The sequence below is a fragment of the Phacochoerus africanus genome, chromosome 4, assembly GCF_016906955.1.
Source record: "Phacochoerus africanus isolate WHEZ1 chromosome 4, ROS_Pafr_v1, whole genome shotgun sequence".
Lineage (NCBI taxonomy): Eukaryota > Metazoa > Chordata > Mammalia > Artiodactyla > Suidae > Phacochoerus > Phacochoerus africanus.
Window position 1 is genome coordinate 70,611,679 of NC_062547.1, and position 72,089 is coordinate 70,683,767.

Genomic DNA, 72,089 nt, shown 5'->3' on the forward strand with positions numbered 1-72,089 from the left:
CTCTCTTATCTGAGTTATAGTTCTCTGTCTTTTCATTTTTATAGGTTTTTGGTGTGGTGACCTTTTTACAAATAATAGAGTTGTAGCCTCCCTTACTTATGGCATCTTCCCCCCTTGTGGCTGAAGTTGGTATGGGGGCTTGCTGTAGGCTTCCTGATGGGAGGGGCTGATGCCTGCCCATTGGTAGGTGGAGCCGATTCCTATCCCTCTGGTGGGTGGGGCTTTGTCTCTGGGTGAGTTTAGAAGTAGCTGTGTGCCTGGAGGGTCATTAGGCAGCCTGTTTACTGATAGGCAGGGCTGTGATCCCACCTGGATTCTTGTTTGGCCTGGGGCTTCTCAGCACTGATGGATGGGGCCAGATTTTCCCAAAATGGCCACCTCCAGAGAAAGGCACACTGATGAAGATTCCCAAGAGCTTTGCTCCAATGTCCTTCCCCCATAACAAGCCACATTCACCCCTGCTTTCCCAGGATGTCCTCCAAGAACCGCAGCAAGGTCCAACCCAGATTCCCACAGAGATCCTGCCTTGCCTTGGGACCCAGTGCATGAGAAAGTCTGTCTGTACCTTCCAAGAATGGGGTCTCCACTTCCCCCAGTCGCATGGATCTCCTGCACACAAGCTCCACTGGCCTGCAGTGCCAGATGCCCCAGGGGTTCTTTCTCCCAGTGCCATATCCCCACATGTGGGGGTTTGATGTGGGACTCAGAACTCTCACTCCTGTATGTGAGTCTCTGTGATACAGTTACTTTCCAGGCTGTGGGGCTTCCCACCGGGGAGGTATGGGGTTTCTTATATCATGTAATTGCTCCTCCTTCCTCTTGATGTGGCCTCCTCTTTGTCTTCTGGAGTAGGATATCTTTTTGGAAGTTTCCGGTGCATTTGCTTGAAGATTGCTCAGCATTTGGTTGTAAATTTTGTTGTTTTTAGGAGATAAGTTGAGCTGCAGTCCTTCTATTCTGCTATCTTAATCCCATCTCCCCTGTCCATTTTTAAATCAAGTTATGTTTTGGATGTTGAGTTGTATGAGCTGTTTATATATGTTGGATAGTAACACCTTATCTGTTATATCATTTGCAAATATTTTCTCCCATTTAGTAGGTTGTCTTCTTGTTTTCTCAGTAGTTTCCTTTCCTGTGCAAAAGCTTTTCAATTTAATTAGGTCCCATTTGTTTATATTTGTTTTTATTTCCTTTGTCTTAAGAGACAAATAAAAATATATTGCTACAATGTATGTCAAAGAGTATTCTACCTATGCTTTCCTCTAGAAGTTTTAAAGTTTCTGGCACTGTATTTAGGTCTTTAGTCCCCTTTTGGTGAGTTAATTTTTCTTTATGGTGTTAGTGAATGTTCTCATTTCGTCCTTTTACATGTAGCTGTCCAAGTTTCTCAGCACTGCTTATTGAAGAGACTATATTTTCTCCATTGTGTATTCTTTCCTTTTTGAGGCATAGATAAGTGGCCATATATATGTGGGTTTATTTCTGGGATCTCTATTCTGTTCCATAGATGTACGTGTCTGTTTTTGTGCTAGTACCATATTATTTTGATTGCTATAGCTTTGTGGTATAGTCTGAAATAATGGAAAATGATTTCTCCTGCTTTGTCCTTCTTTCTCAAGGTAGTTTTTGCTATTGTAGTCTTTTTGTTTCCATACACACTTAAATTTTCTTTGTTCTAATTTTGTGAAAAATGCCCTTGGTATTTTGATAGAGATTGCATTTATTCTGTAGATTGCCTTGGGTACTACAGTCATTTTAACAATGTTAATGATTCCAGTCCTGAACACAGTATATCTTTCTATCTGTGTTGTCTTGAAATCTTCATCAGTATCTTTTAGTTTTCCATGTATAGATCTTTTACTTCCTTATATTTATTCCTAGGTATCTTATTCTTTTTAATGCAATGGTAATGAGATTGTTTCCTTAACTTTTCTTTCAGATAGTTTTTTTTTGTCTTTTGTCTTTTTTTTTTTTGTTGTTGTTGCTATTTCTTGGGCCGCTCCCGTGGCATATGGAGGTTCCCAGGCTAGGGGTCGAATTGGAGCTGTAGCCACCGGCCTACGCCAGAGCCACAGCAACTCGGGATCCGAGCCGCGTCTGCAACCTACACCACAGCTCACGGCAATGCCAGATCGTTAACCCACTGAGCAAGGGCAGGGACCGAACCCGCAACCTCATGGTTCCTAGTCGGATTCGTTAACCACTGTGCCACGACGGGAACTCCAGATAGTTTGTTTTTAGTATATAGAAATGCTGCAGGTCTATATTTGATTTTCTATCCTACAACTTTACTGAAGTAATTGATGAGCTCTAGCAGTCTTCTGGTGGCATCTTTAGCATTTTCTATGTATAACATCATATAATCTGTAAACTGATAGTTTTACTGCTTCTTTCCCAGCTTTGATTCCATTTATATATTTTTCTTGTCTGAGTGCCAGGTTAGGACTTCCAATAGGATGTTGAATAAAAGTGATGAGTGGAAATTCTTGACTTATTCTTTTGTTTAATGGCCACACTCATGGCATATGGAAGTTCCTGAGCCAGGGATTGAACTGAGCCACAGCTGTGGCAATGCTGTATTCTTTAACCTACTGTGCTGGGATGGAGAGTCAACCTGCACCTCCACAGCAAACCAAACTGCTGAAGTTGGTTTCTTAACCCACTGCACCAGCATAGGAACTCCATCCTTGACTTGTTTTTGATCTTAGAGGAAATGATTTCAGGTTTTCACCATTGAGTATGATGTTGGCTGTGGGTTTGTCATATGTGGGTTTTATTGTGGTGAGATATGTTTGCTCTCTGCCATCCTTCTGGAGATTTTGTATAATAAATGGATGTTGAATTTTGTCAAAAGCTTTTTTAGCATCTATTGAGCAGATCATGTGGTTTTTATTCATGTTTTTAATGTGGTATATGTCACATCGATTTGCTGGTATTGAAAGATCCTTCCATCTCTTGGATGAATCCCACTTGATCGTGGTGTATGATCCCTTTATGATATTGTTAGATTCAGTTTGCTAATATTTTATTGAGGAATTCTGCATCTATGTTCATTCAGTGATACTAGCCTGTAATTTTCTTATCTTTGTCAGATCTTTGTATCAGGATGATGCTGGCCTAGTAGAATGGGTTAAATACAGAAATACCATCTTTATCAGTGGTTAAAATGTTTTAATTGACTCATTTTTAACCAAAGTAAATGATTCAGTGTAATCAAGTTAGAATCACGGCATAATTTTTAGAAAATAGAGATGTTGATTCTCCAATTCAAAAGGAAAAGACATTTTTCAAAGAGAAGTATGCTTTTTTCCCCCCAGAAAAGTTGAGAGAGGATATGGAAAAAAGTAATATACCACAATATTGTCAAAAGTTCATTCTTGGAAGATAAAATCCAACAAATCACATATTAATATGGAGGCTACAGAAAGACTCCTTTGTTTATGTGGAATCTTAGTAGTTGATAAAGTTGCTAATTCTAGTAAGTAGGAAAATTATGACTTGAAAGGTGGAGGAAAATATATTACAATTACTTAAAATTGGCTCCTTTCTGCATTCAGAGAAATTCAATTTTAAAATTCTTTTTTAAATTAAAATTTTAAGTTAAAATCTCTGAAAGACTTGCACTAACACATGTAAAAATCATGCATACCTTTAATATATTACCCAAATATGAATCTTTACACTGATGTTAGTGAAAAAAACCAAAGTATAATAAAGGGTGGTTTGAAATATTTTTGGTTATAAAATGAGATTTTTGGATGTGGGAGTGGCTGAAGCAATAAGAATATGCTTACTGTATACTTAATGGTGGAGGAACTGGCTAGATTCAGTAGCAGAAGCTTTGAGGATAGCCATTAATCCGATATAGAACACCTATCTGAAAGTCTTAATGTCTGAGTGTAGTTGTACACTAAGATTTTTAAAAAGAGAAGGGAGCATCACTTGATAAATAGAGGTAGAGCAGTTTTTGTGGTTTTTAATATCTGAATGAATAAACATATTATTATCTATCTGAGTAGTATAGTGTTCAAAAGCCAAATGTGATAGAGACTTATTATGAGATAAACCTGAATGCCTATTTCTTGTAGACCCTATTTGATTCCTTAAACCTTTCAAAGAGTTCTTATCAGGTCTTAGGAGAATAATATAGCACTTTGGGACAAAGATGCAGCCTAGTAGTCCAGTGTTAGGGCACAAGATGGAGAAGATCTCCACGGCCACCATGGTCTTGCCCTTGTTGCTGTGGTGGATGGGGAGGAAGGTCACCCAGACACTGTAGAACACCAGCATACTGAAGGTAAGGAACTTGGATTCATTGAAGGTGTCAGGTAGGCTCCTGGCCAAGAAAGCCAAGGAGAAGCTCCTCAGGGCCAAAAACCCCAGGTATCCCAGGATACAGTAGAAGGCAGTGATGGTGCCCTTGTTGCACATGAGGATGAGGTTCTTGGGCTCAGAATGAGTGTGTATCTCAAGGAAAGGGGGAGAGGTTCCCAGCCAGACTCCACAAATAACTACTTGGATCAGGAAGCAGATGGGAATGACATAGTTAGAAGCTCCTGTTACCAGAAATCTCCTCATGATTCTTCCTGGTCTCATGGCCTTGAATGCCAGAATCACAGTAAGTGTTTTGGCCAGAACAGTGGCAACAGCCACAGTGATCAAAGCTCCAAATGTGATTTGTCTGAGGATGCAGGTGGAAGTGCTGGAATGGCCAATGAAGAGTAAGGGACAGAGGAAGCCCAGAAGGAGGGAGATGAGCAGGACATAGCTGAGAGCCCAGTTATTGGCCTTGATGATGGGGGTGTCTCAGTGCTCAGTGCTTCGCAAAAATCAATAAAATCACAGCTGTGATGACAAAGAAGCACAGAACCATGCAGGTCAGTGACATCCCCATGGAATCCTTGAAGGCCAGGAAGGTCAAAACTTTGGGAAGGCAGCGATTTCTCTCCCTGTTTGGATACCCTTAGGCTGGGCATGGGACACACTGCTCTGCATCTGTGGAGAAAGACTCAAACATTTCATTTTTACCACATTTAAATGTTATGGTAAATAGAAATATTTCCTTTTGTTGTGCATTGCACATATTGATTTCTTCTGATGTAATAATCAGATATACCAAATTAGAAAGTGTGGTGGGGATGGCAAGACTGGAACATTTGTTCATTCTTGGTGGGAATGTAAAATGGTACAGCTAATATCATTCTATCAGTTCCTGACAATGTTAAATATATAATTACAATAAGAGTGAGCAGCTCTCATCTAGCTACATACCCCCAAAATTGAAGATACTGGCTTGAACAGGTACTTGTACAATGGTCTTTTATCACTGATTACAATATCCAAAATGTGGAAGCAACACAAATGTCCATTGACAGATAAATGGACAAAGTGTGGTATATACATATAATGTAATTATATCCTGCCTTAAAAAGGAAGGAAAATTTCTGGCACATGCTACACTGTGGGTGACTCTTGGAAGTGTTATACTAAGTGAAATAATCCATACTCCAAAGGACAAATACTATCTGATTTTACTCATATAATACATCTAGAATAGTCAAATTCATAGACACAGAAAGTAGAATAATGCTTTAGAGGACCTTGGGGAGGGGGTAGGTGGGAGTAACTGTTTAATGGTAGCAGAGATTAAGTTAGGTACAGTGAGTTTGTAGATTAATAGTGGAGAAGGTTGCACAACAATGGAAATGTGCTTAATGTCCCTGAATTATACTCTTAAGAGTAGTTAAAATGGGAGTTCCCATTGTGGCTCAGCAGGTTAAGAACCCAACTAGTATCCATGAGGATGCAGGTTCCATCCCTGGCCTCACTCAATGGGTTAAGTATCTGGAACTGCCACAAGCTGTGGCATAGGTTGAAGTTGCAGCTCAGATCTAGTGTTTCTGTGGCATAGGCTGGTAGCTGCAGCTCCAGCTCCAGTTGATCCCTAGCCTGGAAACCTTCATATTCCCTAAAAAAGAAAAAAGAAAGAAAAAGCCTAGAAAAAAGAAAAAAAGAATCATTAAAATTGGAAATTTTATATTATGTATATTTTACCACAATAAGTCAAAAAATGAATAAATGCATGAATTGAGAAATTTGTGCTTGGTGACTCCTTTGCCAAAGCCCTCAGTTTTCTTTTCTTTATGAAATAGGTAAGAGGTAGAGTTATAGGTGATTACAAATTTTTATACCTGTGTGGTTGGAAATGTATCTTTCTGGGCAAAAAACACAAGTAAAGCAGCAAATAGGCCTGCCTTCTTGTGGAATTTTTCTGAATCCTGAACTGCAACTCTGGCTACACACAGATTGCGGTGTCTGGAAAAAAAGGCATTGGTCATAGTTTTACACTTTATTAGCTGTAATCAGAGGAAATTTGTATTTCTCCCAGAAGGAGAAAGGACATTTCACTTTTGATTATATCTCCATGTATCTTTCTTCTCTATTCCCATTTTATTGATATTATCTAAACATCTAAGTGTGGGATATGAGGGTTACATTTCCACTTTCTTTCTTCTTAAATATTTACTGAGACAACCAGAATTTTACCAAATTACATCTCATTTCTTACATTACTGGCAACATATCTTGATTTTCTCTTATTTAACCACCTCACCCCAAAATTCAGTCAATGCTGATATCCATATGGTGATTATATTGAGGTTTTATATGAAGAAAAATATTATACTGTGCTCTCATAGTTGGCTGCATAGGAGACTGTAGGTTCCAGGTAACAGAACCTAATAAGAAAAGCAATTACACTAGTAAAAGCACCTTAATTAAAAATAAGTTTAGGCCAGGAAGAAAGGAATTATGAGAGTGTGTTATGAAATGCAGATTTGTTTAACCCAATTTTGGACTCCTGATCCAGGTATGGCACAGGTTTGTCAGGAAATTAGAAACATATTAAATGTACAAACATTGTTATTTTATAAATAAATAAAAAATTACCCTGGAGTTTTGAACTGTGGGAGAACTAATGGAAATCATGGTCAAGGCTTTGAGTTCTAAGTAGAATCAAGTTTGATGAGCAAATTACATGCAAATAACCAAGGGAAAGTATAAATGGAATCTACAAAGCAATAGTGGATATCCATAATCAGCTTGTGTTTATTGAAATATAAGAAAGACTCATATAAATAAGGTAAGGCTGTAATTAGCATTGCTGTTTCATATTTATGAAAGTTGTAATTGCAGTAAATCCTAATAATTCTTTCACAAGAATAACCCCCTTTTTTATTGTCTTTTTGTCTTTTCTGGGGCCACACCCACAGCGTGTGGAGGTTCCCAGGCTTCAGGTCTGATTGGAGCTGTAGCAGCTGTCCTAAACCACAGCCACAGCAATGCAGGATCTGAGCCGTGTCTGTGACCTACGCCACAGCTCACTGCAACACCAGATCCTTAACCCACTGAGCGAGGCCAGGGATTGAATCCGCAACCTCATGGTTCCTAGTTGGATTTGTTAACCACCGAGCCATGACGGGAACTCCTAAAAACCGTTTTTACTCATTTTTTCTTTTGTAACTCTATAAGATAGATATTAAAGTTATTTTATAAATCATTTAAAAAATAAATAGGGTCGTTTTAGTCAACATATTTATTCATTAACTTCATTTATTATACTCACACAATTTCTGCATAAATCAAATTAAAAATAATGACATGTAACTGTAGATGACATGATACTATACATAGTAAATTCTAAAGTGCCACCAGAAAACTACTAAATCTCATCAATGTATTTGGTAGGTCACAGGATACAAAATTAATATATAGAAATCTGTTGCATATCTATACATCCACAACAAACTATCAGAAATTAAGGAAACAATCCATTTATCATCATATCAAAAAATAAAATACTTAGTTATAAACCTACCTAAGGAGGTAATAAACCTGTACTCAGAAAACTGTGAGACATCAATGAAAGAAACTGAACACAGCATAAACAAATGGGAAGATGTATTGGGTTCTTGTACTGGAAGAATCAATATTGTTAAAATGACCATACTAATGACCAAGACAATCAATAGATTCAATTCAGTCCTTATCAAAATACCAGTGGCACTTTCAGAGAACTAGAAAAAATAATTTTCAGATTTATATAGAAATACAAAAGACCCTGGGTAGGCAAAACAATCTTGAGAAAGAAGGACAAAGTTGGATGAATCACTTTTCCTGACTTGAGAGCACACTACAAAGATACAGTAAACAAAGCAGTATGGTACTGACACACACACACACACACACACACACACACACACACACACAATTCAGAGAACATTGCAATGGAATAGAGAGCCCAGAAATAAAACCACATACTTATGATCAATTAATATATGACAACAGAGACAATCATATACAATGGAGAAATACAGTATCTTTAATAAATGGGGTGGTAAACCTGGACAGCTACATGTAAGAAAATTAAAACATTCTCTAACACTATATAGAAAAATAAACTCAAAATGGATTAAAGACCTAAATGTAAGACTAGAAACCGGAAAACTCCTATAGAAAAACACTCTTTGATATAAATCATAGCAATATTTTGGAGCTTCTTTCTCCTAAAGAAAAGAAAAGAAAAATAAACTATTGTGATCTAATTAAAGTGGAAAGTTTTTGCCCCGCAAAGGAAACTATTGAAAAAAGAAAAAGACAATCTACTGAATGGGAGAAAATATTTGCAAATTACATGACTGATAAGGTGTTAATAATCACCATATTTAAACAACTCATACAACTCAACATCAACAAAACAAACAACATGATTTAAAAATGGGTAGAAGAACTGATAGACATTTTTCCAAAGAGGAAATGCAGATGGCCTTACAGGCACATTAAAAGATGGTCACTATCTCTAGTCACTAGAGAAATGCAAATCAAAACCACAATTAGATAAACTGGTGCAACTGCTGTGGAAAGCAGTATGGAGATTCCTCAGAAAACTAAAAATAGAATTACCATTTGATCCAGCGGTCCCACTCCTGGGCATCTAGCCAGAGAAAACCATGACTTGAAAAGATACATGTACTCCAATGTTCATTGCAGCACTATACACAAGAGCCAAGACATGGAAACAACCTAAATGTCCATTGACAGAGGAGTGGATCAAGAAGATGTTGTACATATACACAATGGAATATTACTCAGCCATTGAAAGAAATAATGGCATTTACAGCAACATGGATGGACCTAGAAATTACCATGCTAAGTGAGGTTAGACACACCAACATATGATATCACTTACCTGTGGAATCTAAAAAGACACAATGAACTTCTTTGCAGAAGAGATGCTGACTCACAGACTTTGAAAAACTTATGGTTTCCAGATGAGGCAGGTTGAGGGGTGGGGGGATGTGCTGGGGGTTTGAGATGGAAATGCTATAAAATTGGATTGTGATGATTGTTGTACAACTATAAAGGCAATAAAATTCATTGAGTAATAAAAAATCTATATGTATCAATATGAATAAAACTCAGTGTTAATAAAAAAGATTATCACCGCATTCCTATTAGAATGGTGATCATAAAACAGGACACAAATAGCAAGTATTGTTAAGAATGGGGAGAAAAAGGAAACATCATACACTTTGGGAAAGTAAATTGGTGTAGCCAATGTGGAAAACAGTGTGGAGGTTTCTAAGGAACCAAAAATAGAAGTACAGAATTATCCACTCTTGGGTATATAACTGAAAAAAAAACTTTCACTAATTGGGAAAGATACACAGGCCCTAATGTTCATAGCATAATTTACATTGACAAGATATGGAAGCAACCTAAGTGTCCATCAACAGATGAATGGATAAGGAATATGTGGTAACTTTATACAATAGAATATTACTCAGGAGTTCCCATCGCAGCACAGCTGAAATGAATCCGACTAGGAGCCATGAAGTTGCAGGTTTGATCCCTGGCCTCGCTCAGTGGGTTAAGGATCTGGCGTTGCCATGGGCTGTGGTGTAGGTTGCAGACATGGCTTGGATCCCGTGTTGCTGTGGCTGTGGTGCATGCTGGCAGCTGTAGCTCCAATTAGACCCCTAGCCTGGGAGCCTCCATATGCCACAGGTGCAGCCCTAAAAAAACAAAACAAAACCAAAAAAGAAGGAATGTTACTCAGCCATAAATAAAAGAATGAAAACTTGCCATTTGCTGCAACATGGTTGAACTTGGATGGTATTATCCTACATGAAATAAATTGGACAGAGAGAAGACATACTGTATATCTCTCATATGAATAATCTAAAATATGCAAAAATTAGTGAATATAACTGAAAACAGAGACTCGGGAGTTCCTGTTGTGGCTCAGCAGAAATGAGCCTGACTAGTATCCATGAGGATACAGGTTCAATCCCTGGCCTCGCTAAGTGGGTTAAGGATCTGGTGTTGCCATGAGCTGTGGTATAGGTTACAGATGTGGCTCAGATCTGGAGTTGCTGTGGCTGTGGTATAGGCTGGCAGCTACAGGCCCGATAGAGCCCTAGCCTGGGAACCTCTATGTGCCACAGGTGCAGCCCTTAAAAAAAAATAAAGCAAAAAAAAAAGGAAAACTCACAGACATAGAGGAAAAATTAGTGGTTATGGGCAGGGCGAGGGAGGGAGGAGGGACAATATAGACGTAAGGGATTAACAGATACAAACTATTATGTATAAAATAAGCTACAAAGCTATATTGTACAACACAGGGAATAGCCAATATTTTCTAATAAGTATAAGTGGAGTGCAAACGTTAAAAATTTTGAATCGCTATATTGAACTCCTATGAATGATATAATATGGAATATCAGACATCAATTAAAAAATAATCATGTACAAACCTGCTCCTTCTAGACATTGGCTCAGAATGTGTGTTAAATGACAGTATGAAACAAAATGTTGCATTCAAAGAATGAATTTAGTGCTCAGTTAAATGCATGCACATTTCATCTCCTAAGAGGATTCTACTCCAAAATCTTCATGATACATACATCTAATATTGAAAAACTGTCTCACCTCTTTGAATCCAGTAGGCCATTCTATCATCTCTTTGTTGATCACCAAGCCTTGATCATATAGACCGCTGGAGCCAGACTCTCCCCCTTTAACCAGGAACCCAAGACCACCTGGGAAACTCACAATATTCATGATATCATATTTCACCACATAGTGTCTTTTTTCATCTAAGGATATGTGCTCCCCAGCACTGTTTCTAAATTGGATTTTACCCAGGAATGGGTGAAGCTGGTGGAGAAGAAAGATTGAAAGATGGAAAGTGAGTTCAAATTACTGATGGAAGGCCCATACTTAAAAAGCAATCATTCTTTCCCCCTTCTCCACCCTCAAGATTGCTTCTTGGTAGAAGCTGTGTTGTGTTTGGGTGTTTCCCATCTCTCAGACTCTAGTGACATAAACGTTTCTTCTCATCCCCAAAACAATGAGAGATGGAAGTGAATACAATCATGACACTGTTCAAAGTGTGCCTTAGTCATGATTTTTGGTTCAGCCCTGACACATGAAGTTTGCTGAGGCTTCTAGAAGGAAATACCTATATTTCAAAAGGGGTACAACGTGGAATTTTTATCTTACTGCATTTGAACATTTTTGGCCAAGAGTATGATTTTCTGGTGATAATGGAATGTACCCTCTTGACTACGAGAAAAAAACTGAAATCTACAATTCATAGAGTATTAATGAGATTGCTAATAGTCTTTTAATCCTTGAACCATAGGAACTGTTGACACTGTTCTGGGAGATAACAAATACTTTTTTTTTTTTTTACTTGTTAAACTTCGCATAACATACAATTCACCATTTTAAAAGGTACAATTCAATGGTCTTTTGTATATTCATAGTGCTATTCAATCATCATCATGGTCTACTGCCCGAACATTGTCATCATTCTGAAGGAAAGCCTACCTCTACCCATTACCATATAATTCCAGCCACTGGCAACTACTACTTCACTATCTGTCTCTAGATAGGCCTGTTCTGGACATTTCATATGGATGAAATCTTATAATATTTCTTTTGTGTCTGGTCTTTTTCACTTAGCACAAGTGTTCAAGGTTTATACATATATCGGTGATGCATTTCTTTTAATGGCTGAGTCTTACTCCATGACTTAGATATATACTACAGTTTGCTTATTGATTTATCAGCTGATGGATATTGGTGTTATTTATACTTTTGGCTATTACTCACAGTGCTAATATGAATATTCACATACAAATTTTGATTTGAACACTTCAGTTTGGGGAGTTATAAATAAGAGTGGATGGATGTGCTTGTTTACATGATAATTCTATGCTTATTTAAAACCCAAATTCATATTTTATCAAGTTTGAAATGAACCACATCAAATTGATTTTGTTTACACCCGAAAAACAGCAAATGTTCTTTATTATTCCTAGGTCTACCACAAAACAATTCTTTTTGGTCAATTATCAAGATTTTGCTTGTAACTCAAGATGAGAGAGTAGACATAGGTATGGAAAAAGACAGAAGAAAATAGGCAGCTAATTTGTCAGTATCCATGGCCTCGGATTCTGTCTTGATCATGAACCAGAAGTGTTTAACAGATGAGGTGTTTGTCTAGTAACCCCTGAGGGCTTCTTCAGGAACCATTCTATTATTTAATTTTTCCTAAGTAGGAGTCATTCTTTCTTATATCTTTGTTTAACTTGTATTTTTGATAAATACTTACTATTTGGATTATTAGAATGTTACAACTATGGAAATCAAGTTATCTGCTCTTCTCAGCATTTAAGTTGCTGCTTATCGTAATAGCTGTTGTTAGTTTGTTTAGGGTATTTTCTGATCCTATCCTGTAAACTTGCTTAAGTTTTTGCTCCATTAGGCTTTGATCAGCTAGTGATTCGACAGAGATCTCCTTCAATGCCAAAATAAAATAAAATAAAATACCCTGAAGAATTATTTCCCTGTCTCTGAAGGTGGGCTCTTGTGTGTGTTAGAGCAAGCTTTTAACATTCAGCCTGGCAGTTGATAGCTCTGCTTTAGGCTTCATTCCCACTTGAATGAAGGCTGATGTTCAGGAGAATAAAAACTCAGGACATTTTCAGGCCTTTTTTTCTGATATGAACCAAACCCTATACATGATCTTCTAAATTTTATGGAGTATTTGGGAGCTTTTTACAGTCTTTGTTATCCAAAGCATCTTTCCCCAGCCTTTCCTCCAAAGTTTTAGAGTTTTTCTATAGTAGTCCCCAGTTTTTATCTCTGACCCCAGGTGACAGCTAATAAACATTTACCTTTATATGTTTGCAACATACCACCACCCTTAGCCATCTCAATCATAAAATGGTTTAAAGAGTGGCAAAATAAAGGTAAGTCTTAGTTCAGTCCCTCAGAGAGCCACCAGCTTGGTCAAAGAAAATAATCATAATTTTTTTAGAATAAGATTTATATAGATCCTCTTGGAACAAGTGAATTATACTAAGAATGTTAGGTATTGTTTAAAAGATCTCTGTTGAGATGGGAAGTCAAAAGTGGTACCAGAGTAAATTAAAACATCATGACACTCTATAGCCAAATTCAGCCATATCTTTTTTCTACATTAAGCATTCCCCAAGCTTTTGTTTGGATGCCAGAATAATGAAAAATTTAGTTCTGATCATTGTTTGCCAGATATTTAACACATTCTTAGAAGGGCAGATATTTGGAGTTCTCTAATTTGCTATTTTTGCTGCCATCTTACTTTTATTGTTTAAGCAGCTGCTTTTAAGTCTTCAGTCACTTGTGGTAGAAGTATCTTAAATAATCCAGAATCATATCTTTGGAAGTAATATTGGAAAGGCCACCCACTTTTCTAAGAGAAAAAACTAAATGAGTTCTAAGGCATATATCTAATATTCTTGTTATGCAAAAATTAGTAAATTAACATTCTGACATGAATTTCTATATCTAAATATTTGAGTTATATTAAGATATTTAAAAGATACAAATTTGTACAATTTGATTAGTTCATTTGTTTATTCAGCAAGTCAACATTGATTAAATGTATTTATTCCTTGTAATAAGAACACAGGTTCCTAAATATACTCTATAAGATACTTAGATTCAGGTAAGCCTGGGTAAAAATTCAGATAAATACATTTATAACCAAGGAAGATATCTTGAGCTTATAAGTATCCTCTATGTTTGAATATTTAAAATTGAGGAGGCGCAATCCTATGATCGCATGTTTTATAGGAATAGTTCTGTATAAAAATAGTAACTTTTCAATTTCATTGTATGATATCAAGTAGATTTCATTTCTGTTTTCACCAAAATCATTTCCTGGAAGGCTTGAACCACAGTATGTACAACAAATTGCTGGATTCAGATATGTTTATTATGTCAGTCTTTTCTGGCATAGGGTACATTCCAAGGAAAAATAGAGATTTTACTATTTTTTTTATTCCTGTATGTTTTGTTATGAATTATCTTTCAACATTTTACAATATTCCAGCTTTCATTAAGAAAATTTTATTGGGCTTAATTTCTAATTAAATAGATTGTTAAAGGGGCCCAAATGGCAGATTCTCCAGACAGACATAGCATTTATAGATATAAGTATAAACAATGTGAAAGAACTCTCCATCCATTGTGCCTAACCCTGTGGACCTTGAGACAAAAATATGGTCATGATGCTGTATCTCAGTAACATACAAGATGTCATCTGATTGTCTCTGCATGACCTGCATCTGAAGGACATTTACCTTCCAGGGAAGAAGCATAGGTTGGTCTGCATCTCCTGGAGGTCCCATTTCTGTTGTCACCAAAAGCATTTCATGGAGGGTTTGGACCACTGCATACACAGCGTTATAGATAAAATAATTGGAGTCAGACATAGTCATCACGTCAATATTCATTGACATAAACTCTAAGGAATAATTTGGTAGACAGTCATTGATTTTTCCACATAGAGATCCAGCAAGTGAATGTATGAAAATCTTAAACCAAATAATACACAGGTAAAAGTTTTCTGGGTATTGAGAAGGATTATCTGTCTTAAGAAAGTGCTGGAAACCAGGGATTTTTCTTTTCTGGAGTGAAAAGGAGAGACTTCCATGGGAAGAGTGCAGTATGCTGTCCACTTCATTTAAAACAACATCCCACTTTGCTACCAAGATCCACACCTTGCCCAAGGTTAAATAAAAATCTCATCCCATGTTGAGAGTCATGAAGCTTGCCTCATCACCATATATCATATGCACATTTGCAGATGAAACTCTGGTCCTGGTCAAGAAACTTATATCAGTTGATCTGTATGTTCTCTTAGTGGTGAGAATCTTTTCAGTAAAGGCCACACATACACCTTTCTGTAACATCTCTGCTTTCAGGTCCCAGAGGAAATGCTCCCCTTCCCTATCATCAGAGAAAAAGAGTGCCATCCAGATCCAGCCAAAATGTAGCAATAACCAGACCAATCCATGGATGAGAGAGCTGTTCTTGCTGGCCATATGATAAACAGATGGAAATTGATCTTTGTCACTCAGGAAAGGATCAAAAAGACCATATGTCACCTGAATAGGAAAGAAACACATGATTCTGAGTTTTGTGGGTTTTGCATGTCTTTCTTGCAAAGAGAGTTAGCCAAATCTCTATGTGACTGGGAGAGTGACCAGATTATTTTGATGAAAAGAAATAGACTTACGTGGACATTTTAGAGTTTTCATTTCATACTGGGATTTCTCTCTTAAGTTGCCTAGATCCCTTGTTTTTAGAAAGTACATATAGCTTCTTCTGACCAGGGGTATCACCTTTGAGCCAGAGAATAAAAGAGAATGTGTAAGATCCCTATGTGCTTTTTATCTCCTTCAATTGCAGTGAAGAAGGCATGCATTTCAGATGATGTACCAATGTTATGTTGGTGACTCCATCAGTCTTGAACCATATGACTTTTTGAGAAGACATATTTTTACACCAGCAACCAATGGTACACACTGAAAAAAATATTTTCTTATTAAACTTGTAATATTGTAATTATTACCAAAGCATTACCTAGGTTATCATTAAGATTAAACACTCTCAGATTTAAAAAATAATTGTTCCAAATTCTCCTAGCTTAATGATGTTATGTTCAAAAGTAATGTCCTTTGCTTGCTACTTGTCAGAGTTCTTTCCTTGGAGAGAGATCCTGACATGGAGAGTTCCTGTGGAAAGTTTATGGGATGGTTCTCCAGAGATATACATCTGAGAATGGAGCAATGCAGCAATAGGAAGAAGGAAATACCGAACCTCAAAGTTGTTGTGACTAAGTCTCAGCCAATCCTCAGGGATCTCTTCAGCTGGAATGGCCCTTCAGTTTTGTCTCAAACTGAGACTGACCAGGCTTATTTTCCATATCTTCCAGACACTGGTTCTGGCTATGCTCCTGTCCTTGGGTGAGGAGTATTCCTATGCTGTATGTATCATAGGATCATTTCCTATGATATACAGAAAGGTGAACCATCATCATTAAATATTCCCAGTAGCTGTATGATAGATGCCTTCACTTTGAGCATCAATCTGATCTTCAAAGCATTGACTGTTGTTCTCTTTCACCTTCCTCCTCCTTCTCAACTAAGCTAATAAGCTCACAATATGGGGAAGTCTCTGGGATATGTTTATAACTCTATGGGATATAATATATCTAGCTTTTCTCTTTGATTGAATGAGAGGGAAAGGTATTGGGGAAGAGCAGAATATCTCTCACCAGAACTCAGATACACTCACCTGTGGGATTTTGTACAGCTCCAGAAGTGTTCCAATCTCAGCTGAAAATGCCAATGTGGTTCCACTAATAATGGCCACAGATTTCCTCTGTCTCTGGCAGTTGTAGTTAGGAACAGTCTGATTCCCTCCAGAGAGCCAAAACAGGGCATTTTCCAATGTCTTGTGGTCGCTTTTATAATCATTGTAGAGATCATAACCCAAGGACAGGTTGGGGAGGAGATGGGGGTTCTTGTTGATCTCTTCAATGGTAAAGAGAAAGGCCAGAACATATTGGTAGTTTTTCAAGAACCACCTGAACAGAGCAGGGAGCTTTAGGGAGAATAGTCAAGACAAGTAATTCAGGGATATATCCTAGGCCAACCAAAGGGATGGGAAAAGTTTTAAATGCAGGTTTCACATTCAGAGATTCTCATGTCTTGCCATATGGAAATGGAATAAATGAGGTTTTGAGGGCTCCAGAAGACCCTGGGAAGGCTCTCTCACTCTGAGGAGTCTAATGGTTGCCAGTCCTCCTAGAAAGGTTTGTAGGGCATCGTGAGTGGGGTGAGGTGTCATTTAGGTGGATGACATGGCTGCCAATTGGATGAAATTTTTGTTAGCTCTTATAATGGAAGGTACATGAACATATGGACAAGATATCAAGTTATTTTCCTTTCGTTTGGGAGAAAAAAGCACAAAAACCATCTCATAAGCTGTTTTGGAAGACTTGGTTGAATCCCAAATGTGATCTTGTTTTTACTTGAGACTGGAAGCCAAGATGCAAGCACTCCTTTATTCTCCATATGTGGGTTACTTTAGCTTCTAAATAGCAGTACCTCAAATATTTTGGAGGATTGCATTCTAACACCACATCATGTGAGGAAAGGACTTTCACTATTCTGTTCTAATTAGTCAATTCTTATAAAGACACTTTTGTTAAATTACATCATCCTTGATAAAAATAAACCATTTATCCATTCTTCTAATTCATGGATTTCAAGAAATGCTTTCTATTGCTTTTTATCATTATTTCTCACATTATATAAAATTTTCCTATATTTCCTTAATTCCATCCACTAAACATGTAAGTTCTTTGACATTTAAGATGGCTCTACCATCCCAGGTTCACAAAGATGGTTCAACATATGCAAATCAATCAACATCATACACCACATTAACAAAAGAAATGCCAAAAGCCACATGATCATCTCAATAGATGCAGAAAAAAAGCATTTGACAAAGTCTAGCATCCATTCATGATAAAAACTCTTACCAAAGTGGGTATAGGGGGAACACACCTTAACATAATAAAAGCCATTTATGACAAACCCGCAGCCAATATAATACTCAAGGAGAAAAGCTGAAAGCCTTCCCACTAAAATCTGGAACAAGACAAGGATGCCCACTCTCACCACTTTTATTCAACATAGTATTGGAAGTCCTAGTCACAGCAATTAGACAAACAAAAGAAAAGTTATCCAAATTGGAAGAGAAGAAGTAAAATTGTCACTATGCAGATGACACACTACTATAGATAGAAAACCCTAAGGACTCAACCCAAAACTTGAACTGACCAATGAATTCAGCAAAGTAGAAGGATACAAGATTAACATTCAGAAATAAGTCATGTTTCTGTATACTGACAATGAAATATTAGAAAAGGAATGTGAAAATACAATACCTTTTAAAATTGCACCCCCAAAATTAAATACCTGGGAATAAACATGACCAAGGAGGTGAAAAACTTATATGTTGAGAGATATAAAACATCAATCAAGGAAATTAAAGAGGATTCAAAGAAATGGAAAGATATTCCATGTTCCTGGGTTGGAAAAATTAATATCATTAAAATGGCCATTCTACCCAAAGCAATCTACAGATTCAATGCAATCCCTATCAAATTACCCATGACATTTTTCACAGAAGTACAACAAATAATCCAAAAATTTATATGGAACCATAAAAGTCCCAGAATTGCCAAAGCAGTCCTGAGTAACAAAAACCAAGCAGGAGGCATAACTCTCCCAGACTTCAGGCAATATTACAAAGCCACAATAATCAAGACAGTATGGTACAGGTACCAAAACAGATACACAGACCAATGGAACAGAATAGAGAACCCAGAAATAAACCCAGACACCTACAGTCAATTAATCTTCAACAAAGGAGGCAAGAATATAATATGGAAAAAAAAGTCTTTTCAGCAAGGGAAAACTGTACAGCTGCATGTAAATCAGTGAAACTGGAACACACCCTCACACCATGCACAAAATAAAATGGCTTAAAGACTTAAATATAAGACAAGACACCGTCAAACTCCTGGAAGAGAACATAGGCAAAACATTCTCCAATATCAACCTTACAAATGTTTTCTCAGGTCAGTCTCCCAAAACAACAGAAGTCAAAGCAAAAATAAAGCAATGAGACCTAATAAAATGGACAACCTTTAGCACAGCAAAGGAAACCATAAAAAAAAAACACCAAAAAGACAACTTACAGAATGGGAGAAAATAGTTTCAAATGATGCAACTGACAAGGGCTTAATCTCTAAAATATACAAACAACTTATACAACTCAACAGCAAAAAAGCCAACAACCCAATTGAAAAATGGGCAACAGACCTGAATAGACATATCTCCAAAGAAGATATACAGATGGCCAACAAGCACATGAAAAAATGCTCAACATCCCTGATTATTAGAGAAATGCAAACTGAAACTGCTATGAGGTACCACCTCAAATCAGTCAGAATGGCCATCATTAATAAGTCCACAAATAACAAATGCTGGAGAGGGTGTGGAGAAAAGGGAACCCTCCTGCACTGCTGGTGAGAATTTAAACAGGTACAACCACTATGGAAAACAGTATGGAGGTAGCTCAGAAAACTATATATAGAACTACCATATAACCCAGAAATCCCACTCTTGGGCAAATATCTGGACAAAACTTTCCTTGAAAAAGACATGTGTACCCCTACATTCATTGCAGCACTATTCACAATGGCCAAGATATGGAAACAACCTACGTGTCCATTGACAGATGAATGGATTAAGAAGATGTGGTATATATACACAGTGGAATGCTACTCAGCTGAAAAAAGAACAAAATAATACCATTTGCAGCAACATGGATGGAACTAGAGACTCTCATACTAAATGAAGTCAGTCAGAAGGAGAAAGACAAATGCCATGTGATATCACTTATATCTGGAATCTAATATCTGGCACAAATGCATCTATTTACAGAAAAGGAAAAAACTCACGGACGTGGAGGACAGAGTTGTGGTTGCCAAGGTGGAGGGGAAGGGAGTGGGATGGACTCGGAGTTTGGGATTAGTAGATGCAAACTATTACATTTGGAGTGGGTAAGCAATGAGATCCTGCTGTATAGCACTGGGAACTATAGCTAGTCACTTGTGATGAAAACATGATGGCAGATAATGTGAGAAAAAGAATGATTTCATGCATATGTATATACACACACACACACATATATATGTATGATTGGGTCACTTTGCTGTACAGCAGAAAATGACAACATTGTAAATATACTATAATAGAATAAGAAGAATGCAAATCACAACTACAAGGAGGTACCATCATACACTGCTCTGAATGGCTCTCATTTAAAAATCTACAAATAACAAATGCTTGAGAAAGTGAAGAAAGGGACCCCTCTTACACTATTGGTGGGAGTGTTAATTGGTGCAGCCACTGTCGAGAACAGTATAGAGGGATATAGCTGCCATATGATCCAGCAATATACTCTTGGGGGGTATATGCAGAGAAAAGTATAATTTGAAAAGTTACAAGCACCCCAGTGTTCATAGCACTGCTGTTTACAATAACCAAGACATGGAAACAACCTTAATACCATTGTCAGATGAATGGATAAAGATGTGTATATTTATATATATACACATATATTCAATATCCTGTAATAAGCCATAATGGAAGAGAATACATGTATAACTGAATCACCTTGCTGTACATCAGAAACTAACACAACATTTTAAATCAACTATAACTCAATTTAAAAAAAACTCTTCCAGAATGCTAAAAGGATGTAATATTTCTTCTCTCATTCTGTGCAGCTACCATTACTGTAATAAAAAAAAAATGTCAAGGATACTACAAGAACATAATACTACAGAGAAACATCTTTCCATACCTTAGATACAAAATTTCTTCCCTGAAGTTTTGCGTATACAGGTATTTTCTTGTTTTGTTTTGTCTTTTTAGAGCCGTACTTGCGGCATATGGAGGTTCCCAGGCTAGGGGTCTAATTGGAGCTACAGTTGCTGGCCTGCACCACAGCCACAGCAACACCAGATCCGAGCCGTGTCTTCAACCTACACCATAGCTCACGGCAATCCTGAATCCTTAACCCACTAAGCAAGGCCAGGGATCAACCCCGCAACCTCATCGTCCCTAGTTGGATTTGTTTCAGCTGTGCCATGTTAACTCCCATATATATGTATTTTTTATTATCATTTTAATTATAGCTCATTGCACCATGGCTTTTTTAGGCACATTGTTCACATATTTAAAAAAGCATAAAATGTTCTGGGCAGGTGTGGTCAATATATTCAAGCCTAAGATATATCTTCATACCCTCTGGAAGCCTGTAGGCATTATCCATACACAGCTATGGCCTGATCATTATACTCTTCCCACATATGTGTATTTTGGAGCAGCCCAATCAGAAAACCAAGGCAAGCTCCATCTGAGCCTCCAGCTTCTGTGCCAATTGTTTGTCCACATGAGACAATAGAAGGGAATAGGTTTTGGGGTGAGGGCTCTGTAATATAGAATACATTACAAATTTTGAGTTTTATCCTAGGAATTCAAGGTTGTTCTGACATTGAAAAATCAATGTTATTTACCATATTGGCAAAGGAAAGAAGGAAAAGCATGTGATCATCAGAATATATGCAGAGAAATATGTAGCAAATAATCTAAAGCACTTTACTAAGACAACCACAGCAACCTAAGCATAGAGAGAATTTCTTCAGCCTCATAAAGCACATCTACTAAACCCTTCCTACTTATGTCGTTCTTCATGGGGGGTACCTCATACAAAGAAAATACTAGCAGATCAGTTGGGAAATAGATGGCAATTCTATAACAATAGGGATGTCAGTATTCCACTTTCAACAGTGAATAGATCATCCAGACAGATAATGAGGAAACCAAGTGAAAAAAGCCACTCACAAAAAACCACATATTTTAAAATCTGGTTTATATGAAATGCCCCAAATAGGAAAATCCATAGGCATAGTAGATTAATGGCTGTGGTGAGAGGAAAGGAAAGTTGGAAGAACCTGATAATGTATATAGAATTTTGTTTTGAGGGTGATACAAATTTTCTAAAATTAGGCTGTAGTGACAGTTGTCCATACAAAATACACAAAAAACATTTTATACTGTAAAATGCTTGATTTTATGTGAATTATGTCCCAATAAGAAATTTATTTAAAAATTCCATGTAGGAGTTCCCGCGGTGGCACAGCAAAAATGAATCCAACTAGGAACCATGAGGTTGCGGGTTCAATCCCTGGCCTTTCTCAGTGGGTTAGGGATCATTGCGTTGCCATAAGTTGTGGTGTAGGTCACAGATGCAGCTTGGATCTGGCGTGGCTGTGGCTGTGGCATAGGCTGGTAGCTGTAGCTCCGATTTGACCCCTAGCCTGGGAACTTCCACGTGCCACGGATTTGGCCCTAAAGAGAAAAAAAATCCATGTACATGTACACTCATAATTCTTGAGTTAGATGAAACAGAAAAACAATAGTGGAAAAATAACAGGTTTAACTACATAAATGTGAGCAATTTTTCATTCTCCACACCATCACACAGTTAAATGGCAAAAAAGAAAACTGTGCATTAACAGTGGTCAAATCTGTGAAAATGGGCTCAGATAATTATTACATGAAGAATAGTGAATGCAGGGAATTCCTGTCATGGCTCAGTGGTTAACGAATCCAACTAGGAATCATGAGGTTGTGAGTTTGATCCCTGGCCTTTCTCAGTGGGTCAAGGATCCAGCATTGCCGTGAGCTGTGGTGTAGGCTGCAGACGCGGCTCGGATCCCATGTTACTGTGGCTATGGTGTAGGGCGGCAGCTACAGCTCCGATTATACTCCTAGCCTGGAAACCTCCATATGCCACAGGAGTGGCCCCAGAAAAGGCAAAAAGTTAAAAAAAAAAAAAGAATAGTGAATGCATAAACAAGGGACCAATCCCCCAATAGGAATATTGTTAAAGGCTATGACCATACACACTCCTTTACAAATATGTACAATGGTCTAAAACCATAGGCAACAATATTGACCCTCTCATCAGCAACAAGGTATGTATTAAAATGATGGCCTTATATTTGTGCCCCTCAAGTAAAGCAAAAAGTAGAATATTCACTTTGGCAAGAATGTAGGAAGAGAATGATTCTGCCCCCTGCTTGCTGCACTGTGAAGTGCTAATTTCCCAGCAGATGCTTTGTAACTTAGAGCAAAAGCTGTATGTGTCTTGATCCAACAATTTTATAATTATCCAAATCAGAGAAGTTGTCCAAGCTTGTTAAGAAGAGTTGATCATTACTTATTTGTATCACAGAAAATTAGTGACAATGTCTAATATTGACATATCTATATGAAATGGCATTCATAGAAGTTAAATAATTCAAAAATGCATCTACTTATGTTCACTATATCTTGTTATATGTGAGATGCTCTTAACAGAATGAAGTTGACAGTATGTACCCATGCAGTGAATCAAAAAGTAAAAGAAAAAAATATTCCAGAGTTTGACCATCACATGATGCCTGCAGCTCCTCTGCTCAGAATGGAAATGGCCAGAAGTTCTCTGGCTGCAGTAGAGAAGAAAGGGTGCAATTTTTGGCCTTCAGAATTGTGACATTACTAAAGACTCTCACCCCTATCCACACTGGCCTCGTATACAAAACCGGTTTTCTCTTTCCATACACAGTGCCTAAGATCAGAGAGTTTTCTTCATCTCTGATAGTTCCTTCATCCCAGTAGTCACTTATTGCCTTAACCCTGGTAGAGATTAGCTACCACAAAACCAGAGGCTGAACATGCATGGAATACTTTGCATAAAATAATTCATATTTTGGCTAAAGAAGGAAATGTGAAATGAGACAGCTAGAAGAGACAAAGATTGGGCAGGCAGAGGTCCTCACACGGATGAGAGAAGATAAGATTGAAATTCTAATCCCAAAGATTAGCCATCCTTCAGTGCAAGGGCACCTGCTGAAATAGGTAGTGTTCAAAAACCCCCAAAGGAACTAGTATGGATAGAGACACCTCATGAAAACCAAGTACATAGGTACTGAACATCTCACTCTACGGGACAGAAACATGTTGATAAAAGTTGCAAAAGTACCAGCAACTCTTTCAACCAACAAAGCATGAACAAAGCACCAGCTGTTTGAGGTATCCTCTTGAAGGAAGCATCAACCAGAGATATGCATGTCACATAGTTGGGTAAAGCCCAGATTGTAAGGCGATGTTGCTCATTTTTCCAAAAGAAGTTAATGATATGGATAGAAATGAAGGACTTTAATTTTCCCTGAAAGATTACTATTATTCTCCTTTTGGCTTCTAGGACAATGGGCTGACTAAATTCTTGATAGAATTAAATGACTGATCTTTAGAGGGACTATTTTTTTAGGGTGGCGTATCCAAAGCAATTAGGTGCTCACCAGAGGGACACTTTCAGCAATGTCTTTTTCAGTAGTGGGCATCTAGGCTGAGCCACTTTCTCCTACGATTGACTTCAGGCCAGAGGGACCAGTGTCTCAAAGGTATTATTGGCCTCAGTCTAAGGGTCCTGGTGGTAGGAAGAGCAGTCTTAAATTCTAAGTCCTCCAGGGAGCGATCATGAATATCAGGGTACCAGAGTGGACACAAAAGATGCCTAATTTACTCCTGTCTTAAGAGTGAGGAGAAAAAATATTTAAGGTAGTACAGAGATAAAGAAGGGAAAAAACATTCAGAATCCCATTCATCTATACTTCCACCATTTCTGTGCACACCTTAGATCAAATCAAGGGGAAGAAACACACACACATACACATATATATGCCAAAAGGAACTTACCAATTGGATGTATGTTTTTTTGGCATAAGCATGAAAGAGAACTGGGATAGGTCTGATTTCAGGTCCATGATGTAAAGGGGAAAAACCCACCCACCACAAAATCTCCATCTCTATAGACACTTGGCTTCAGGTGTTCATGACTGTCCACATAATCCACTCCCCATGCAGAGCGTAAAGGCTGCAGGGGTAGGAAAAGACTAATCAAAGAGAACAACAATGGCAGGGTCTCCCAACAGAGACCAAACCTAGCATCTAAGCCTAGCTGAGAAGAAGGATCAGGAGTGAGTCTGTAAGCTCTTCCCTTAGAGAAATTTCCCTCATGTATACCACTGCTTTCAGCCTGTGGAAACACTGCAGGGCATATGCCAGGCTCATGTGCCAGACAGGGGCACAGTTAGCATCATAGAGTAGGTGTTTATAAGGGAGTCACAATGCTGAGACCTCACCCTCTCTGTCACTGAGAAGAGAGCAGCCTATCTTCCCCTTCGTTTTACTGCTTCATATCAATCTCATCAGGAACCTCTAGGAGACTCCTGTCCTGCAGCTCTGCACCTGTTTCCCTCCATCCTGTGAAAAACAATGAAGAAAAACATGTTTTTCCCCTTGCCTCTGTGATTTCATCATGGTCTGTGACTAGCAAGACTTTAGGGAGACAGAGGTAGAGAAGGAGGCGTGGAGGAGACAAGCCCATCCTGACATCAAGAGCTCTGTCATCCTGTGTCCATGATTGATGTCTCTGCAAGGAGCTCATGTTTGTTGTATCAGACTACTGCTCTGAGAGACTTGGCAGGGTTAGGACAAGCTGATGTTAGAATCAACACAGGACCCTTTAGCATAATTTCAATCATCTTTAGCAAATAGGTAAAAGGGAAACATCAGTTATTACTGATAATGGCCTTTGGAACCCAAGAGGATACTATTTAGCTCAAATAAATTTATTTTATCTCGCATCTGTTTATCTCATATCAACTACATGACTTTACTCCTTAAATGATTAGGAAAAGAAAGAGCAAACCACATGTAAAGCTGTCAATGGGAGGACCTAATATAGATTGGAATGGAGATGATTAAAGTAGAGAAGAGAAATACAACAAAATCAAGAACCAAACACATAATACAAGAATCATAAATAATATAAAATAATGCAAGAATCAAAAAAAGTTGTTTCTTGGAAAAGAGCAACCAAATTGACAAACTTTTAACAATGCTGACTGAGAAGACTCAAATTCTTAAAATAAGAAATGAATGTGTGTGCACTACTACTGAATTTACTGAAATTGGAAAGAATTATAAAAGAATATAATGCACCAATGCACATAAACAGATTAAACAATCTAGATGAAATGGAAATATTCCTAGAAATATAACCACCAAAATGGAATCATAAAGAAGTAAAAAATCTGAATAGACATATAACTAGTAATGTGAATGAACTGTAATTGAAAAAAAAATGTCCAACCAAGAAAAGTGGACCACATGGTTACATGGTTGAATTCTCTCAAACATGTAAATATTACTTAGCACCAATCCTTCTCCTATGCTTCCAAAAAATGAAGAGTAATTTCCAATTCATTTTATGAAGCCAGTATTACCCTGATACCAAATCAGGCAAAAACAATACAAGAAAGCTACAGATAAATATCCTTTATTAATATGAATAGAAATATTTTGAATAAAATACTGGCAAACTGAATTTAAGAGCATATTAAATAGAGTATACACAATAAGCAAGTGAGATTTCTTGCTGGAATCTAAACATAGCCTAATATATGAAAAGCCATCAGTATAATTCACCACACTTTTAAAATGATTGGGAAAATGATTATCTCAATTGATGAAGAAAAAGGATTTAAAAATTCAACCCCTTTCATGATAAAAATATTCATTAGAATAGGAATGAAAGGAAACTTAAAAAACTAATATAAATATAATTCATCAGAGTAAGAATTAAAGGAAACTACTATATGTGAAAAACCCACAGTTGTCATCATATTCACTGATGAATGTCTGAAAACTTTCCTTTAGTTCATGAACAAGAGAATTCCTCTTTTGTCACTTCTAGTCAACATAGTAAAGGAAGCCCTAGTGAGAGCAATTAGGCAAGAAAAAGATACACGTGGACATTGGGAAGGAAAGAGTAAAATTAATGACATGATCTTTTTCATAGAAACTTCTAAAGATTATGCACATACATAAACACACGCAAAGACACAGACAGACACACTTTCAGAGGTAATAAATGAATTTAGCAAGTTTCAAGATGCAAATCAACATGAAAAAATCATTGTTTCTACACCCTAAAAATGAACAATTCAAAAAAAGATAAAATTCTTAGGAATAAACTTAACCAATGAGGCAAAAGTCTTGTTCTCTGAGAACTACAAAATGTTGCTGGAAGAAATTAAAGAAGACCAAATTAAATGGAAAGACATCCCAAGTCATGACTGGAAGACTTAATGCTGTTAAAATATCAGTATGGCACAGAGTGATCTACAAATTCAGTGCAATCCTTACCAAAATTCAAATGATATTTTTACAGAAATAGAAAATTCTCTTCTGAAATTCATAGCAAATCTTAGGAACTCTGCATAGCCAAAACAATCTTGAAAAATCAGAACAAAGTTGGAGATCACAAAAAAAATTGGACCACTTCCTGGTCCCATAACTTACTAAGAAAGCTACATTAATCAGGAGTTCCTGCTGTGGCACAGTGCGTTAAAAGTCTGACTGCAGCAGTTTGCGTTGCTGTAGAGGGGCAGGTTCAATCCCCAGCCCAGTGCTGGGATTAAATCATCCCACATTGCCACAGCCACAATTTGATTCATTCTCTGGCCCTGGAACTTCCATATGTCACAGATGCAGCCATATGTTTTTTTAAAAAAGCTACAGTAATTGAAGCAGTGTTTTTTGAAATGGAATAGGTTCTAGAGCCCTGGAAAATACCCTCAAATACATGACCAAGTGATTTTCAACAAGGGTGTCAAGACCTTCAATGGGGAAGGGACAGTTTTTCCAACTTTATATTGGGCAGAGTTGCAAAGTTGCAAAATGAAGGTGAGGTAGGCATTTTTCATGCTTACAGAGGCCAAAGCAGAGCCCCTGAGATGGAACCAATCCCCAAGGTCATCAGCCCTAGGTGTCAAGGCTAATTTAGACTAATTTGGCCAATGACGAAGCAATATTTTTTTCCTTCTGGGGTAGAGACTTACTCTAGATACATATTTTCCTTCCCTGTGTGCAATGCCTCAATCAAAACTAGCATACATGGACTGTAGATGTTTTATCCATTGTCATGGTGTACCACACCATTAATTGGTAAGGCTGTGTCCATGCATCCCAATGCATCATCAGTTTGGTGACATCCCCTCCTGGACCCCTCACCCACCCCTTCTCAAGCTTTACAACAGCCATTTCATGGTCTATAATAGCTCTATGGACTCAGGCCAGCTGCTGCTTGAGTACACATCAGTAACAACACAAGTGAGTTTGTAAATTGGTTGTTCTGAGGTGCATGGCCGCAGAACCACATAAAACATGAAGTCACCATGGGCAGCAAGGGAGAGTGTAGAGTCATTATGCTGGCAAATCAGAGCTTTCTCTCACACACACAATGGTAGACTACTGAGCCATAAAAAATAAGGACATCCTCTCTTTGTAACAACATGGATGGCCAGTGAAAGCATTATGCTCAGTGAAATAAGTCAGAGAAAGACAAATATTGTATGATATCATTTATATGTGGAATCAAAAACAAACACAAATTAATAGAAGAAAAGGATCATATTTGAGGTTGCCAGAGCTGGATAATTGGTTGGGAGAGAAAGAGGATGAAGGTTGTCAAAAGGTACAAACTTCTAGTTTTTTGGTAAATAGTACAAAATATATAATACAACATGGTCATAATTAACTCTTTTTTATGATATATATGAAAATTGTTAAGTAAATCCTAAGAATTCTCATCATAAGAAAATTTTTTGTAACTATATGAGATGAATGTTAAACTTATTCTGGTATTCAAGATATATATATATATATGTATATATGTAATATGTTGCACATTTAAACATACAGTGCTTTGGAGTTCCTGTCGTGGCTCAGTGGTTAACGAATCTGACTAGGAACCATGAGGTTGTGGGTTCGATCCCTGGCCTTGCTCAGTGGGTTAAGGATCCCGTGTTGCCGTGAGCTGTGGCGTATGTTGCAGAAGCGGCTTGGATCGCGCGTTGCTATGGCTCTGTCACAGGCCGGTGGCTACAGCTCTGATTAGACCCCTAGCCTGGGAACCTCCATATGCCGCGGGAGCAGCCCTAGAGAAGGCAAAAAGACAAAAATAAATAAATTAATAAACATAGTGCTGTATGTCAATGATATGTCATAAAACTTAGAAATATTTGAGACAATATAGAAGTGCAAAAAATGATCAATGTAAGAGGACAACCTATGACTGTTTTTCCTTTAGAAGTCTTTTGTTGGATTATAAATGTACAGCAGCTTCTTAACTGTGCATATGTACTTAAATTTAAAAAAATTTTTTGCTATTCATGCTATAACATTTAGTGGTGAAGTGTCATGATGTTTTAAACTTTCCAATGGTTCAAATAAAATTGACTCCATTTAGACAGTAATTTCTGTTATAATGCTTGTTTTGAAAGCATGATGTTTTCAGGGTCATTGATACATTAGTGAACAATTTGAACATAATGTCAGTTTCACATTGGCTAACATGCAATTTCATCTGTAAGGCACACAAGAGGAACATTAGGTAAGTGCAGAAAACTGTACTCAGCTGAACCTTGCTACAAAGGCGTGCACAGAAAGCATCCATAATGTTCCAAAATCTACCAGCTCAATCAATGCCCCTCAGGTGTTGTAGGCGATTCCAATATCCATCTTGGGTTCTGACTTTTTATCTGATTTCAAATAACTCTCCTTTCACCTCTTCATATAACTCACAAAGTTCAGTCCTTCTGAGTATTACTTCTAAAGCAAAGGGCAGGCTCTATTAAGTTAAATGGCTCTATTTGTTGCAGTGTTTTTTATTTTCTTAACCATTCAACATAAGTTAAAACTGCTGCTTTATTAGATTCCTTCTATTTATATGACCATCACTTTATGAGTGTTGAACCCCAATTCCATTTTCCCCAGAAGCCCTGTGGTTTTCATTGTGTGACTGTGCAGAGCATTTGTTAGGAATCCCGATGAAGGAGTCTGGTTCAAAAACAAACTTCCTTGGAGGAGAAAGCCTTCTGCCCGCTGGCAAAATTGCCTTCTGTTAATCAAATGACTTCCTGCCTGGTTGTCAGGAGAGGGGCAGGAATATGTGAACTGTCCAGTCAGGTGCTACAACATTGGAAGGATGGTATTCAGCCAAGCACATGGAAGCTTCTTTTTTTTTTTTTTTTTTGCCCTTTCTTGGGCCGATCCCACAGCATATGGAGCTTCCCAGGCTAGGGGTCTAATTGGAGCTGTAGCCGCCAGCCTACGCCACAGCCACAGCAATGCCACATCTGAGCCACATCTGCAACGTACACCACAGCTCACGGGCAACACGGGATCCTTAACCCACTGAGCAAGGCCAGGGATCGAACCCGCAATCTCATGCTTCCTAGTCAGATTCTTTAACCACTGCACCACGATGGGAACTCTGAAGCACATGGAAGATTCTTAAAGCTGTTAAGTCAGAGTTCCCGGTAGTTGCTCAGTGGAAACAAATCTGTCTAGTATACATGAGGACTCCGGTTTGATCCCTGACCCGCTCAATGGGTTAAGGATCCGGAGTTGCTGTGAGCTGTGGTGTAAGTTACAGATGCGGCTTGGATGTGGCATTACTGTGGCTGTGGTGTAGGTCAGTGGCTGCAGCTCCAACTAGACCCCTAGCCTGGGAGCCTCCATATGCCGTGGGTGTGGGCCTGAAAAAAAAAGTTCTCAGTATCATGTTTCACTTGCACCTAACAGCCCCAGGTTTCTCTGGTATACCTTCTGTTGCTCTGTGAACTGCATTAGCAAGAGTAGTCCAGGGAATGATGACTGGGGGACCCCAGAAGCCAGGAAATGATGAGTTGGAGGGGCATATTGTCCATGAACAGGAAGGAGGGGTTGAGTCAGAAATGTTGGTGGCAGCGGGATCCAGGCTTCCTGCCATCAACTCTGGAGTGTGTAGAGGCGAATCTGCCAGGGACCCCAGGCAGATCTCAGTCCCCTCTACCTCCCACTGGCTGGGCTAGGCCAGAAACTGAGACCCCTTGCATCCTGTCACTAGGTCTAGCATCTTGGGCCTGGAGCCTCTGTGGGCATCTCTGCTCTTGTGCAGTGACCACAGGAGTGGTCATCAGACTTAGTGTCTGAACTTTATGCATGGGAAGAGATTTGTTTTGTGGAATCCCTAGTCCCTCCTTTCTCCCCAAGGGGATATATTTTCTCCTGAGTTTCCAAATATTTGGGAGCAGAGTGTCACATTCATGACCCTGTTCCCCCAGCCTAGTTCTTCCAGTGGCTGGCAATAAGTCCCTAAATTTCCAGGTCACTCCCTACCTTCCCAAAGCCAACTCTCTCTCTGATTCACAAAATCACTCCAGGGGTTCCATTTCAACCAATAGAATCTGGTTGTGGAACCTTCTGAATACCTCTGTCTGTGAGAAGCAGACTGCTTATCTGTCCTTCTTCCAGTATTTGTTTCTTTCCTTTGGATTTTTTTATCCATTGAATATCACAGCCATTTGACTCTTTGTACTTTCCTTGGCACTTAAGCTATGGAACTGTAAGTTGATGGAGAGATTCAGTGTGAGGAAAGCCAGAAAGTCATACAATGAAATATAATTTTTAGCAAGAGAACCTCAAGACCTGAGATGAAGGCTTTTAAGTTTTCAGATCATTTTGCCATTTTTACATCAGTGTTTGTATGTGCATATCTCTAGAGAACATTGAAAGTTAAAAAGCAAAACCACCTTCACTTTCCTGGGATAAAACCCACTTGATCATGGTGTATGATCCTCTAATGTATTGTTGGATTGGATTAGCTAATGTTTTTTAAAGGAGTTTGCCTCTATGTTCATCAGGGATATTGGCCTGTAATTTTCTCTTTTTTTTAGATAATTTTTTTTCTGTTTTTGGTATCGGGATAATGCTGACCTCATAGAAAGTTTTTAGAAGCATTTGTTCTGCACAACTTCTTGGAATAGTTTGAGAAAAATAGGTGTTAACTCTCCTCTGAATGTCTGGTAGAATTCGCCTGTGAAGCCATCTGGTCCTGAACCAGAGACCTGTCTCGTTTGCTGGGAGTTTTTTCTAGGACTGTTTCAATTTCATTTCTGGTAACTGGCTTGTCCATATTTGCTATTTCTACATGGTTCAGTCTTGGGAGGTTGCATATTTCTAGGAATTTGTCCATTTCTTCTCAGTTTTCTGTTTTATTGGTATATAGTTTTTGTTAGTAATCTCTTACAATCCCTTGTATTTCTGTAATGTCAGTTGTAACTACTTTTTCATTTCAGATTTTATGGATTTAGGCCCCCTCTTTTTTTTCCCTGACACATATGGCTAAAAATTGATTTTATTTAATTTTTGAAAGAACCAGCTCTTTGTTTCATTGATCTTTTCTATTTTTTTTGCCACCATTTCACTTATTTCTGCTCTGATCATTATGATTTCTTTCCTTCTAGTAAGTCTGGATTTTCTGTGTTCTCTGTGTCCTAGTTCTTCTTGTTGTAAGGCTAGGTTGTTTGAGATTATTTTTGTTTCTTGAAATAAGCTTATTATCACATAAACTTCCTTCTCTGAAGTGCTTTTTGCTGTGGTCAGTAGATTTGGATCATTGTACCCTCATTTTTATTTGACTTGGGTATTTTTAAATTTTCTATGATTTCCTTAGTGATCCATTAGTTGTTTATTTAGCTTTCAAGTGTTTCTGTTTTCTGTAGTTATTGGATTACAAAATAAGACCTGTATATATGCTGTGTACAGAAGACTCACTTCAGATCTAAAGACAGACAGACACTGAGAGGATAGAAAGTAGCATATTTAGCTTCCAAGTGTTTCTGTTTTCTGTAGTTATTATCTTATAGTGGATTTCAATTCTCATAGCATTGTGGTTGGAAATGATTCTTGATATGATTTCAATTTTTAAAAAAATTTCTGAAGCTTGTTTTCTGGCCCAGCAAGTGATCTAGTCTGGAAAATGTTCCCTCTGCAGTTGAAAATGACATGTATTCTGCTGTTCTTGGATGGGATGTTCTATTAAGTTTATCTTGTAAATTGCGTAGTTTGAGGCAAATGTCTTGTTAACTTTTGCCTGGATAGTCCATTGATGTAAGTGGGTTGTTAAAATTCCCTACTATAACTGTGTAACTGTCAATTTATCTCTTTATGACTGTAATATTTCTTTATACATTGAGGTGCTCCTATGTTAGGTACCTGTATGTTGAAAATGGTTATATTTTATACTTGGGTTGACACCCTTTTCATTGTGTAATATTCTTCTTTGTATCTTGGTAGAGTCTTTGTTTTAAAGCCCATTTTTTTTCTTTTTCTTTCTTTTCTTTTCCTTTTTATTTTTTTTGCTTTTTGAGGGCTGCACCTGTGGCATATGGAATGTCCCAGGCAGGGGTCAAATCGGATCTATAGCTACTGGCCTACACCACAGCCATAGCAGCATGGGATCTGAGTGCGTCTTCAGTCTACACCACAGCTCAGAACAATGCTGGATCCCGAACCCACTGAGTGAGGCCAGGGATTGAACCCACATCTTCATAGATACTAGTCAGATTTGTTTCCACTTTGCCACAATGGGAATTCCAAAGCCCATTTTTTTCCTGATATAACTATTGTTACCCCAGCTTTCTTTTGATTTCAACTTGCTTGGAATACCTTTTTCTATCCTTTCACTTTCAGTGTCTGTCTGTCTTTATATCTGAAGTGAGTCTTCAGTATACAGCATATATATAGGTCTTGTTTTGTAATCCAATAAGCCACACTGTATATTTTGATTAGAGCATTTAATCCATTTACATTCAAAGTAATTACTAACATGTATTACTAATTTCCATTTTTTAAATTGTTTTGCAAATGTTTTGTAGTTCTTGTTTTTTCCTTTTCCTTTTGTTTTCTTCTCGTATGATTTGATGACTGCCCCAAGTGTTATGTTTGGATGCCTTTCCCTTTTGTGTGCATGTGTTTATTATAGATTCTTGGTTTGTGGTTACCATGACAGTTATATAACAGTAACTAAACTATATATATATTATATATATATAGTTTATATTTATAAACTATATATAGTTTATATATAATATAAATATACATATATTTATATTTTACATTGATGATCCCTTAATTTCAAATTCATTTTAATGACTCTTTGTTTTTACTCTCATTCCCCTCATGATTACTGATTTCAACGTCATATTTTACATCTCATTGTTTTCTGTATCCCCTAACTGCTTGTTGGGGAAATATGTGATTTTACTACTGTTGCTTTTAACCTTTCTCCTAGCTTTATACTTGGTTTATTTACTACCTTTACTATATAATTTGCCTTTATTGATGAGCTTTTATTCCTTTTGTAATTTTCATGTTTCTATTTGTAGCCTTTATTTTCAATTCAAGAAGCCCCCTGAACATTTCTTCTTCTTCTTTTTTTTTTGTCTTTTGTCTTTTTTGTTGTTGTTGTTGTTGTTGCTATTTCTTGGGCCGCTCCCGCGGCATATGGAGGTTCCCAGGCTAGGGGTTGAATCGGAGCTGTAGCCACTGGCCTACGCCAGAGCCACAGCAACTCGGGATCCGAGCCACGTCTGCAACCTACACCACAGCTCACGGCAACGCCGGATCGTTAACCCACTGAGCAAGGGCAGGGACCGAACCCGCAACCTCATGGTTCCTAGTCGGATTCGTTAACCACTGCGCCATGATGGGAACTCCTGAACATTTCTTCTAAAGCTGGTTTGGTGGTGCTGGACTCCTAGATTTTGCTTTTCTGTGAAACCTTTGGTCTCTCTGTCAAATCTGAATGAGAGCCTTCCCAGGTAGAATATTAATATTATAAAATCCCAGGTAGGATTTTCCCTTTCATTACTGTAAATATGGCATGCCTCTCCTTTCAGGCCTGCAGAGTTTCTGCTGAAAAGTAAGCTGCTAGCCTTTTTGATATCCCTTGTATGTAACTTGTTTTTTCCTTGCTGCTTTGAATATTCTCTTGTCATTTTTAATTTTTGCCATTTTAATTACAGTGTGTCCTGGTGTGGTCCTCTTTGGGTTGATCATATATAGGATTCTCTGTGCTTTCTGTCATGGTTGTCCATATCCTTTCCCAGGCTAGGGAGATTTTCAGCTATTACATCTTCAAATGTGGTCTCTGCCACTTTCTCTCTCCTTTTGGGAGAAATGTTAGAATATAAATGATAGTACACATATGCTTGATATTTTCCCAGAGGGCACTTAACCTATCTTCATTTGGTTTTATTGTTTTTTCATTCTTCTGTTCATCTTCAGGGAGTTCCACTACACTGGCCTCCAGATTGCTGATCTATTCTTCTGTGTCATTTACTCCACTATTCGTTCCTTTTAGTGTTTGTTTCATATTAGTTATTGTATTCAGTGTCTGTGTTTGGTTGTGCTTTTAACTTTTTGTTAAAAACTATCTTCCTGCTCTGATTGTCCATTATTCTCCCAAGTCCTTTTATTATCCTTATGATCATCACCTTGAACTATCTCATGGGTACATTGCCTATCTCTACTTAGTTCTTTTTCTGGGGTTTTATTTTATATATTTGGAATGCTTCTCTTTCAGTAATTTTCCCTAATTTGCTATTTTTATTTCTATGCATCTGTTAAGTTGGTTACATCTCCTGACCTGGGAAAAGTGGCCAGCAGCTGTTTGATGAGGGTAGGACACCAAGTAGCTGGCTTCTCCTGCTGACTAATTGGTGGGTGGAATCAGGGTCCAGGAGACCCTGAGGGTGATGCTCTCCCAGTGATGGGTGAAACCAAGTCTTGGGGTTGGTGGAGAGCAGAGCCATGTATGGGGTTCTGGCTGCAGGTCCCAGGGTCAGACTGCTGGTGGGTGGGCCAGTTCATGAACACAGTTTGCTGTAGTGTATGTTTTGTCCCAGTGCAAGTGTTAGTGTGCTTGTGGGCAGGACCAGGGCCAAGCTGATCCCAAGGCTGGTGCTGGCCTACTGGTGGGTGGGGTGGGTCTTCAGGTGTGAGGCTTTGGTTTTCGTGTGGCTAGTATCCACTAGCCAATGGGTGAGACTGGTGGAGAGACTCAAGCAGTGTCATTGTTGGGCAGGGCCAGGGATTCTGTGGCTGTTTCCTGCCCACTGCTGGGTGGAGCTGGGTTCCAGGGTCTCTGGCTTCATTGTCCCCTAGTTATCATTATGCTGTACATGTTAAACTTTGATATCTCTTAAAACTAGAAAAGTATTTACAGATACAAAATGAAGGTGCAAAATATTATCAATGAAAGAGAACAAACTTTAACTGTTTTCCTTTAGAATTAATTTATTGTATATTAAATGTACAATGGCCTTTTAACTCTATACACACAATAAAATTTCTTAAAGAAATGATGCTATGTCTTATTAGAATCTATCTAATGGCTTTTGAAAACTTTGAGAAAAATCATGATAAAGGTTTCACATGTCATTTTCAAATTCAAAACTCATCATCACCAAAGAAAAGATGCTTCTACACTCCTACAGAGATCACTAGAAAGAAACAACACTTAAAAAGCTAAGAAACTGTCTTGGGGATTCCTGGTGGTGTGAAGTTAGGATTAGGCATTGTCACTGCTGTGTCTCAGGTTCAATTGCTGGCCCTGCAGCTTCCACATGCCATGGGTGCACCAAAAAAAAAAAGAAAAAGAAAAAGAAAAAAAAAAGAAAAATGAAACCCAACAAAACAAAAAAAAAGTGAAGAAACTGTCTCAAAAGCATTTTTTATAGTCTTTCCTGAACAGTAAGGTAATGCACTAACATAACCCAATTCATCCACAAAATGGCTTTCTGTACCTGCTCTGGTTTCTACTGCCAAATTACTACATATTTATACATAACCGAGGTAAGAGTTTCCTTAACATTTTTATTTCAATAATCTGAAGCTCTTGTGTTACCTATGGGCTCTCATCCCCTGCCATTTATATATGAAGCATGAGAAGAAGCTCAGTATTGTCTTGTCTTTCTATAATTCCAATGCTTCCTGGACCATAGTTTCTTCCACTGGATGATCTTCCCATGTTTCTGCTACCACCAAGTTTTCCACTCTTCAGTAAAGAGTACTTAGAAGATGCCTGCTTATAATTTCTCAAATCATTATAATTTTCACTTCCACAATTTCCTCTGCCACAGTTGTCATAAACACCTTCAGAGCCCCCATCCTGGTTGCCATATTCATGTCCTGTACTGCTGTATCCTCCTGGTCCTCCATAACCAGAATAAACTCCACAATTGCCACCTTCAGATCCTCCTCTATACACATGATAGCCATCCCTAAGTCCAGGACCACTTAGATATCTATCAGATCCTCCTCTAAAGTCCCTTCCTGGTCCTGCTCCAAAATTTCCACCACCACCAGGAGAATCTCCCAAACCAGTGTGGCCTCCTTTTCCACTTCTGAAATGTTGGACTTCCTGAATTGTAGATTGAGACAAGGCCTTTCTTACTTCTGCATGATGACCATTGACGGTGTGGTTTTTCTGCAACACAGTCTTATCCACGTGATCATGATCATCAAAAGTAACAAATCCAAAGCCTCTTATCTTGCTAGACTGCCTATCAGTAATTATCTCATTGACATCTATTTTTCCATATTTCTCAAAGTAATCTCTAAGATGACGTTCCTCGGTATCTTCTGTAAGTCCACCAACAAATAGCTTCTTCATGGTGACAAGAGGCCCTGGCTTTCCATAGTCCTCTCTTGGGACAGCATGTTTGGGTGCAACCATTTTCCCATCAATGGAACGAGGTGTGGCAGCCCTGGCAGCATCAACCCTCAGCCATGGATGAAAATGTAACAAAATGAATGTTTATTTTTGGCTTGTAGGATCCCTTATGACCATACAGTCTAGTTTTCCCCATTGCTTATAGTAGTTTCTCAGACCTTTTCCTGTGGTTTGAGAGCTTAGACCACCAATAAAGAGTTTACAGGATTGTTACTTTTCTCTCTTTTTTAACTCCAAAAGAACAGATTTTGAAGTTTTTTTCATTTGGGTTTACTCACTTCAGCATTTTTTCCAAAGCTGAGGGAGATGAGGGAGATCTCAGAGACTAACAGGAATCGGATTGGCCCCTACAATGTGGTGAGAACACAAACCAGACTGGTCCTGGGCCTGCAGTGGAAAACCTCTGCTGCTCCAGGAAAACACCTCTGTGAGTACCTCCACAGAGCACCTTGCAATGCTTCTACTGCCTCTAGAGTTACTGCCACCCCTGAATCAATCTTGAGCAACTTTGATTTTTTTCTGCAAAACACTATTTGAACAGAGTGACCAGTCATTAAAGTTTGTATTACATTTTCTCTGTGGTGTTTTTTTTTCCAGTTTTTAATTGTATCTGCATTATCTATTTATTTTATACTGTTTTTCTCACTAAGTTGGGTATTTAATGAAGAGATGATTAATGTGGATATTATTAATGTTTTACCCCAACATATTTACCTATTGCTTTGCTTCCACAAGGTGATCAGCCTTTTTTGTAAGAAATTATTCAAACTCAAAAGGATTTTTCTAAAATTTTTTAAATAAGTTCCCTCAACTACAAATTATCAAGTATATAATCTCTTTCTGTAATTTCCTTTGTGGTGTACAGTAATCAGTTGTCTCAGTTGTCATTAAGATTCCAAATCCTTTCTCTGTCTAATCCATTATAAGATTATAATCAAATAATATGTTTAAAATTTGTATTGAATCAGTGCAGCTTCCTTCTTAAGTCATTTCTGTCCTGGAAGATATTGTTTCGAAAGGGGAAATCATTTCATTCCTATCATTACACCATAATTATGAATGCTACCACTTTCTTTACTCAAAATGTCCAGTTAGAGGGATAATTACTTGATCCCCTTATTGACAGAAGGCCTAATATATTCCAAGTTGTGTACAAAACCCCAGGATTTGGAATTTCAGTTAACAAAGTCACTGGCCCAGTTTATTTGGATCTTGGTGAGAGAAAAGGAATAATGTACTAATGAATGTCTGATCTAGTGTTGGGCAGGAGAAGTGTTGTGATAAACAGTAAGGTTCACATAGAGAGAGAGGGAGAGATAGTGGAAGTGAAGTAAGAAGAGATAAAGGGAGAAAGAAGTTAACTATAATTGATGATGAAGTGATTAAGGAAAGCATAATGATGACATATTTGAGCAGAGAAGTTAATTTAAAAAAAGACCAAGCATAGTGTGGGTGAAGAATTCTCCAGAGAGAACAATTTAAACAGATCAGGGTCACATACTACTTCCATGATTGGAAAAAAGATGGTGACTGTGGGAGTAAGACATGAAGCTCACCTGCTCCCACAAATTCATTGAAAATCCATCTATATGTGGAACTATTTGGCCAGAAAATTTGCTGAATGCTGACAAAAGGACCCAGGATTCTGATAGAGAAAGAGAAACTTCACAAAACTGGGTAGGACAAAAGAAAGAAGAAAAAAAAAAGAGGAAAGGAGAAACAAAGCAAGTCAGGACCTGTGCCCCTGGGAAGGAGCTGGAAAAGGAAAAAAAAAAAAAAAAAAAAAGAACTACTCTGCACCCTAGGAAGTCCCACATACCAGCGAGGAGACCAGCAGAGACAGAGGAAGAACTTTTGTGACTCCCAGGACCTTTTGCACTGTTCCTGAAATGGTTTTACCAGTTTAGTCAGCTTTTCACAGCTCTCCACCTGCCCAGGAGGCCCTTCGTGGGTTTCCAGGATCTTTTGTGCAGATTCTGAGATTGCTTTCTCCACCCACCCCCTCTGGCAAATCATGGCTCTGCGCCCGCCCAGGAGGCACCTTGTGTAATCCTGGACACTCCATGCTGTTTCCCAAATCACCCTCTGTCCCTTAGGCAAATTGCAGCACTGTGCTCACCCAGAAGGCCCCTTGCGCACTCCCAGGATCTTTCCCTGTTTACGAGATAACAGTATTGGAGGAGAACACAGCAATCTGTGAAAACCAGTTAAAACAGAAATGGTCCTCTGCAAGTGGTCAGTGTCAAGGCCCTGCACTTCCCAACCATAGGCTGGGGCAGACAGGGGCTGGGAACTGAAACCCCAGCTTTGGAAATCAGACTCAGAAAGCTGGTGCTGGCTACCTGGGGAAAAACTAAGGTGGGCAGCATGTAGATAGCCTGGAGGGACTGGAGTCTAGATTGACCACATTTGAAGCTTTAAGCTGAGGAATCCTGGTTGGGCTTGGAGGCTAGGTGCCATTATTAGTGGATGCTGGAGAGAAGGGATGGGATCCATCAATATAGCCTTGCCCTTGTGAGTGCTCTCAGACTGCAAGACCCCAACTACCCCAGCTCCTGGATCTACCCTTGAGCAGTAGCTTCTTAGCAACAGTTACAGAACAGCCCACAGCCCTTAAGGCTACAGAGAAAGTGGAGCAAGCAGAGGGAACCCTTGCAGCAGATAGATGGAATTTGGGAATAGGTCAGTCCATGCAACCCTGGCCAGCAGCTGGGTTGGGAAACACGTGACTGCTCTAAAAGTTCAGAAGACTCAGGGGATCACAGATGGCTCAGTGTGCAGGTGGAGAGCCCCATTTTCCCTAGGGGCAGAAGGTGATTTTGAAAACGGTGCCGATGGGGAGGATCCACAGCGAGCCCCTGAGCAGACAATGAGCTCCCTTTGCATAGGGGGTGGAGAAAGTTATTTTGGAAACAGCATGAAACTTCCTGGGTCGTGGGAGTCTGCAAAGGGCCTTCTGGACTGGCATGGAGCTTAAATTTAACTAGGGGGTGGAGAAAATTATCTCTGAAATCATGTGGAGGGGAAGGGTTCCGCAAAGGGCCTCCTGGCCAGGCATAGAGCTGCAATCTCCCTAGGAGGTGGAGAAAGTTACCTCGTAAACAAGGAAAGATCCTGGGAGTCTGCAAGAGGTCTTCTGTCTGTGTACAGAGCTGCAATTTGCTTAGGGGGCAGAAGGTGATTTTGGAAATAGTGCAGACTGTCCGGGATTCTGCAACGGATCTGCTGAGCTGGTGGAGAACTGCAAATTACCTAGTGGGTGGAGAAAGGTATCTCTGAAACAGTGCAGGAGAGCGGAATTCTGTAAGGGGCCTTCTGGGTGGGCACAGAGCTGCATTTTGCCTAAGGGACAGAGGGTGATTTCAGAAACAGTATGGACTGTCCAGGATTCTGCAAGGTGCCACCTGGGTGGGCGCAGAGCCATGAATTGCCCCCTCTGGGGGGGGTGGAAAAAGGAATCTCTGAAGCTGCAGAAAGGATCATGGAAACCCACAAGGGGCCTCTTGGACAGGTGGAGAGCTGTGAAAAGCCCATTGAACTGGTAAAACTATTTCAGGAACAGTGCAAAAGGTCCTGGGAGTCACAAAAATCCTGGTGGCAGGTGAAGGGCTGCAACCTGCATAGGGGACAGAGAAAGTGAACTTGGAAACAGCACAAAGGATCCTAAGAGTCGCAAGAGACCAGGTGGGCAGGTAGAAAGGCCCAAAAGGCCCAGTGAAAGGGCAAAGTGTACCTGGAAACAACATGCACAGCCTGGGAGACAGACACAAACAGCCTGGTGGATTGGCAGAGTGATCTTGGGAGTAGCACAAGCAAGCTCTGTGACCCCTGCCAACAATCAAGCAGGGGACCATAGAAATAGTGTATGTTGCACAGCCAGCCAAAGGAGCTGAGAGGGGCCCACTGGCACATGTTTTTACTTTGCAGTGGCTACAGGGGGCACTCTACCATCAGCCTGGTAGGAGAGACCACTGGAAAAGTGCAGGCCTTATAGCTATTAGAGAAACCCTTTTAGCAACAGTTAGGGAGCAGCCCCTGCCTCTGGGTCTACAGAAAATGCCCCCTAGACTGGCCAAACAAGGAAGTGACTATGGACAGGCACCTGCACAACCCCAGCTACAGAGAGAAGTCCCTAGAGCCTCCCCAACAAAGTGAGGGAGTGCAGGATTAACTGCTGACACTGCCAATTACAGGAAACTGAACTGAGAACTACCTGGAAGTGGGAGGGGTGACAGGAGCCAGCTCCTGAACCTCCCACTCCCCTCTACAAAAGCAGTCCTGTGAACCATGAACCACTGTCAACACTCACATGGACCCCATTCCTAACAGCCACCTGGCTTCAGGACAGGTAGTGTAATACCACTGCTCCCATCACATGCTCTAGGTACACATGAGCCACTACCACTCCTTAGAACTCTAAGATGAAGCACCAGTTGCTTCATCTACATACCTGTCATCAAGGAAACCATAAATATAGAAATTTGGGCTTTATGGGATGACAAAGAAATAGCTTTCAGACAAAGGAACAAGACAAAAACACACGAAAACAGCTAACTAAAGAGGAGTTAGGCAATTTACCTGAAAAAGAATTCAGAGTGATGATAGTAAAGATGATCCACATGTAAGAAAAAGAATGGAGACACAGATGGAGAATTTACAAGACCTATTTAACAAAGAACTAGAGGTTTTAAAGAACAAGCAAACTGAGATGGCTAGTATAATAACTGAAATGAAGAATACACTAGAAGGAAGCAAAAACAGGATAACAGAGGCAGAAGAATGAATAAGTGATGTGAAAGAGTGGTGTAAGTCACTGCCATGGGAAATAATAAAGAAAAAAGAATGAAGAGAGTTGAGGAGAGTCTAAGAGGTCTCTGGGACAACATTAAACATACCAACATTCACATCATAGAGTTTCCAAAAGGAGAAGAGAGAGAGAAAGTGCCAGAGAAAATAACTGAAGAGATTATAGCTGAAAACTTCCTTAATATGGGAAAGGAAACACTCAAGTTGAAGAAGCACAGAGAATCCTACATGGAATAAACCCAAAGAGAAACACAGCAAGACACATACTAATCAAATTGACAAGAATTAAATATAGAGAAATTTTTTTTGTCTTTTTGCTTTTTCTAGGGCCACTTCCTACAGCATATAGAGGTTCCCAGGCTAGGGGTCGAATCGGAGTTGTAGTTGCCAGCCTACACCACAGCCACAGCAGTGCCAGATCTGAGCTGTGTCTGTAACCTACACCACAGCTCACAGCAACACCAAATCCTTAACCCACTGAGCGAGGCCAGGGATCAAACTCGCAACCTCACTGTTCCTAGTCGGATTCATTAACCACTACACCATGATGGGAATTCTGAGAAAAAATATTAAAAGCCACAAGGGGAGTTCTCGTCATGGCTCAGTGGTTAATGACCCCAACTAGTATCCATGAGGATGTGGGTTCAATCTCTGGCCTTGCTCAATATGTTAAGGATCTGGCATTGCTGTGAGCTGTGGCACAGGTTACAGATGTGGCTCAGATCCTGTGTTGCTGTGGCTGTGGTGTAGGCTGGTAGCTACAGCTCCATTTTTTTTTGCCTTTTTGTCTTTTTAGGGCTGCACCAGCAGCATATGGAGGCTCCCAGGCTAGGGGTCAAATGGAAGCTGTAGCCACTGGCCTACACCAAAGCCACAGCAATGTGGGATCTGAGTCACATCTGCAACCTGCACCACAGCTCATGGCAACGCCAGATCCCTAACCCACTGAATGAGGCCAGGGATCGAACCTGCATCCTCATGGATGCTAGTTGGGTTTGTTAACCACTGAGCCACGATGGGAATTCCCTACAGCTCCAATTTCACCCCTAGCCTGGGAATCTCCATATGCCACCAGCATGGCTCTAAAAGGACAAAATAGGAGTTCCCGTCGTGGCGCAGTGGTTAACGAATCTGACTGGGAACCATGAAGTTGTGGGTTCAATCCCTGGCCTTGCTCAGTGGGTTAAGGATCCGGCATTGCTGTGAGCTGTGGTGTAGGTCACAGACACGGCTTGGATCCCACGTTGCTGTGGCTCTGGTGTAGGCCGGTGGCTCCAGCTCCGATTCAACCCCTAGCCTGGGAACCTCCATATGATGTGGGAGTGGCCCTAGAAAAGGCAAAAAGACAAAAAAAAATAAGAAAAATAAAAAGACAAAACACACACACAAAGCCACAATGGAAAAGCAACAAATAATATACAAAGGACCCCTATAAGGATAACAGCTAATCTTTCAGAAGAAACTCTGCAAGCTGGAAGGGAGTGGCAAGATATATTTAAGGTGATGAAGGGGAGGAACCTAGAACCAAGAATGTTCTACCCAGCAAGGCTCTAATTCAGATTCTATGGAGAGATCGAAAGCTTTTCAGACAAGCAAAAGCTAAAAGAATTCAGCAATTAATTCCAAACCACTCTACAACAACTACTAAAGGAATTTTCTAAGCAGAAAAGAAAAAGACACAATTAGAAACAAGAAAATTCAAATGAGAAAACTGGTAAAGACAAAGTTAATGTAGAAAATCACCCATTGACAAATATGGTATCAAAACTAGCAAGTATGAGAAGAGACGACAAATGCAGAACACTGCAAATGCATTTGAAAATAAGAGAACCACAACCCAAAACAATTCTGTACACACAGAGATGGTCATATACAAATCTAATGGAAAGCACAAACAAAAAACTATAATGGACAGACACATAAAAAAGGAAAAGCAATCCAAATACAGCACTAAGGATAGTCAGCAAATCACAACACAGAAAAGAAGGGAAAAATAAGACCCAAAGTAACAATTCAAGACAATTAGCAAAATGGCAATAGATACATATTTATCTGTAATTACACTGAATGTAAGTGGATTTGAATCATTCATGCCCCAACCAAAAGATGAGACTGAGTGGATCTAAAAACAAGACCTATATATATGCTGTTTACAAAGGACCCACTTCAGACCCCAGGACACATACTGAAAGTGAGGGGATGGAAGAAGATATTACATACAAATGGAAATCAAAGGAAATCAGGGGTAGCAATACTCATATCAGACAGAATAGACTTTATTTTATGTTTTTGTCTTTTTGCCATTTCTTGGGCCGCTCCCGTGGCATATGGAGGTTCCCAGGCTAGGGGTCCAATCGGCGCTGTAGCCACTGGCCTACACCATAGCCACAACAACATGGGATACGAGCCACATCTGCGACCCACACCACAGCTCATGGCAATGCCAGATCTTTAACCCACTGAGCAGGGCCAGGGATTGAACCCACAACCTCATGCTTCCTAGTCAGATTCGCTAACCACTGAACCACAATGGGAACTCCAGAACAGACTTTAAAATAAGGTCACAAGAGACAAAGAAGGACACTACATAATGATCAAAGGATCAACCCAAAAAGAAGATGTAACACTTGTAAATATGTATGCACCCAATGAAGGAGCACCCCAATATGTAAGGCAACCGCTGACAACCATAAAAGGAGAAATTGACAGCAACACAATAATGAGGGACTTTAACACCCCACTTACGTCAAGGGACAGATCATCCCAGACAGAGGATCAACAAGGAAACACAGGCTTTAAATGACACCCTAGATAAGATAGATTTAACTGACATTTATAGACATTCCATGCTAAAGCAGCAGAATATACATTCTTCTCAAGTGCACATGCAACATTTTCCATCTTGGGCCACAGTACAAACCTGGGTAAATTTTTAAAAGTTGAAATTATCCCATGCATTTTCTCTGACCTCAACGCTATGAGACTACAAATCAACTAAAAGAAAAAAAAATCCACAAAAAACAGAAACTCCTGGAAGCTAAACAATATGCTGCTGAACAATCAATGGATCATTGAAGAAATCAAAGAGGAAATCAAAAGATACTTAAAGACAAATGACAATGAAGATTCAGCAACCCCAAACCTATGGGATACATCAAAAGCAGTTCTGAAAGGGAAGTTTATAGTGATACAATCTTATCTCAGAAAACAAAAAGCTCAAATAAACAACCTAAGCTTACACCTACAACAACTATAGAAGGAAGGACAGACAAAGCTCAAAATTAGCATAAGGAAAGCTATCATAAAACTAGAGCAGAAATAAATGAAATAGAGACAAAGAAAACAATAGAGAAGATTAATGAAACCAAAAGTTTGTTCTTTGAAAAGATCAACAAAATTGATAAACCCCTAGCCAGACTCATCAAGAGAAAAAGAGAGCTCAAATAAAAAAATTAGAAATTAAAAACATATTATAACTGACTCCACAGAAATACAAAGGATCATAAGAGACTAGTGTAAACAACTATATGCCAATAAAATGGACAATCTAGAAGAAATGGACAGATTATTACAAAGGTACAGCCTGCCAAGACTGAACCAGGAAGAAACTGAAAATGTGAACAGATCACTTATAAGTACCAAAATTGAAAATGTGATTAAAAACCTTCCAAAAAACAAAAGTTCAGGACTTGATGGCTACACAGGTGAATTCTATCAAACATTCAGAGAAGTGTTAACAGCTATTTTTCTGAAACTCTTTAAAAAATATCAGAGGAAGGAACACTCCAAAGTTTATTCTATGAGGCCACTATCACCCTGATACCCAAACCAGAAAAGGATACCACATCAAAAAAATTATAGGCTAATATCACTGATGAACATGGATGCAAAAATCCTTAACAAAATACTAAAAAACTGAATCCAAATATATTTTACAAGGATCATACACCATAATCAAGTGGGATTTATCCCAGGGGTGCAAGGATTCTTCAGTATCCACAAATCAGTCAATGTGATATACCACATCAATAAACTGAAAAATAAAAACCATATGATCATCTCAATAGATGCAGAAAAGGCTTTTGACAAAAGTCAACACCAGTTTCTGATAAAAACTCTCCAGAGAGTGGGCATGGAGGGGAACTCCCTCAACATAATAAAAGCCATTTATGACAAACCCACAGCTAACATCATTCTTAATGGTGAAAAACTGAAAACATTCCACTAAGATCAGGAACAAAACAAGGATGTCCTCTTTCACCCCTATTTTCAACATAGTCTTGTAAATCCTAGCCATGGAAGAGAAGAAAAAGAAGAAAGAGGAATCCAAATTCGAAAATAAGTATGACTGTCACTATTTTCAGATGACATGATGCTATACCTAGTAAACCCTAGAGACAGCACCAGAAAAGTGTTACAACTCATTAATGAATATGGTAAATTTGCAGGCTACAAAATTAATACACAAAAATTAACTGCATTTCTATATACTAACAACAAAAAATCAGAAAGAGAAATCAGAGACCATCCCATTTACCGTTGCATCAAAAAGAATAAAATACCTGGGAATAAACCTACCTAAAGGGACAAAATACTTATACTCTGAAAATTATGAGGCTGATGAAAGAAATCAAAGATGACACAAACAGATGGAAAGATATACCATACTCTTGGATTAGAAGAATCAATATTGTCAAAATGACTATACCACCCAAGGCAATCTACAGATTCAATGCAATCCCTATCAAATTACCAAGGACGTTCTTCATAGAACAAGAACAGACTATTTTTTAAAAATTTTCCCACTGTACAGCAAGGGGATCAACTTATCCTTACATGTATACATTACAATTACATTTTTTTTCCCCACCCTTTCTTCTGTTGCAACATGAGTATCTAGACAAAGTTCTCAATGCTATTCAGCAGGATCTCCTTGTAAATCTATTCTAAGTTGTGTCTGATAAGCCCAAGCTCCCGATCCCTCTCACTCCCTCCCCCTCCCATCAGGCAGCCACAAGTCTTTTCTCCAAGTCCATGATTTTCTTTTCTGAGGAGATAGAACAGACTATTTTAAAATTTGTATGGAAACACAAGAGACCCCAAATAGCCAAAGCAATATTGAAAAAGAAAAAGGAAAATGGAGGAATCAAGCTTCCTTTCTTCAGACAATACTACAAAGCTATGATTGTCAAAACAATATGGTACTGGCACCAAAAAGCAGAAATACAGATCAATGTAACAAAGTAGACCAGAAATAAACCCAAGCACCTATGGTCAACTAAGATAAAGGAGGCAAGAAAATACAGTGGAAGAAAAATAGTCTCTTTAGTAAATGGTGCTGGGAAACTGGAAAGCTACATGTTAAAGTATGAAATTAGAACACTCAAAATGGGTTAAAGACTTAAATATAAGGCCAGATACTATAAAACTCCTAGAGGAAAATCTAGGTAGAACACTGACATAAATCACAGCAACATCTTGTTTGATTCACCTCCTAGAATAATGACATTAAAGACACAAAGAAAACAATGGGACCTAATTAAACTAAAAAGATTTCTCACAGTAACGAAAACTATTTAAAAAATGAAAAAGAGAGGAAATGGGATTAAGAAGGCAGAATAGGTCAGAAGCTCACCTTCTGTCATAAAAAAAACAAAACAAAATTACATCCAAATGCTGAACAACCTTCAAGCAAATGGATTGGAAACGTTCAAAAAAGGTATTCTACCCCAGAAGACAGAGGAGGCCACATCAAGACAGTAGGAGGGGAAATTATGCAATATAATCAACCCCATACATGCTGAGTGGGAAGCCAACAGACTGGAAAGTAACTGTATCACAGAGACTCACATCAGGTCCCCACGTCTGGGGATCTGGCATTAGGAGAAAGAGCTCCCAGAGCATCTGGCATTGAAGGCCAGTGGAGCTTGTGTGCAGGAGCTCCATGGGACTGGGGGAAACAGAGACCCCACTCTTGAAAGGCACACACAGGCTTTCATATGCACTAGGTCCCAGGGCAAAGCAGAGACTCCATAGGAATCTGGGTTGGACCTGACTATAGTTCTTGGAGGATCTCCTGGGAAGGCAGGGGACGACAGTGGTTCATTGTGGAGAAAGGACATTGGAGGCAAAGGTCTCTGGAATAATTGTCAGTGGGTATTCCTCTAGAGGTGGCCATTTTGGGAAAACTTGCCCCCACCAATTAGCACTGAGAAGCCCCAGGCAAAGCAGTAATCCAGATGGTATCACAGCCCCATCCATCAGCAAACAGGCTGGATAAACACCCTCAGGCACGCAGCTGCTTCTAATCTCACCCAGGGACAAAGCCCCACTCACCAGAGGGGTAAGAATCAGCTCCACCTACCAGTGGGTAGGCACTAGTCCATCCCATCAGGAAGCCTATAGCAATTCCCCATACCAACTTCAGGCACAAGAGGGGTAGACATCAGAAGTAAGACAGGCTACAACTCTATTGTCTGAAAAAAGGAGACCACACAAAAATCTATACAAAATGAAAATGCAGAGAATTATGACTAAGATAAGGGAGAAAGAAAAAACACCAGAAGAACAGCTAAGTGATTTGGAGGTTATCAGCTTCCAGGAAAAAAACTTTAGACTGATGATAGTGAAGATGATGCAAGACATTGGAAATAGACTGGCGGGAAAGACTGGTAATTTACAGCAAACATTGAGCAAAGAAATACAAGATTTAAAATTTATGGGAGTTCCCGTTGTGGCACGGTTGTTAACGAACCTGACTAGGAACCACGAGGTTGCAGGTTCGGTTTGATCCCTGGCCTTGCTCAGTGGGTTAAGGATTCAGCATTGTTGTCATGAGCTGTGGTGTAGGTTGCAGATGCAGCTCGGATCCGTGTTGCTCTGGCTCTGGCATAGGCCAGGGCTACTGCTCTGATTAGACCCCTAGCCTGGGAACCTCCATATGCCGTGGGAGCAGCCCTGGGAAAAGCAAAAAAAGACAAAAAAAATTTAAGGAAGCAGAGATGCAAAGTACAATAACTGAAATAAATTCATTAGAAGCAACCAACAGCAGAATATAGGAGGCAGAGGAATGAATAAGTAAGGTGGAGGACAGACTAGTGGAAATCACTGATGCAGAATAGAAAAGAGAATAAAGATTGAAAAGAAATGAGTCTCAGAGAACTCTGAGACAATGTTAAACACACCAACATACATATTATAGGGGTGCCAGAAGAAGAGAGAGAGAAAGGGACAGAAAAAATATTTGAAGAGATAATAGCCAAAAATTTCCCTAACATGGGAAAGGAACCACTCACTCAAATCCAGGAAGCACAATGAGTACCATATAAAATAAACCAAAGGAGGAACACCCCAAGACAGATTAATCAAACTGACCAAAATTAAAGACAGAGAAACTATTGAAAGTAGCTAGGGAAAAGAAACAAATAACATACAAGGGAACCCTGATAAGGTTATCAGCAGATTTTTCAGCAGAAACTCTGCAGGCCAGAAGGGAGTTGCACAACATAAAGTGATGAAAGGGAAAAAACCTCCAACCAAGATTACTTTACCCAGCAAGGCTCTCATTCAGATTTGAAGGAGAAATAAAAAGCTTTGCAGACAAGCAAAAGCCAAGAAAATTCAGCAACACTAACCCAGATTTACAACAAATACTAAAGGAACTTCTCTAGGCAGAAAAGAAAAGGTCACAACTAGAAACAAAAATACTACAAATGACAAGGATCACCAGTAAAGGCATATATACAGTAAAGGTAGGAAATCATCCATGTACAAATATGCTACCAGAATCAGATATTGTGAGAAGAGGAGGGTACAAATGTAGGACACTGGAGATGTACTTGCAATTAAGAAGCCAACAACTTAAAACAATCTTGTATATATATGTATATAGATTCCTATATCAAAACTTCAGGGTAATTGCAAGCGAAAAATCTACAATAAATATATACACAAAGAAGAAAAATCAACTCAAATAGAGCACTAAAGATAGTCATCAAGCCGCAAGAGGCAAGAACAAGAGAAGAAGTGAAGAAAAAAGAGCAGCAAAAACAAATCCAAAACAGTTAATAAAATGGCAATAAGAACATACATATAAATAATTATCTTAAATGTTAATGGATTAAACACCCCAAACAAAAAACAGACTGGATGAATGGATATAAAAACAAGACCCATATATATGCTGTCTTTGAGAGACGCACTTCACTTCTAGGGACACATACAAATTGAGAGTGAGAGGATGGAAGGAAATATGTCATGCAAACAGGGATCAAAAGAAAGCTGGAGTAGCAATACTCATATCAGACAAAATAGACCTTAAAATGAAGAATATTTTAAGAGACAAAGACATTTATATAATGATAAAAGGATCAAAGAAGCTATAACAAGTGTAAATATTTATGCACCCAACATAGGAGCACCTCAATATATAAAGCAACTAACAACCTTAAAAGGAGAAATTGACAATAACGCAATAATAGTGGGGGACTTTAACACCCCACTTACAGCAATGGACAGATCATCCAGACAGAAAATCAACACAGAAACACAGGCCATAAATTGAAGCATTAGACCAGGTGGGCTTAATAGATATTTATAGGACATTCCATCCAAAAGCAACAGAATACACATTCGTCTCAAGTGCGCACGGAATATTCTCTAGGACTGATCACATTCTGGGCCACAAATCAAGCATCGATAACTTTAAGAAAATTGAAATCATGTCAAGCATCTTTTCTGACCACAATGCTATATGACTAGAAATCAACAACAAGAAAAAAAACTGCAAAAAAACCCCACAAATATGTGGAGACTGAACAACATGCTACTAAACAACCAATGGATCACTGAAGAAATCAAAGAGGAAATTAAAAAGTACCTAGGAGCAAATGACAACAAAGACACTCAATCCAAAACCTATGGGATTCAGCAAAAGTAGTTCTAAGAGGGAAGTTTGTAGCAATACAAGCCTACCTCAGGAAACAAGAAAAAGCTCAAATAAACAACCTAACTTTACATCCAAAGCAGCTAGAGAGAGAAGAACAGACAAGACCTAAAGTTAGCAGAAGGAAAGAAATCATAAAGATCAGAGCAGAAATAAATTAAATAGAAATAAAAAAACGATAAAAAGATCAATGAAACTGAAAGCTGGTTCCTTGAAAAGATCAACATAATTGATAAATCCTTAGCCAGACTCATCAAGAAAAAAAGAGAGAGGACTCAAATCAATGAAATTAGAGTCTGGCTCTTTAGACCATGTGGCCATCCCATCCTGACACCTTCAAATCAATAAAATTAGAAGTGAAAAACAAATTACAACAGACATCACAGAAATAAAAATGCTCATAAGAGACTACTACATGTAACTATATGCCAGTAAAGTGGACAACCTAGATGAAATGGACAAATTCTTAGAAAAGTACAATCTTCTAGGACTAAACCAAGATGAAATAGAAAAGACAAATGGACCAGTTGCAAGTCCTGAAATTGAAACTGTGATTAAAAAACTTCCAACAAATGAGTTCGTGTTGTGGCAGAGCAGAAACAAATCCAACTAGGAACCGTGAGGTTGTGGGTTTAATCCCTGGCCTCGCTCAGTGGGTTAAAGATCCGGCATTGCCACGAGCTATTGTGTAGTTTGCAGATGCGGCTCAGATCCCACATTGCTGTGGCTGTGGTGTAGGCCAGCAGCTACAGCTCCGATTAGACCCCTAGCCTGGGAACCTCCATATGCCACAGGTGTGGCCCTAAAAAGACAAAAGACAAAAAACAAACAAACAAAAAAACTTCCAACAAACAAAAGTCTAGGACCAGATGGCTTCACAGACAAATTCTATCAAACATTTACAGAAGAGCTAATACCTATCCATCTGAAACTATTCCAAAAAATTGCAGAGGAAGAAACACTCCCAAACTCATTCTATGAGGCCACCATCACCCTTATGCCAAATCCAGACAAAGATACTACAAAAAAAGAAAATTACAGGCCAATATCACTGATGAACATAAATGCAAAAACCCTCAACAAAATACTAGCAAACTGAATCTAAGAATACATGAAAAGGATTGTATATCATGATCAAGTGGGATTTATCCCAAGGATGCAAGGATTCTTCAATATCCACAAACCAATCAGTGTGATATACCACATTATCATACTGAAGAATAAAAACCGTGTGATCCTCTCAATAGAAGCAGAAGAAGCCTTTGACAAAATCCAACACCCATTTCTGATAAAAACCCTTCAGAAGGTGGGCATAGAGGGAACCTACCTCAACATAATAAAGGCCATATATGACAAACTCACAGCGAACATCATTCTCAATGATGAAAAGCTGAAAGAATTCCTGCTGAGATCAGGAACAAGACAAGGAAGTCCACTCTTGCCATTACTATTCAACATATTTTTGGAAGTCCTAGCCACAACAATCAGAGAAGAAAAAGAAATAAAAATAATTTAGATTGGAAAAGAAGAAGTAAAATTATCACTATTTGCTGATGACATGATACTATACCTAGAAAATCCTAAAAATGCTACCAGAAAAACTGTTAAAGCTCATCCATGAATTTGGCAAAGTCACAGGATACAAAATTAATACACAGAAATTGATGGCATTTCTATATCCTAACAACAAAAGATCAGAAAGAGAAATTAGGGAAACAATCCCATTTACCATGAGTTCAAAAAGAATAAAATATTTAGGAATAAACCTACCTAAAGAGAGAAAAGACCTGTACTCTGAAAACTATAAGACACTGATTAAAGAAATCAAAATGACACAGCTGGAAAGGCATACCATGCTCTTGGATTGGAAGAGTCAATATTATCAAAATGACTATACTACCCAAGGCAATCTGCAGATTCAGTGCAATCCTTATCAAAGTACCAAAGACATTTTTCACAGAACTTGAACAAAATATTTTAAAGTTTGTTTAGAAACACAGAAGACCCAGAATAGCCAAAGCCATCCCGAGAAAGAAAAATGGAACTGGAGGAATCAGGCTCCCTGACTTAAGACTATACTACAAAGCTACAGTCATCAAAACCATATGGTACTTGTGCAAAGACAGAAATAAAGATCAGTGGAACAGGAGAGAAAGCCAAGAATTAAACCCATGCACCTATAGCCAACTCATCTATGACAAAGGAGGCAAGAATTTATAGTGGAGGAAGGACAGCTTGTTCAATAGGTGGTGCTGGGAAAACTGGACAGCCACATGGGAAAGAAGGAAATTAGAACACTCCCTAACACCATACACAAAAATCAACTCCAAATGGATTAAAGACCTAGATATAAGACCAGACACTATAAAACTCTTAGAGGGAAACATAGGCCAAACACTCTCTGACATAAACCACAGCAATACCTCCTCAGATCCACCTCCTAGAGTAATGACAATAAAACAAAACCAAATGGGACTTAAAAGTTTCCGCACAGCAAAGGAAACTCTAAACAAAATGAAAAGACAACCCACAGAATGGGAGAAAATATTTGCAAATGAATCAACTGACAAGGGATTCATCTCCAAAATTTATAAACACCTCCTACCGCTCAATACCAAAAAACAACCCCATCAAAAAATGGGCAGAAGATCTAAACAGACAGTTCTCCAAAGAAGACATACAGATGGCCAAAAAACACAGGAAAAGATGTTCAACATCACTCATCATTAGAGAAATGCAAATCAAAACCACTCTGAAGTACCACCTTACACCAGCCAGAATGGCCATCATCAAAAAGTCTACAAACAATAAATGCTGGAGAGGGTGTGGAGAAAATGGAACCCTAGTACACTGCTGGTGGGAATGTAAATTGGTGCAACCACTGTGGGAGACAGTATGGAGATTCCTCAGAAAACTAAAAATAGAATTACCATTTGATCCAGCAGTCCCACTCCTGGGCATCTATTCAGAGAAAACCATGACTTGAAAATATACATGTACTCCAATGTTCATTGCAGCACTATATACAATAGCCAAGACATGGAAGCAACCTAAATGACCAATGACAGAGGAGTGGATCAAGAAGATGTGGTATATATATGCAATGGAATATTACTCAGCCATTAAAAGGAATGAAATACTGGCCTTTACAGCAACATGGATGGACCTAGAAATTATCATGTTAAGTGAAGTTAGACACCAACATCATATGCTATCACTTACATATGGAATATAAAAAAGGGACACAATGAACCTCTTTGCCAAACAGATGCTGACTCACAGACTTTCAAAAAATTATGGTTTCTAAAGGAGACATGTTGGGGGTGGGGAATGGGCTGGGGGTTTGGGATGGCAATGCTATAAAATTGGGTTGTCATGATCATTGTACAACTATAAATGTAATAAAAATTCATTGCGTAATTTAAAAAGTCATTAAAAATAAATAGTGAAAAGACAACCCACTGAATGGGAGAAAAATCTTTGCAAATGATGCAACAGACAATGATGTCACTCCAAAATATACAAACAACTTATATAATTAAACAGCAAAAAAACAAAAACCAACAACCCATTTGAAAAATGGGCGGAAGACCTTAGTAGACATTTATCCTAAAAAGATGTGCAGATGGCTAACAGGCACGTGAAAAAAATGCTCAACATCACTAATTTTTAGACAAATGCAAATCAAAATTACAATAAGGTACCCCCTCACACCAGTTAGAATGGCCATCATTAACAAGTCAACAAATAATAAATGCTCAAGAGGGTATGGAGAAAAGGGTACCTTCCTTCACTCTTTGTGGGAATGTAACATGGTACAGCTACTATGGAAAATAGTATGGAGTTACCTCAGAAAACTAAATATAGAACTAACTTATGATCCAGCAATCCCACTCCTGGGCATGTATTCAGACAAAACATTCATTCAAATAAATACATCCACCCCTGTGTTCATCACAGCACTGTTCACAATAGCCCAAGATGTGGAAACAACCTAAATATCCCATGACAGATGAATGGATTAAGAAGATGCGGTAAATATAGACAGTGGAATTCTGCTCAGCCATAAAAAAAAGAGAAACTAATGACATTTGGAGCAACATGGATGGAACTAGAGATTCTCATACTAAGTGAAGTAAGCCAGAATGAAAAAGACAAGTACCATATGATATCGCTTATTTGTGGAATAGAAATGTGGCACAGAAGATCCTATCTACAAACAAGAAACTTGATCATGGTCAAGGAGAGACTTGTGGCCCCAGGTGGGAGTGGGGAGGGAGTGGGATGGACTGGCGGTTCAGGGTTTTTAAATGCAAACTCTTATATTTGGAATGGATGGAGAGCACAGGGAACTGTATGTGATTGGGTCCCTTTGGTGTACAACAGAAATTGAAGAAACATTGTAAATCAACCATAATTTAATAAAAATAATACTACTTCCACTTCCTAGTAATAGTGATTTTTTTTAAAACAATCTGGCCTGTTATTTTAAGAAAACTTCAAATACAAAAAACATACAAAATGTTGAATATTATATAATATTAACATTTGGATATAACTTTCAATAACATAACTTCTTCTTTTAAGAGCTAACTTAAAAAGATGTTACCAAAAAAGAAAGAAGGATACAAATGGGCATTTTTGCCAACAATATGAATCCCACACTCACCAGAAGTCACTGCAGATTCCACCAGTTCCAGTGGGTCTCAGTGACCCACTCCTGAGATGCAGACAGCCTACAGCTTGCTGGAGAAAGCAGTGACTTCTGCCTCTCATTCCCTTTTTAAGGAGGGAGTGGATAATCCAATCAGTGGTTAATCCAGAGACATACCCTATCTCCTATCAAAGGGATTTGAGATTTTAAATCTTTAAATCTTTTATACACCCTGCAAAAATATGGAGCTATTAACACTGTCAGTATACTATCCTAGATGAAAAAATGTAATGCTTCTGTGTATAGGGTTGTTATTTGCAATTTCTATCAATATGTTAATATTTCCTTCCTCTCTCACAATGGATAGATTCTACACAAGTAGGAATGGAAGTTTTTATATACAGAGCTTTCCAGAAAGCAATATTTTAATAGCAAAAAAAATAGAGACTTTGAATTCTTATCAATAATAGAATATCCCAAATATTTGTTCACAAGTCTGTAATGTCTGTATCACACAGCTGTTACAAAGAAATTACTGTTTTGTGCATTTACCTTTCAACTAATTCCTGGTAAATTTGACATGATTTCAACCATCTTGCTCTTTCCCTACCCTTTGACAAAATAGTCTCTTTACTCTTTTACTTCATTGACTAGGATTTAACTCTTCTTCATTATTTCTCTCAAAACTCGTTAGGCACAATCATATACCCAAATCATTATGTAGTTACATTAGTGATTAAATTATGAATCCTTCACTTAATAGTCTAATATAGATCATTACTTTAGCACCTTTCCCAAAGGATACCTTAGAACACTTTCAATGCCATTTTAACTTCCTGACTTTTCTATTACTATTGTCTAGCATTTTTATTCTACATATATTTTAATGCCCTTGAGATGTATCTGGAATTGCTTTATGAAACAAAATTATCTCTAAATTATCCTTTTCTTTCCTCTTCATTTCCTCCTGCATTTCTGGTTTTGGAAGGCAGGTATGCTCACCACTATACCACCAATGCCTGCATTTCTGGTTTTGAATCTGAGATTATTTTCCTTTGGACTTAGTAACTCACTGTAGTATTTTGTCTAATTCAATGCTTCTGACAGTGGAATGTTTCACTTTACTTTTTTTGGGGTCTCTTTAGGGCCACACCCACAGCATATGGAGGGTCCCAGGCTAGGGGTGGAGCTGTAACTGCTGATCTGTATCACAGCCACAGAGCCTGAGCAGTGTCTGCAACCTATGTGCAGCTCACAGCAATGCTGGATCCTTATCTCATTCAAGGCCAGGGATCAAACCCACATCCTCATAGATACTAGTCAGGTTTGTTACCCCTGAGCTCCAATGGGAACTCCATTTTACATTTTTTTAAGATATCTTTTTTGGGGTAATAGGGACTTTGGGTATAGAATTCTGAGTTGTCAGAAGTTTTTTTTAGCAATTCAAAAATAGTGCCTTCTTGATGTCAATTTTTATTTATGTTTAGACATACCCAGGTAGCCTTTTTCTTGTTTATTCTCTTTATTCTCTCAAATCTTTTACATTAACCTTGATTTTTAGACCATAGTGTAGCACATTATGGATTACTGTATATTTATTTTACTCAGGGACTGTTGAGTTAATTGTCTCTGTGGGTTGTTGTCTGTCATCAATTTGAAACATACTTGTATGTTTTTACTTCTGATATCTATTCCTCCCCACTTTCTCTCTACTCCCCTTTTAATCACATCCTGCTTCTCTGAGATTTCCAGTATCATTTACTCTGTACTTTTCTTGGCATATTTGCTTTTGAACTATCTCACGGTTTAGTAATCTGGTATATCACTGGAATCAGTACCTTCTAATTGTTTAAATTCTTCATTTCAATTCTTGCAAAAACACAATATCCAGCTTTACTTTTTAAAAAAGAGATTTCCGGGAGTTCCCCTTGTGGGCAGTGGAAACGAATATGACTAGTATCCGTGAGGATGCACGTTTGATCGCTGACCTCGCTCAGTGGGTTGAAGATCCAGCATTGCTGTGGGTTGTGGTGTAGGTTGGAAACTTGGCTTGGACTTCACGTTGCTGTGTCTGTGGTGTAGGCTGGCAGCTGTAGCTCTGATTTGATGCCTACCTTGGGAACTTCCATATGCTGCACATGTGGCCCTAAAATGCGAGTGAAATAAAATAAGAGGTTTCATAATGAGGAGAGACTATATTCATTTTAATACAGTAAAACTCAAATACATAGGTGGAAATTCTAACTTAAGATCATATTAAGATATATTAGGAATCAGTATTTATCAAAATTTACCAGAAGGTCATGGGGGTGGAAACCCCGTGTAGGGAAAGGGATTATTGTTACATACATCTGATACTATACATGAAGTCAGATCATGTGAATACGGTAGTTATGTCAAATGAAACAGAAGACTGAAAAACCCCTGGAAGATCAAAATCTAGAATAGGTACTCCATTAACAAGGAAAAACGGATGCTATGTATGAATGTTCTCTTACAGCTGTTAATCTTATGAAGTCCCCATACAGATCAAGTAAAACAAATCAGATTTAACTTTCGAACTGACATGTTCTATAAACCTAAAACATGTGTTTCAAGGCTCAGAAAGGAGAAGAGTATAACATCTTGTTCTTCATTCTATGTGGACTAGATTTTGAAAAATTAGTAAATTGATATCTTTGGCTAAATATAAATTTATGAAAACTAGTTTCCTCTGCTTCTGTTTACATTCTTTAATATGTGTTCTTTAATTTTTTTTTTTTTGGCTTCTTAGGGCCACACTCGAGGCATATGGAAGTTCCCAGGTAGGGGTCAAATCAGAGCTATAGCAGCCAGCCTACACCACAGCTACAGAAATGCAGGATCTAAGCTGTGTCTGTGAGCTACACCACAGCTCATCATAATGCCAGATCCTTAACCCACTGAGCGAGGCCAGGGACGAAAACTTCATCCTCATGGATACTAATCAGATTCGTTTCTGGTTTACACAAAGAGAACTCCCATGTTCTTTAAATTTTAAAATTACATAGGTCACCTTGTTATATTTCTATTCATGTTGGCTGGATAATGCTATGCATGATGGTCAGTATTTTATATCATTTGGACTGATACTAAGGGATAGCTCATTAGGTAATTAAGCATTATATTAGGCTGTGTTCTTGAGAGTTTTCTGGAAAGGATTAGCATTTGATTGGGTAGACTAAGTAAAGAGATCTACCTACACAATGTGTGTAGGTTCCTGAGGGCTAAAATGGAACCAAAAGATGGAGGAAGCATGAATCCATTCTCTCTTCCTTAGCTGGGATCCATCTTTTCCTGCCCCTGGAAATCAGAGCTCCTGGTTCTCATGACTTCAGTCTTGGACTCAACTATGCTACAAGCTTTTCTGGTTCTCCAGCTTGAAGATGGCAGTTTCTGAAACTTCTCCACCTCATGACCCTGTAAGCCTATTCATGTAATAAATTACCAGATACATATGAAAAGTTATGGTGAACTGATCAAGTTTATAGTTTAAACAGATCATTGTGACTAGAATCTCATAATTCAGTTATATGTGGAGAAAGGATTTTGAATCTTAAGCTATAGTTGCCAATTTATTGCAGTGTATCACTCAAAAGATGACATCTTTGCACAAATGTAGATAGCAGGTGGATTTTAAATATTTTAGGAAGTAAATGTTAGTCTTTTAATAATTTATTACATAAATGGGTATTGATTTGGCATTGGATAAGGGCCTTCAGCTTTCTGTAATTGTCTCATGTTGGCTTCTTGATGTCCCAGGATCTTGTTCTCAATGTGTGGTGCCCATACTGGAAGAATCAACATCACCTGGGAACCTCTTAGAGATGAAAATACCTCATTCCCATCTAGACCTACTTAGGTTGAGGTCTAGCCTTCTGAGGTTTTAAAACCCTTTAGATGGTTGTGATGCAATCTGCAATTTGAGATACATTTCTCCATGGAGAGAAGGAGGGTAGAGCATCCAAATGAACTGAGACATTCACTGTGGATTGCAGATTTTGTTCCCATTTTGTTCAAATTTCACATTTTATTTTGTTTTAGAGAGCTCAAAAAATATGCTTCACCTTTACAGGCGAAACAATGAGACTATGAAAATGAGGCAAAGCAGAAAAAAGTGGTTTGCGTTATAGACACCTAGTAAGGAAGCCGAACTACACGTTCCAGAGGTCAGTTACTAGAACAATTTCCAGGTAAATTTTTGTTGCTTTGGTTTTGGAACCTTAACAATGATCGTACTCCAAGCACGAGTATTTTCCACTTGGAGAACTTGATAGGAGATTCATTTCTTTCATTCCCACTCAAGATCCATTGTCAGGGAAATTCATTGACCTGGCTCACAGCATAGAACAGAGAATGATTACTCAATAAACATGTGATAAATGAATAATTTGTGGCTTCTTCATTCACAGAAGTCAGATTGAGAGACAGCTTCACTAGGTCACGAAGGCAAAGGATTCCCTTATATATGCAGTGTTTTATTTTTTTTAATATTGTAAAGTAAACAGCAAACATAATATTTTATTAAAATTGCATTCTGTGGAGTTCCTATAGTGGCTCAGCGGTTAACGAACCTGACTAGCATCCATGAGGATGTGGGTTTGATCCCCGGCCTCACTCAGTGGGTTAAGGATCCGGCATTGCCAAGAGCTGTGGTGTAGGTCACAGATGCAACTCAGATCCTGTGTTGCTGTGGCTGTGGTATAGGCCGGTGGCTACAGCTCCGTTTGGACCCCTGGCCTGGGAATCTCTATATGCCATGGATGTGGCCCTAAAAAGGCAAACAATACCAAATCTGGAAGTATAGAAAACAAACTACTGTGAACCCATCCTTCCTTCAAATATTGTCAACTCATCAACAGTCTGGCTTTGTTTATCTGAGGAGCATCCACTTCCCTAGAAATAAGCAACTGCTTATTGCCAAAAGCTCATAATTTCATCAGTAAATATTTCAGTTTCTATTTCAGATGAGAACTTTTGGAATGCAGACACAACAGCATTATTACAAACAAAAATAAAGTCTTCCTATGATCAATCATTTAGTCATTATACAAAATTCCTAGTTTTTTCAATGTTGTTTCTTGATTTTACATTTTACATTTTATTTGAATCAGGACTTTAATAAAACTGATATCATGCAATTTGTTGATTTATTTATGAAGTTATATTTAGTCTCTGTAGTTCATGTTTCTTCGTACAGTGGGATATCTGGGTGTGTATCTCTGTGTGTGCATCAATTGTGAATCATTAATTGAAAATATCATTGGAATGGATTTACAAGGAGATCCTGCTGTGTAGCACTGAGAACTATGTCTAGATACTTAGGTTGCAACATGACAATGGGAGGAAAAATTATGTATACATGTATGTGTAACTTGGTCCCCATGCTGTACAGTGGAAAAAATAAATTAATTAAAAAAAAGAAAAAAATATCAGGTTGTTTTGCAAAGTTTACTGTTGTCTGGGTTTTGATCGTTTCCACCCTAAGAGATCACTGACCTTTTTTCCTCTGGCATCCACCATCTCATGAAAGTCATTGCTGACTCATATGTGGTGTGGTATTACAGCCATTCATTGGAAGACAATACAATGTCTTCATTGCAGTTTTCAAATTTTATGAATTTCTGACAATTACACACAACTCCTAGTTCCTTACTGTTCACCAGTAGGAACACTCAAAATACATTATCCTATCCTCCTTTATACATAAAATCATTATATTCTTCTTTTAATATTTATTTTATTGGAGTATGGTTGATTTACAATGTTGTGTCAATTTCTGCTATATAGCAAAGTGAGTCAGTTATATGCATACACATACATTCTTTTCATAATCTTTCCTTACAGTTTATCAAAGATATTCAATATATTTTCCTGTGCTATGCAGTAGGACCTTGTGGTTGTTTATCCATTTTATATATCATAGTTTGTATCTGCTAATACCCACTCCTAATCTATCACTCCCCCAGGCTTCCTCCCACTTAGCAACCACAAATCTGTTTTCTATGTTTGGGAGTATGTTTCTTTTTCATAGATAAATCCATTTGTGTTATATTATAGATTTCATATATAAGTGATATCACATAGTATTTGTCTTTCTCTTTTTGACTTAATATGATAATCTTTCAATTATTAATTATAATTATTAATAATTATTATTAATCCATTTATGTTCCTGCAAATGGCATTATTTCATTTTCTATGGCTGGGTAGTATTTCATTGTGCATATGAACAACAACTTCTTTATCCATTGATATTTCAATGAACATTTAGATTGTTTCTACACCTTGGCTATTGTTAGTAATGCTGCTGTGAACATTGAATTATAGGAGAGACGGGATTAAGATGATGGAATAGAAGGACTGGAGCTCAACTTCTCTCCTAAAAACAACAAAATTCACAACTAAAGACTGAGCACTCTTCACCCAAAAGGACTGGAAACCTTAAAAAAGATACCCTACTCCAGAAGAAAAAGAGGAGGACACATCAAGAGGTAGAAGGGGTGATTTCACTATATAAACAACCCATACCTCCCGGGTGGGAAGCCCCACAGACTGAAAACTAACTGATTCACAGAGACTCACCTACAGGAGTGAGAGTTCTGAGCCACACATCAAACTCTCACATGTGGGGATCTGGCACTGGGAGAAAGAGCCCCTGGAGCATCTGGCATTGAAGGGGCTTGTGCGCAAGAGCTCCATGGGACTGGGGGAAAAGGAGACCCCATTCTTAAAAGGCAGATACAGACTTTCACGTGCACTGGGCCCCAGGGCAAAGCAAAGTCTCCATAGGAATCTGGGTCAAACATGACTGCAGTTCTTGGAGGACATCCTGGGAAAACAGGGGTGAATATGGCTTGTTGTGAGGGAAGGACATTGAAAGCAAACCTCTCAGGAATATTCAGCAGCTGTGCCTTTCTCTGGAGGTGGCCATTTTGGGAAAATCTGGCCCCACCCATCAGTCAGTGATGAGAAGCCCCAGGGCAAACAATCCCAGGTGGGATCACAGCCCCGCCCCTCAGGAAACAGGCTACCTAAGACCCCTCAGGCACACAGCTGCCTCTGATCCCATCCAGAGACTAAGCCCCACCCACCAGAGGGATTGAAACAGCTCCACCTACCAGGGGGCAGGCATCAGCCCCTCTCATCAGGAAGCCTACGGCAAGCCCCCCATACCTAATTCAGCCACAGGGGGGCAGGCATCAGAAGAGAGGCTACAACTCTATTATCTGTAAAAACGTCACCACACCAAAAACCTATAAAAATGAAAAGACAGAGAACTATAACTCAGATGAGGGAGAAAGGAAAAACCCCAGAAAATCAGCTAAGCAATGAGGAGATTCTTAGCCTCCAGGAAAAAGACTTTAGACTGTCGATGCTGAAGATGATGCAAGACATTGGAAATAAACTGGAGGCAAAGATGGATAACTTACAGGAAACACTGACCAAAGAGATACAAGATATAAAACTTAAACAAGAAGAGATGCAAAATATGATAACTGAAACAAAAATTCACTAGAGGCAGTTAACAGCAGAATACAGGAGGCAGAAGAATGAATAAGCAAGGTGGAGGACAAATTAGTGGAAATTATGGATGTGGAACAGAAAAGAAAAAAGACTGAAAACAAATGAAGAGAGTCTCAGAGAACTCTGGGACAACGTGAAACGCACCAACATCCGTATTATAGGGGTGCCAGAAGGAGAAGAGAGAGAGAGGAGGAGACAGAAAAAATATTCGAAGAGATAATAGCCAAAAACTTCCCTAAGGTGGGAAAGGAACCACTTACTCAAATCCAGGAAGCACAATGAGTACCATATAAAATAAACCCAAGGAGGAATACCCTGAGACACATATTAATCAAACTGACCCAAATTAAAGACAAAGAGAAAATCTTGAAAGCAGCTAGGGAGAAGAAACAGATAACATAGAAGGGAACCCCAATAAGGCTATTGGCAGATTTTTCAACAGAAACTCTGCAGACCAGAAGGGAGTGGCATGATATACTTAACGTGATGAAAGGAAAAAACCTCCAACCAAGATTACTTTACCCAGCAAGGCTCTCATTCAGATTTGAAGGAGAAATCAAAACCTTCACAGATAAACAAAAGCTGAGAGAATTCAGCAACACTAAACCATCCTTACAACAAATACTAAAGGAACTTCTATAGACAGAAAAGAACAAGAGAAGAAGGAAAGGAAAAAGAGCAGCAAAAACAAACCCAAAGTAATTAATAAAATGGCAATAAGAACATACATATCAATAATTACCTTAAATGTGAATGGACTAAACGCCCCAATCAAAAGACACAGACTGGCTAAATGGATACAAAAACAAGACACATATATATGCTGTCTTCAAGAGACGCACTTCACTTCTAGGGACACATACAAATTGAAAGTGAGAGGATGGAAGAAAATATTTCATGCAATTGGGGATCAAAAGAAAGCTGGAGTAGCAATACTCATATCAGACAAAAGAGACTTTAAAATGAAGAATATTTTAAGGGACAAAGAAGGTCATTACATAATGATCAAAGGATCAATCCAAGAAGAAGATATAACAATTTTAAATATCTATGCACCCAACATAGGGTCACCACAATATTTAAGGCAACTGCTAACAACCTTAAAAGGACAAACTGACAATAACACAATAATAGTGGGGGATTTTAACACCGCACTTACAGCAATGGACAGATCAACCAGACAGAAAATCAATAAGGAAACACAGGCCCTGAATGAAGCATTAGACCAGATGGGCTTAATAGATATTTATAGGACATTTCATCCAAAAGCAACAGAATACACATTCTTCTCAAGTGCACATGGAACATTCTCTAATATTGATCATATCCTGGGCTACAAATCCAGCCTTGGTAACTTTAAGAAAATCGAAATCATATCAAGCATCTTTTCTGACCACAATGATGTACGACTAGAAATCAACAACAAGAAAAAAACTGCAAAACACACAAACACATGGAGACTAAATAACATGATACTAAACAACCAATGGATCACTGAAGAAATCAAAGAGGAAATTAAAAAATACCTGGCAGCAAATGACAACGAAGATATGACACTCCAAAACCTATGGGATGCAGCAAAAGCCGTTCTAAGAGGAAAGTTTATAGCAATACAAGCCCACCTCAGGAAACAAGAAAAAGCTCAAATAAACAAGCTAACTTTACAGCTAAAGCAGCCCAAGAGAGAAGAACAGACAAGACCTAAAGTTAGTAGAAGGAAAGAAATCATAAAGATCGAGCAGAAATCAATGAACTAGAAACAATGAAAACCATAGAAAAGATCAATGAAATGAAAAGCTGGTTCTTTGCAAAGATCAACAAAATGATAAACCCCTAGCCAGACTTATCAAGCAAAAAAGAGAGAGGTCTCAAATCAATAAAATTATAAATGAAAAAGGAGAAGTAACAATGGACATGACAGAAATACAAAGGATAATAAGAGACAACTCTATGCAACTATATGCCAATGAAATGGACAACCTTGAAGAAATGGACAAGTTCTTAGAAAAGTACAATCTTCCAAGACTAAACCAAGATGAAATAGAAAAGATGAATGGACCAATAACAAGAACTGAAATTGAAACGGTGATTAAAAAACTTCCAACAAACAAATACCAGGAGCAGATGGCTTCACAGGTGAATTCTATCAAACATCTACAGAAGAGCTAATACCTATCTTTCTGAAACTATTTCAAAAAATTGCAGAGGAAGAAACACTCCCAAACTCATTCTATTAGGCCACCATCACCTTGGTACCAAAACCAGACAAAGACTCCACAAAAAAAGAAAACTAAAGGCCAATTTCACCGATGAACATCGATGCAAAATTCTCAACAAAATACTAGCAAACTGCATCCAAGAATACATCAAAAGGATTGTACATCATGATCAAGTGGGATTTATCCAGGGATGCAAGTGTTCTTCAATATCTGCAAATCCATCAGTGTGATACACCACATTAACAAACTGAAGAATAAAACCCACATGATCCTCTCAATAGATGTGGAAAAAGCCTTTGACAAAATCCAACACCCATTTCTGATCAAAACCCTTCAGAAAGTGGGCATAATGGGAAGCTACCTCAACATGATAAAGGCCATGTATGACAAACCCACAGCGAACATCATTCTCAATGGTGAAAAGCTGAAAGAATTCCCACTGAGATCAGAAACAAGACAGGGATGTCCACTCTCGCCACTACTCTTCAACATAGTTCTGGAAGTCCTTGCCACAGCAATCAGAGAAGTAAAAGAAATAAAAGGAATCCAAATTGCAAAGGAAGAAGTAAAACTATACTATTTGCAGATGACATGATACTATACCTAGAGAATCCTAAAGACTCTACCAGAAAAATGTTAGAGCTCATCCATGAATTTGGCAAAGTTGCAGGATACAAAATTAATACACAGAAATTGACGGCATTTCTATACACTAAAAATGAAATAGCAGAAAAAGAAATTAGGGAAGCAATCCCACTGACCATCACATCCAAAAGAATAAAATACCTAGGAGTAAACCTACCTAAAGAGACAAAAGACCTGTTCTCTGAAAACTGTAAGACACTGACGAAAGAAATCAAAGATGACACAAATAGATGGAAAGATATACCATGCTCATGGATTGGAAGAGTCAATATTATCAAAATGACTATACTACCTAAGGCAATGTATAGATTCAATGCAATCCCTATCAAATTACCAAGGACATTTTTCACAGAACTTGAACAAAATATTTTAAAGTTTGTTTAGAAACACAGAAGACCCAGAATAGCCAAAGACATTCTGAAAAAGAAAAATGGAACTGGAGGAATCAGGCTCCCAGACTTCAGACCGTACTACAAAGCAACAATCCTCAAAACCATATAGTACTGGCACAAAGACAGACATATAGATCAGTGGAAGAGGGTAGAAAGCCCAGAATTCAACCCACGCACCTACACCTACAGCCAACTCATCTATGACAAAGGAGGCAAGAATATACAATGGAGGAAGGACAGCTTGTTCAATAAGTGGTGCTGGGAAAACTGGACAGCCACATGGAAAAGAATGAAATTAGAACACTCCCTAACACCATACACAAAAATCAACTCCAAATGGATTAAAGACCTAGATATAAGACCAGACACCATAAAACTCTTAGAAGAAAACAGAGGCCAAACACTCTCTGACATAAACCACAGCAACATCTTCTCAGGTCCACCTCTTAGACTATTGACAATAAAAACGAAAGTAAACAAATGGGATCTAATCAAACTTAAAAGTTTCTGCACAGCAAAGGAAACCCTAAACAACACAAAAAGACAACCCACAGAATGGGAGAAAATATTTGCAAGTGAATCAACTGACAAGGGATTCATCTCCAAAATTTATAAACAGCTCCATACCAAAAAAACAAACAAGCCCATCAAAAAATGGGCAGAAGATCTAAACAGACAGTTCTCCAAAGAAGACATACAGATGGCCAAAAAACACAGGAAAAGATGTTCAACATCACTCATCATTAGAGAAATGCAAATCAAAACCACTCTGAAGTACCACCTTACACCAGCCAGAATGGCCATCATCAAAAAGTCTACAAACAATAAATGCTGGAGAGGGTGTGGAGAAAAAGGAATCCTAGTACACTGCTGGTGGGATTGTAAATTGGTGCAACCACTGTGGAAAACAGTATGGGGATTCCTCAGAAAACTAAAATAAAACTACCATTTGATCCAGCAGTCCCACTCCTGGGCAGCTATCCAGAGAAAACCACGACTCACAAAGACACGTGTACTCCGATGTTCATTGCAGCACTATTTACAATAGCCAAGACATGGACACAACCTCAATGTCCATCGAAAGAGGAGTGGATCCAGAAGATGTTGTACATATACACAATGGAATATTACTCAGCCATTAAAAGGAATGAAATACTGGCATTTTTAGCAACATGGATGGACCTAGAAATTATCATGCTAAGTGAAGTCAGCCATCCAATGAGACACCAACATCAAATGCTTTTACTGTCATGTGGAATCTGAAGAAAGGACAGACTGAACTTCTTTGCCAAACAGATGCTGACTCTCAGACATTGAAAAACTTATGGTCTCTGGAGGAGACAGTTTGGGGGGTGGGGGGGATGTGCTTGGGTTATGGGATGGAAATCCTGTGAAATTAGATTGTTATGATCATTATATAACTACAGATGTGATAAATTCATTTGAGTAATAAGAAAAAACAAACAAAAACCAAAATACATGAAACAAAAAGACAGTGATTACAATAGAGAATCAAAAGACATGAAACAAACTGATATATCATTGTATTATGCATCTTAAGACACCACATTGTACAACTTAAGGATGTATAATTTTAATTTGTTAATCATAGCTCAACAGCACTAGAAGAAACGGTGAGACATAATTTTTTTTTTCTTTTTGCCTTTTCTAGGGCCGCACCTGCGGCATATGGAGGTTCCCAGGCTAGGGGTCTAATCGGAGATGTAGCCGCCGGCCCTAAGCCAGAGACGCAGCAATGAGGGTGGGATTCGAGCAGTGTCTGCAACCTACACCACAGCTCACGGCAATGCCCCGTCGAGACATAACAAAATATAAAATAGTTTCAATGATAGATAGCTGATAGCTATGTGATAAAGCAAATATAAAACACATTCATGGTAAAATCTATGTTGTGAATATGCAGATGTTCACCTAAATTTCTTTGAGGTTTTCTATATTTTTGAAAACGTTTACAATAAAATCAAATTCTAAAATAAAAAAAGTGAAATAACTGAGTGTAAAAACAGAGTATTCCAAAATTATAACTGGGGGTTTCAGTACCACCTCAGTGATTGGCAGTATTAACAAACAAAAATCAGCAAAAATACGGAAGAACTGAACAAGCATCAAGCATCGGCAGCACGCTGACATTTATGGAACAATGGATTGAAATTTATAGGATATGGAGGAGTTCCCATCGCGGTGCAGCAGAAACGAATCTGACTAGGAACTGTGAGGTTTCGGGTTCGATCGCTGGCCTTGCTCAGTGGGTTAAGGATCAGGCATTGCCGTGAGCTGTGGTGTAGGTTGCAGACACGACTCAGATCCTGCATTGCTGTGGGTGTGGCGTAGGCCAGCAGCAACAGCTCCGATTCCACCCCTAGCCTGGGACCTTCCATATGCCAAGGGTGTGGCCCTAAAAAGACAAGAGAAAAAAGCTTTATAGGATATGGAGTTCCCTGGTGGCTAGGCAGATTATGGATGTGGTGTTTTCTTTGCTGTGGCTTTGGTTAGAGCTGTGGTGCAGGTTTGATCCCTGGCCTGGAAAATTCTGCATGCCGAGGAGGATGCAGCCAAAAAAGAAAGAAAGAAAGAAAGAAAGGAAGGAAGGAAGAAAAAGAAAGAAAGAAATTTATAGGACAATAGGACACTCTATTCAACAACAGCAGAATACACATTACTATCAAGCCCCCACGAAACACCTACCAAACCAAAACAGAACATATGCTGAGCCATTAAAAATCCTCAAGTATAAAAGAATTGAAATCATACAGAGGGTGTTCTCTGACCATGATGGAACCAATTTTAAGGCAGTAACATAAAGATGACTAGAAAATCTCCCAATAATTGGAAATTATTCAACACACTTATAAATCACCTATGGTAAAGGAGTTCCTGTCATGGTGCAGTGGAAACAAATCTGACTAGGAACCATGAGGTTGCAGGTTCAATCCCTGGCATTCCTCAGTGGGTTAAGGATCTGATGTTGCCATGAGCTGTGGTGTAGGTCGCAGATGCGGCTCGGATCTGGCATTGCTGTGGCTGTGGTGTAGACCAGCAGCAACAGCTCTGATTAAACCCCTAGCCTGGGAACCACCATATGCCATGGGTGTGGCCCTAAAAAGACAAACTGAAACTCTAAAGGAAGTTTTAAAATTGATAAAAAGTAATGAAAATGAAAATACAGCCTTTCAAAATTTGTGAAATGAAAATTGAATAGTACTGAGAGAGAAATTTCTTGCACCATATGCTTATACCGACATTGATAATCTGAGCTCCTCCCTCAAGAAATTTAAAAAAGAAGAAGAGAATAAACTTGGAGCAATTGGAAAGAAGGTAATCATAAAAATAATGACAAATCAATGAGTTCTGAACAAATACAATAGAAAAAAGGAAACAAAGTATGGTGAAACAATATGACAGGAAATAAAATCCCTGATTAAATGTATACCATCTTTATCAATGGTTTCAATATTGGAAAGAGCTAGTTTTCACCCAAAATATTTGATTTACTATAATAAAGTGAAAAATATAATTTTTAGAAAGTAAAGTTAGACAATTCTCAACTTCACAAGGAAAGGAATCTTTTCAAGGAGAATTAAGACATTTTGGGTGGAGGAACATGAAAGAGAACATGGAAGATAGTAATATACCACAATAATCTCCGTAGTTCACATTGGGGGAATAGAAAGAAAATATCCAGTAAGAATACAGAGGCTCTAAAATCAATCCCTTGTAAATATAGGGGCTTATTGTTTGATAAAGTTGCCATTTCATTTAGAGCCTTGCCTGCTCTGCATACCCTGTGAAACTGCCCCCAGCATATGATTGCCATAAAAAAAGTCAAACTTTGTGGCTGTTACTTCTTCTACCTGCTGAGAGATTTAGTATCTGGCCAGCAATTCTAAGACATGGCTCTGATCATTATCTATACCCTTGAGGAAGAACTAAGGTCCTTTGCTTTCTGGCTAAACTACTATTATTTTGTCTTGCTTGACATTTTTCTTTCATTTCAGCATTTTCTCCTTTCTTGAATTAAATTTGTTCTTTGGAACTCGGGAGGGGACACAGGGTTCTGTCCCTGCAGGGTCTTGGTTGGGTCCATAAAGGACTGCATATTAGATGATACTAAATTATTCCTAACTTTTGAAGTGTGGCATTTGTATTATGGTTACACAGGACAATATTTTGATTTTTGGTGATTCTTGCTGAAATATTTAATGGCGAAGTGTCATAGTATTTTCAACTGTCAAATGGTTCAGAAAAAAATATATCGACATTTATATGCTGTCAGTTCTGCTAAAAAGCTTGTTTTGAAAACATGATTTTTTTCTCTGGGCATTGATAAACTTGGAAACAATTTGAACATGATGTAAATGTTATGTTTTCTTATATGTAATCGCACCTGCAAGGCACACAAGAGGAGTAAGGTCCAGAAAACTGCCCCTCAGCTGAACCTAGCTATGCAGGCATACACAAAACACGTGCACACAACTCAAAACTCTACCAGCTCAGTCAGCATCCTTCAGGTGTTATGAGGAGTCTTCCTGTATCAATTTTGGATTCTGATTTTGATTCCAGGTAACTGTCCTTCCACCTCTTCAAAATAACTCACAAGTTTCAAATCTTCTAATGACCACTTCCGCAAACAAAAGTCAGACCTTTTTCAGGGTAAAATGCTCTATTTATTATAGTGTTTTTCCATTTCCTAACCATTTAACACATGTGTATTAAGTTCCTTTTTTTTTTTTTTTAATGTCAGTGACGAGTTGTGAGTGTAGAGCCTCAATTCCGTTTTTTTCCATAAGCCTTGTGATTTTCATTGTGTGATTTTGCCTAGCGGTGGTTAGGAACACCTATGGACAAGTCTTGTTTAAAAGCAGACGTCCCTAGAGGGAACAGATTCCAGCCCCTTGGCTAAAGCTCATTAGGTTCTCATTGGGTTCAGGCGACCTTCTGCCTGGTTGTAGCTCAGAGAAGGGGGTGGGTGGGTTCTTGTGAACTGTCCAATCAGGGGTGCAGCAGGGGAAAGTGGGTGGGGCGATACTTAGCCAACTACTTGGAGGTTGCTAATGGTGCCCAGGATTGCATCTCACCTGCTTTCTAGGACCGCAGGTGTCTCTGCTGCAGGGTCGTTGGTCCTGTGAGCTGCATAAGCAGCAGGAGTG

General features: G+C 38.6%; 2 pseudogenes; both read right to left on the reverse strand.

Moving 5' to 3' along the window:
* Nucleotides 1-3,873: 3,873 nt before the first annotated feature.
* On the reverse strand, nt 3,874-35,794 carry LOC125124677 (vomeronasal type-2 receptor 116-like; annotated as a pseudogene).
* A 1,118-nt stretch (nt 35,795-36,912) lies between these two features.
* On the reverse strand, nt 36,913-37,980 carry LOC125124678 (heterogeneous nuclear ribonucleoproteins A2/B1-like; annotated as a pseudogene).
* Nucleotides 37,981-72,089: the final 34,109 nt, after the last annotated feature.